The 72,089-nt window shown below is 39.7% G+C and overlaps 2 protein-coding genes across 5 annotated transcripts; one reads left to right on the plus strand and one right to left on the minus strand.

Annotated features, from left to right (window-relative positions):
- Positions 1-15,547: 15,547 nt before the first annotated feature.
- LOC110607548 (phosphoribulokinase, chloroplastic) lies at positions 15,548-18,128 on the plus strand. The gene is made up of 5 exons (XM_021746682.2): positions 15,548-16,324; positions 16,542-16,626; positions 16,711-16,795; positions 17,210-17,454; positions 17,713-18,128. Exons 1-5 carry the CDS (start codon positions 15,771-15,773, stop codon positions 17,959-17,961), a joined length of 1,218 nt encoding a protein of 405 aa, XP_021602374.1. The 5' UTR covers positions 15,548-15,770; the 3' UTR covers positions 17,962-18,128.
- Positions 18,129-18,173: 45 nt separating this feature from the next.
- LOC110607549 (protein BASIC PENTACYSTEINE7) lies at positions 18,174-21,514 on the minus strand. Of its 4 annotated transcripts, none has more exons than XR_006349237.1 (4): positions 21,383-21,512; positions 20,576-20,636; positions 19,471-20,266; positions 18,174-18,394 (listed from the first exon to the last, which is right to left on the minus strand). XR_006349237.1 is itself a non-coding variant. In XM_021746684.2 (3 exons), the coding sequence occupies exon 3, from the start codon at positions 20,235-20,237 to the stop codon at positions 19,539-19,541; it is 699 nt and encodes a 232-aa protein (XP_021602376.1). In that variant the 5' UTR covers positions 20,238-20,266; positions 20,576-20,636; positions 21,383-21,512; the 3' UTR covers positions 19,202-19,538. The 4 variants fall into 4 exon arrangements, 2 of the variants coding, with proteins under 2 accessions (XP_021602376.1, XP_021602375.1); XR_006349238.1 differs by lacking the exon at positions 18,174-18,394 and adding an exon at positions 19,202-19,256; XM_021746684.2 differs by lacking the exon at positions 18,174-18,394 and having other exon boundaries at positions 19,202-20,266.
- Positions 21,515-72,089: the final 50,575 nt, after the last annotated feature.

A 72,089-nucleotide genomic window follows, 5' to 3' on the forward strand; every position in this document is an offset into this window, starting at 1 on the left:
ACTAACCTCCAAGAAATATGAGGATTATGATTCTTTTTAACTTTGGAAAATCAAGAAAAGTTTTTGGAATTCATTTTTTTTCTTTGCAAGGAATTGTCTCACTCGTGCCCAATTGCTACTAAAGATTTTGCTTCAAAATGTCTCTACTCTACAGAATGCTCCCCCATTCCCAATGGGGACTACATCCCAAATGAACTTAAAGGAAGGAAGAATTGGAAAATTATTTTCTTGTTAAAAGTGTCATCAGTAGAGAGTTCAGAGCAGAAACAATGCTCTAATCATGTTTGCTAAAAGAGCCTTGTTAAACTTGTCAAAACTCAAATCTCAAATCTCCCTTAGATTTTGGCCCACATAACTTTGACCAAGCTACCTAGTGGATCTTCTTGACATTGTTATTGCATCCCCACCAAAACCTAGCCATCACTCAATTGACCGCATCACGAAGAGTAGAAGGAAGCCTGAAATAAGATATGGTAAAAACAAGGATTGTAGATGCCACAACTTTTATAAAGGTTTCCTAGGTTGCCTTGGAAAGAGGCTTTTCAACCTAACCCAAGGTTTTATTTTCAATCCTCTCCCGAATATAAGCAAAAGCTTGTTTTTTAGTTCTAAGGATATTTTTCGAAAGGCCAAGAAATCTATCAGATGCCGTAATATTAGATATTTAAAGACTACATGCCAAGTTGTTTTGGAGTGAGCATGGAGTATTTAGACCGAAGAACTGGCTAGATTTGTGACAGTTAATGGATTGGTCGTTGGTCCTAGCACAACTATTGAAATTTCCTTGATGCAGTTGACTCTAGAAGAGGATGCCTTGGAATATATGATCAAATCATCTGCAAAGAGAAGACAGGTGATAAAGGAGCCCTGTCTGGAAATTCTCAGCCCTTGCAAGTTAGACATTTTAATTTTATGAGATAAACCCTCAACACAAGAGAAGTAAATAGGGAGATAGAGAGTCTCCTTGTCTCAGACCTTTTAAGGGATGAATAAGACATGTCTTGTGCTCATTAATGTTAATAGAGTAAGAGACAGTGATGACACAAGACATAATCCATTATATCTATCTATTATTAAAACCAAAGCACTACATCTTATGTTCCAAATAAGGCCATTCCACACGTTTATAAACCTTGTCGATATCAAGTTTTAGAGCCATACCATACTTTTTACCTTTTTCTTTTTTTGCAATTTCAAGGAATGGCACTAACTCATGATTAATGGGGATGTTATCTAAGATGAGATAGTGCTTAGTACAAGCACTCTGCTCTTCATCAATGACGGCTTCCGTAAACGTTGGAGGTGAGCCATCAAAATTTTTGAAATAATCTCATAAAGAACATTACATATGCCTATTGTCATAAGTCTTTCATGGATTTAACCTCTTTTAACTTTTTGAGTAAGTGTAAGCACTATATGGTTGACTCCTCTAGCCATGTACTTGGTATCAAAGAAACTAAAAACAGCGGAACATATGTCCTCACCTATAATATACCAATATTTTTAATAGAACAAACCTATGAAACCATCTTCTTAGAGCCTTTATAGGGTTGATGGCAAAAGCAGCTTTTCGAATCTCTTCTCTAGATATAGGTTTTGTTAGTTACTCATTCATAGAGTTGGCGAATCATCTTTGAAAGCCCTCTAGTATACTCTAAAAGTTAGAAAGTCTAGTGATTGAATATATGTTTTGAAAATAATGCATTGTGATGTTCTTAATATCATGAAGAGAGGTACACCAATTGCTGTATTGTCTTGAAGTCCCATACTGTAATTGCACCTCCTTCTATGAATAACATGGGCATCACAATAGGAAGAGTTTCTAGCATGCATCTTGAACTAATTGATTCAAGCTTTTTGCACCCAATATGCTTTCTTTTTCTTTAAGTTTAATGTTTAGCTCTTTTTCAATATTTTGAATATTTTAAGCATTCCAATTGCTAATTTGTTCTTTGCTCTTTCTAGACGAGTAGTAAGATCACTTAATGACCTTAGAGTTTTTCTTATGTAACCTGCACCAATCAACAATAGCATTTTCACAATTCATTAATTTGCTATAAATACAAAATGTACAATAGTGGTAAAAGAAGATATTTTTATTAAATCTGAAGATTGTCATTCACTAGGATATATATGGCATTCATATCTTATACCAAGAAGTTTGACAAGTATGCTTTGTCTCATGTTAACTACACTTTACATGCTTGTAATTGTTTACTTAATTATCTATATATATATGAATACGCTTGCTTTATTTTATTATTTGTTTGTAATCACCCACTTGAGCATTAGCTCAGCGTGTTGGTTTTTATCTCACGTAGGTTGTAGATAAAATAGGCACATTAGAGGTTGTTAGAGATCTATATCAGACTTCAAGGCTATTATCATAACTGGTTGTTTGAGTCTTCGCGTCATAGTACAGTTATATTTTGGTATGTACATACTAAATAGAGTAGGTTATGAAGGTTATATAAATCAAAATAATGTAATCATGTATGGATAAAGAAAAAAAGCTAAGTGTTTGCATGTAATGATATCCATGGAAAAATAAGGAATGATGTTGTTATGAAATGTGTGCTAAATTAAAGAATAGTAAAATATCATAGTTGATAGTATAATTATAAATGTATTTTTTACATGTACTACAAGTTAAAATGCTAATGAAACAGAAAAAATTCTGTCAAAATTTTGGTTTAAAATCTCACATTTACTTTAATTACTTTATGAAATTTACTTGAACTACCTAATAACTTGGTAATTACAGATAAAGGAAATTATTTAGTTTTGATATATCTAAAAAGGTATAGTTTGTGATAATTCTTGCTCTGTCTACACTTTGACAGGGTAAGGGGTGTTGCACTATAGCCCTCTTGGAGAAACAAAAGAATGAGAGGCACCATGGTCTATAAGAGCATATACATCAGAACACCCAATAGTGAGTTTACCTAACACCACTGTGTTTAATGTATTGGCTTCCTGTTGTGTCATGGTAAAGATTTGTGCTACTACTGAAGGACCTTCTCCTTGGGAATCCGCTGAAGAAGAGGCCATCTCTCTTCCTTTACCATGCCCTTTGTCCTATGATGTGCCTAAAGCTATTGGCTAAGTCATATTGCCAAAAGCCGTATGCTGGGACTGTGCCATCCTGACTGCATTAGGACATTCACGTACCATGTGCCCCTCTTGTCTACATTTGTAACAAGATGTAGTCCTAAACTGATAAAGCCCTTTATGCGTCTTACCACACCTTACACATCCAGAGCTATTCGAACCAGAACTTAAACCACTACCCATTCTCAAATCAGACTAAAACCTATTCCGAAACTTATTCTTCATGGTCTTCTTAGTGGACCTATTCCACTTTCTACTTCCTGCAGTGGTTGTACTCAGAGAAAAGAGATTAAACTTTCTAGTATTCGAGAACTTGGAACATGATTATTGTGCCACTTGTTGCTTCACTAACTCCTAAATGATGGCACTAACCTCCATCTTTCTAGCTGCATCCACTATAATGTGGAAACTCTCTCTCTGCTACTAAGATAAGAAAGGAATACCTAGAGTGGAGTCTCATGGTATATCTCCTAGCCTTCTTCTAGTCAGTATCATTAGCCTAACTCACATACTGGAGAAACTTCATAAACTTGTCTATGTATTCATCTACACTCATTTCCTCTGTCTATCTTAACTGCTCAAACTCTATCACTTTCAATTCCCTTGAATTATATGAAAAAGCCTATCTTGTAAACTTATTTACAAACTATTCCCAGGATAAGCTATCTAGCTTCGGTTTCTGATAGTGCGGTTATTGAAGCCGGTCAAAAATAACCTTTTTGGTTATCAATAATTTTACAACTGTAGATAATGGCAAAAGGATCGAATCCACAGGGAATTGATTCTATCCTATTTTCCTTATCAAGACCAAATAAACAAGTGAAAGTAAATTAAACTAAAAGCAAATTAAAAAGGGGGGGTTTTGAGATTGATTGAATTAAACTAATACTGAAAGCAATAAAATAAAGCAAATAATTAAAGTAAAGGAATTCAAATATAAGAAAAGCTCTAGTTGAAGAATTGGATCCACTTCAGTTGTTGGGATTGATCATTGATACTTAGGTTCCTTTGTTTGATTCAATAAATTAGTTATGAAGATGGAAGACGCTTCTCACCACCATATCTCTCCTTAAACATAAATTAACTAGGGAACGTCCTCTAACTAACCACTAATCAACAAGTTGCCAAGGAACGTCCTTGGGCCTTGACCATCTAACAACTGTCAATTGCATTAAGAAATAGAGAGACCTAATTCTAGCTACCCAAACGTATGGTGATATAGCTAGATCATGCAATTTCCTTAGTTTTTACACCAAGTGTTATTGTGTTTGAATAATCCAAGCAACTACGGACTCAAAACTATCCAAACTAACAAATTATTACTTTGCAATCAAGAATCAACGTAGATCTAAATAACAAAACAACAATGGAATTAAGCATGAAATTGCATAAATACTGAAATACAAAAGATAAACAATGTGTGTTCAGATCTCCCAATCCATAAAACAACTAAAGTTTCACCTAATCTTCAACTACAAAAAACAAATAAAACCAAAAATAAAAAGAAAGAGGAGAAGAGAAGAAGAACCGAAGGCTTGGAAGAGCTTGGAGGCGTGCGGTCGAATCTGAATTGAGAGAGGAAGCGAGGCTTGCGCCGAATGGAGAAGAGAGGCATATATGGGGTGTGCGGCACTTGAAGATAGGATGGAGTGTTGCCCTAAGTTTCCTTGTGAGGTGGAGTCTTCTTTTGAATTTCAAATTTTGAATCTTGATTGCTTGAGAGGCAAGTGCATCTTCTTGAGATTTGGCTTCCTAAATAGGCAAAACTGAATGCTGAAGTGTCTTCACATTTTAAATAAGGGAAGGAAGATTTAAAATTTGAATTTCAAATTAATCTGCTAACTGCGCTTTCCTTATTTATCTTCGCTACTGCACTTTCCTTATTTGGCTTCACTTCAGCTGCAACTTCGCTTGGGCAAACTACTTATTATCTTTTATCCTCTTTTAGGCAGTTTTAAGACTATTTTCACCAAATTATCCTTTTACACCATTTTCTGCAAAATAATATCAAAATCACAAAATTAAGCAAAAAAAATGTAAATTAACATTAATAACAACATAATAAAATGATCTAAATTTGGACTGATCAAATACCCCCACACCTAGCCTTTTGATTGTCCTCAAGCAAATAAACTTAGTCAAATAAGCTCTCTTTGCTACTTGATCCTTTATTTCCACTTAAGCTCTTACTCTAGACCCCTATTTTGAAGCATTGCAGTGAAGAGTGTATGCATCAAGGTTACTCTCCTTCTTTCCTTGTCTCCCTTTACCTACCATGGCTAGTATTTATTTTCCTCAAGAGAGAGATTATACATGCATATATCCTTGTTCAATTAAGATTTTTCCTAGCTTTTGGTATGACTTGCCCTTACTTGAAGTACTTAATTCAGCTTTTTGCACTTTATTCTTGCTTAAAAAAGTCACCAATCTTTTGACGTGAAGGTACATATTTGTGATACCCACCTCCAGTTACTCAGTTGGTCACCTGTCCAAGTGGCTACTAGCTTTGTTTATAGTCTTTTGACCATTGGAACAGTTTTCAATTTGTGCGTTTGAAGTCTCTGCCTTTGCTGAATTTCTTTTTCAATGAATAAGGCCAATCAACACTAATTGCTAAAATAAGTCATATTTCATTATTCACACATCTTTCAATTTATTATTCTCTCTAATGAGTAATGTCATATATTTTTCACCATGGCAAGCTCAAAGATTCAATTCAAAAGGAAATTCCCAACAATGAATACAACTCACTGCAATTGATTCAACTTAGATTTAAAGAGTTATCACATCAATGGGGTCATGGAAAGAATTTTTCACCATGGCAAGCTCAAAGATTCAATTCAAAAGGAAATTTCCAACAATGAATATAACTCACTGCAATTGATTCAAATTAGATTTAAAGAGTCATCACATAAATGGGGTCATGGAAAGAAAGCTCATTCAACATAGCTCATGAGTTTGAGAAAAGCAAACCAAAACAAAAAATAAATAAAAAACTGTGGCTACATGTGTGTTCAATAAAAGCAAAAATAAAAAAAAAATGAAAAATGTGTGCAAACTAAAAAAAAAAAATAAAGCTAAAAAGGACTTAAAATAAAAGTTCAGAAATATGCATCCCCACGCCTAATTCATTCATTGTCCTCAATATATTGAAAATATTAAAGATCAAAAGAAATTGAGTACTCCCCTGGTGTGGTGTTTGGTGCGATCCACTAAGCAAGATGAGAGGGATGGTGCAGTGGAACTTCTTCCACTACTAGCACTGTGAACCCTTCATAGTATGGTTTCAGATATGATTCATCCCAAACATCGTGTCTTGCACTCTTTTTGATTTTGTCTTTTGTGTGCTTGGGCGTATCAAAGGGAAAGTTGCTTTCTACACATTCTGGGGATTGCCACATGGAGACCTTCTGTTTGGGCAGACAAGATTCTGCCTTATCCGGTGGTTTGGGCAGGAAGTGTTCTGCATGCCCCTTTGCTTTGGGCGATTTGAACTTCACTTGTTCCTTGTGCGAATGGTCTATCTGCGAACTGAGCTGAAAAGGTGCGGATGGCCCTCTGTCTTTCTGCGTTAGGTTGCAGTCCATCTGTTGGATGCCGCAGACTGTTGCTTTCAGTTTTGGCTCTTTTTGACTTCCTCCATCTTCCTGGCTAGCCTCCCTGCAACAGTCATTGATTAGCATATCATCTTGATTTATATCAAATACTTCTTGACTCAAACAATCAATGATATCTAAACCATAAATAGGGGACATATCATAGGGATATTTCATAGCATCATAAACATTAAACTTTATTACTTCCCCTCCAAATTCCATGGTCAATGTGCCATCATGCACATCTATCTTAGTTCTGGTTGTGCTCAAGAAAGGTCGTCCAAGTAAGTGTCTAAAGTAATGTTGCTTTTGTCTTCCTCCATATCAATCACATAGAAATCTGCTGGAAAGACAAGTAGATCTACTTGCACTAGAACATCTTCTAGGACTCCTTTTGGGTATACTACAAATCTGTCAGCCAATTGAATGACTACTCTAGTGTCTTTAAGAGCACCTGCATGCAAAATTTTATAGATAGAAAGAGGCCTAACATTAATTGATGCACCTAAGTCACACATGATCTTTTTAATGCCCACATTGCCAATTTTACAAGAAACAGCAAACATCTCTTTATCTTTGCACTTAGCTGGGAGTTCTCTTTTTATGACAGCTGTCACAACTTCTCCCACACTTACCTTTTCTTTCTCAGCAAGCTTCCTGCGGTTAGTGCACAGTTATTTCAAGAATTTTGCATACTTGGGAATTTGTTTCACAGCATCAAGCAAAGGTATGTTGATTTCCACTTTCCTGAGGTTTTCAAGGATCTCTCTTTCTTCTTTTTCTTTTTGTGATTTTTCAAACCTTTTTGGAAAGGGAGGTGGAATCTTGAAACTTACTTGCTGATTTGTATTATGCTGGTGTACTGATTCTGTTTGATCAGTTTGTTTGGATAAATAGTTTTCTGGCTGTTTTTGTTCAGCAGCTTGTCTTTGCACTTGTGAACTGCCATCATCAGCCTTGACATCTTAAAACTCTTTCCCACTTCTTAACATGATAGCACTTACATTTTGTATGGAATTGGTCTCAGTTTGCAATGGCAACTTTCTTTGAGACTCAAGCTTGCTCACTGAGGTGGCTATTTGGCTCATCTGCTATTGGAGACTTTGCACAGAATTCGTTAATGTCTTCATCATCTCCTCAAGGTGCATATTGGAACTTGGAGGTGTTGGATTTCTTTGGTAGTTTTGATAGTTATTAGCCCTTGCATAGCTGAAGTTCGGATGGTCCCTCCAACTTGGATTGTAGGTGTTAGAGTATGGATCATGTCTTGGCTGGCTATTAAATCCTCCAATTGCATTTACTTGCTGGTCATCCTTATGAAGAATAGGACATTGATCAGTTGGGTGTCCTACATGTTCACATATCCCACATGGTCTAATTTGCTGAAATTTTTTAGCTTGTTGAACTTGACCTATAACAAGACTTTTCACAGCAGAGGTTAGTTCAGAAATTTGAGCAGTGAGAACAGATGTACTTACCTTATTCATCTCTACAGCTGTTTGGTGTGGTTCAGAAGGTGGTGTTTCAGTTCCTACGATGGGTTGTGCTTTGGAGGCAGATTCGGTGGTGACTTGCTTTCCAAGTCTTCTGATTGTACGCTCAATTTCTGGATCGTAAGACATAGTTTCCTTGTGTCCAGATCTGGTCATCAAAGAAAAATAAATTAGTTAAATCAACTCCCTGACAATGGCGTCAATTTTGACTGTACGGTTGTCGAAGCCGGTCAAAAATAACTTTTTTGGTTATCAACAATTTTACAACTATAGATAGTAGCAAAAGGATCGAATCCACAGGGAATTGATACTGTCCTATTTTCCTTATCAAGACTAAATAAACAAACTGAAAGCAAATTAAACTGAAAACAGATTAAAAAGAGGGGGTTTTGAGATTGATTAAATTAAACTAATACTGAAAGCAATAAAATAAAGTAAATAATTAAAGTAAAGGAATTCAAATATGAGAAAAGCTCTAGTTGAAGAATTGGATCCACTTCAGTTATTGGGATTGATCATTGATACTTAGGTTCCTTTGTTTGATTCAATAAATTAGTTATGGAAATGGAAGACGCTTCTCACCACCATATCTCTCCTTAAACATAAATTAATTAGGGAACGTCCTCTAACTAACCACTAATCAACAAGTTGCCAAGGAACGTCCTTGGGCCTTGGCCATCTAACAACTGTCAATTGCATTAAGAAATAGAGAGACCTAATTCTAGCTACCCAAACGTATGGTGATATCGCTAAATCATGCAATTTCCTTAGTTTTTACACCAAGTGTTCTTGTGTTTGAATAATCCAAGCAATTACGGACTCAAAATTATCCAAACTAACAAATTATTACTTTGCAATCAAGAATCAACGTAGATCTAAACAACAAAGCAACAATGGAATTACGTATGAAATTGCATAAATACTGAAATACAAAAGATAAACAATGTGTGTTCAGATCTCCCAATCCATAAAGCAACTAAAGTTTCACCTAATCTTCAACTAGAAAAAGAAAAAAGGTTTCAGCCACTCATGGCTGAAACAAAACCAAAAATAAAAAGAAAGAGGAGAAGAGAAGAAGAACCGAAGGCTTGGAAGAGCTTGGAGGTGTGCAGCCGAATCTGAATTGAGAGAGGAAGCGAGGCTTGCGCCGAATGGAGAAGAGAGGCATATATAGGGTGTGCGGCACTTAAAGATAGGATGGAGTGTTGCCCTAAGTTTCCTTGTGAGGTGGAGCCTTCTTTTGAATTTCAAATTTTGAATCTTGATTGCTTGAGAGGCAAGTGCATCTTCTTGAGATTTGGCTTCCTGAATAGGCAAAACTGAATGCTGAGATGTCTTCACATTTTAAATAAGGGAAGGAAGATTTGAAATTTGAATTTCAAATTAATCTGCTGACTGTGCTTTCCTTATTTATCTTCGCTACTGCACTTTCCTTATTTGGCACTTTCTTTATTTGGCTTCACTTCAGCTGCAACTTCGCTTGGGCAAACTACTTATTCTCTTTTATCCTCTTTTAGGCAGTTTTAAGAGTATTTTTATCAAATTACCCTTTTATACTATTTTCTGCAAAATAAGATCAAAATCACAAAAATTAGGCAGAAAAAGTGTAAATTAACATTAATAACAACATAATAAAATGGTCTAAATTTAGACTGATCAGTTTCAAATAATTCTTGAGTCACTCCTTTGGCTTTTTGCACTTCAGAGTGAATCCCGCCATCTGAATGGCTCTACTGTCGCTGACTCCTAACTCATCAGCTATCATTTTCATTGCTTTGATGTACTCAAACGAGTCATCACCTCCTTATACTTAAGAACATCCAACTTTAGGTAATCTGTTATTTTTACCTCGCTCACTGCTGATGGGTTAGGTTTGAATTGCTGGATTTTAGGAATTATTGATTTTGCTAGGGGAGGAGGTGATGGTGTAGCATTCCCTGAGTTAGGGTTTGTTGGATTCTGGTAGTAGGGTAGAGGTGAAAACATAGGGTAGGGTGGATATGGTGGATAGTAGGAAGGATAGGGCACGTATGAGGGGTATGGGTGATAGCTAGAGTAATCGATGAACCTCCCATCGGATACTTGGGTCCTTATGACTAAGGCTAGTACTGAGGTGGATGGATGGATCCTGAGGTCTGAGCGCCTCCTGTTCCTCCTTCAAACTCTCCCACACCCTCTCTTTCAAAGCTCATACCCAAACTTCCATCTCTCCTGTGATCATCACCTACTAACTCCCTAACATCTACAAACATCCTCCCTGGATCTGTTCTTCTTCTGTTTACATTAAAAGACCTTCTAAGGTCCCTTAGCACTTCTCCCCTGTTACTTTTACTTGTCCGTGCTCTTGATGGAATAGCAGAGGGAAGGGCATCCATACTCTCATTTTCAGGTGGGGCTCCGGCTAATCGTGCAAATCGATGTGAGCCACGCATCCTGCCTTCTGAAAACAACATATAAATACATAGACATAAGCATCATATAGTTCATGTAGATACACATGAACCCACAACATACATATCATATCATCAATGCACATGCATATAGTCATGGCATTCACATAATCATACATACATAAGACAGGACTCTCCATCTTATCCCTAGTGAACATGAATTTTCCTAATTGTGCTTGTCCTCAATAACATCTATGAGCCCAACACTCTAGGTCCGACCATATAAATCTAGAGCTCTGATACCACTCTGTAACGACCTAAAAACCGGATTGCTACCGGCGCTAGGATTCAAGTCGACTTAAGATCGCCGGAGCCTGTAGCAAGCCTACTATACATCCTGTTACACTTGATATAATCTCATACATGATCATAAAAGTATATAAAAATATTTTTATCTCATGAATCAAAACTCGACAGGAGCATACAACATAATTGAAAACATAAAACTCATAGTAGAGCTCTCATTAAATGCTCCAGTATGGTCAACCTTACATGTCTCAAGCTTGGTTCAAACATAACTTAAACTTTATAACTTTTATATAAAAAAGATCATAAACAAAGGATTATAGAAGAAAACTTGGGCAAAACACAATTTTAATCCATAATATGAATTATATGTCCACAACTATACTATTACATCAAAACTATACTATACAACTGTGGTGACCTCCCGAGCTAACTCTGATCCTGCAAACCTGATGTCAAGGAAAAGGAATAAGCTACAAGAGCCTATAATTCTTATAACACTTAAAATAACCCCAATAAACCCCTATAAACGTATAAGAAAACATTCAAGAAACGAACTGAAAACGACTGGACATGAGATTTTCGGCGGTCTAAATTCCCCTTACAGATCCGAAGGTTAAACCTCCGGAGACAGATTAGGAGGCCAAAAGACAGCCTTTACAAGCAAGTTCGGCGCCTGAACTTGGATTTTTCTGCAAGGTAGATCCTGATTTTGCCTCGGCCAACAACTTTCAAAAAGCGATCAAACCTATATACAGTAGATCAAAAGCAAACAGAAACATTCAACATTGACTTAAAAGGTTCAAAACAACTCTAGAAATAGTAAAACATCAACATGCAATCAACTCAGTATATTTGCCACTTTAAGATTCAACTTAAAAGGAGACATTAACCATACTTACATTTCTAAAACCAAAACTCAAAGCTTAATTGATATTTTTTAACGCAAAGCTCTACTAAAATCAGCCCTTGTTATGTTAAATTATGATTTTTTTTTTTTTTTACACTACAGTCACTTAAAATTAGTTACAATTGAATTGTTATGGCCTGATATTAGCAACAATTCTTGCTTCTAGTGTTTTTAAATTAAAACTTAAGAGAAAATGTTAGAATCTGAATCGTTGAGGAATTTTGTTTTATTTTTAATTATCACTTTAACACTTTCTTTATGTTAAAAGATAATATTTTAAGTGAATACTGTTGAGAATGAATCCATGCGGAAAACACGTGATGATGAAACGGTAATATAAATTATTGAATAATAATATTAAATTAATTAATTATTTTGATATATAAAATAATTTAATTATTTATATGATTACATATAAAATAAATTACTTTTCTTATAATTAGGATTTATAAAAAAAAAAACTCTATTTATTTTAAAAAATAATTCGTATTTAGAAAATATTTTTCATGAAAAATATTTTCTAAATTTTTTAGATTATAATTTAAAAAATAAATAATATTAATAAATTTATATACGATTATGTTAATAAGATTATTAAAGTCCAAAAATTGGCCTAACCATTTTACTTAAAAAATAAATTAATTTTTTTATTAAAAAAATATTTTTTATTGATTAATTTATTTTTTATGTTATAAACGTAGAAAATATAAAAATAAATTCTAAAAAGTATTTCTCAGCAAATAAATGAAGGCTATTTCAACTGACATTAGTCTCCTGTTATGTTATCTTTCACAATAAGAAAACAAAAAAACAATATTTTCAAATAGTTTTATTGCTAATATTATCATAATTAAAATATATTTTTTAAAATTTTATTTTATTTAAAATATTTAAAAATATTTCTCTTAGTAATAGCTTTAATACTTTTATTATAATTGCCTGTTTAGTAGAATTTAGTTATAAACAAAATCTAAATATTCAAATAAATTCAGGGGTGACCAGTATTCGGTTTAAATCGAAAAAATCAACTGAATCGAATTGATTTGAAAATTTGGTTAATTTTTTATATATTTCGATTCGATTCGATTTTTAATTTCAGAAATTTCTATTATTTCGGTTCGGTTCGGTTTTAATAAAAAAAAATAAAAAAACCGAACCGAACCGATTAGTAATAATAATATATTTTTTCAATAATATAGAGAAATTAAATCATATTAAGATTAAAATATTTTAATTAAATTTTAAAATATTAAAAATAAAGTGTAAAAATAAAAAAATTATTAAAATTCAAAACCGATCAAACCAAATCAAATCAGACCGGTTCGGTTCGATTCGGTTTCTGATCAAAATCGATTTTGTTCGGTTTTTATAAACACTAAAGTTTTGGTTTATTCGGTTCGATTCGGTTTTGAACCGAACTGACCGAATACTCACCCGTATAAGGGAATAATATATTATAGCAAAATTAATTATTTGATCTTCATAGTTTGAAAAATATATGAGTTACTCTTTTTTTTTATTTCCTCCTAAATTCATTTATCTAATTTTCTCAACTTTTTCCGCTAATAATAAAATGGTAATTTACAGAAACCTCTTTAAAATTTAATAAAATCCCTGAAATAGTCTTTTATTAAATTTTTTATAATAAAATAATCCTTAAATTTATTTTTTATTTAATAAAATAATCTTTCTATTAATAAAAAATATAAATTATTGTTATTTAATTATTGACTAAAGGTTTTATATTTTTAATAACTAAAATATCATTCTAAGTGATTAATATTTTCTTTTTAATAAAAAGTTTTTTGTTTATTATTTTAATAATAAAAAATAAGAGATTACTATTTTAATTTTTAAAAATTGGTGAATTTTTAGATTTTATGCATTATTTTTTTATTTATTATCATTATAAATAATTTTAATTTTTAAAATATAAATATTAATATTCTATAAATATAAAAATTTTTATACTTATAAAAATCAATTTAGACATATTCCAACTATAATATGTAAATATAAAAATTAATTTTTAATTTTAATAAGTATAAAAAATTTTATACTTATAAAAACCAAGTTAGACGAATTCCTAATTATAACAATTCATTTTTAATTTTTAATTAAGTATAAAAATTAAGCTTTAATTTTTAAATCAGTAATTTTTATATTTACAGAATATAAAAATTAATTTTTTAAAAAAACTAAATTATTAATTATTAATTTTTATACTTACAAAATATTAATTTTATATTTTAAAAATTAAAATTATTTACTATAATAACAAATAAGAAAAATAATAAATAAAACTACAAATTTACTGATTTTTAAAAATTAAAATAATAATTTTTATTTTTTATTATTCAAATAATGGATAAAAACAACATTTTATTATCATTATGTTTGGAATACAATTCGCAATAAAAGAATTGAATTTTATTCATTAATAAAAAATTTATTTGTTTAGAATACATTTTAAAACAATAAAATTTAATAGAATTCTTCTACTTTAAATAAATTAATAATAAATTTAAATTAACTTATTCATTTCATTATTCTTATTATTTTTAAACTACATATAAATATTTATACTTATAAATAATAATCATTTTTATTGTAACGATCCAGAATCCGGACCGCCACCGGCGCTAGGATCCAGATCGGCTTAAGGCCGCCGGGACCCGTAGCAAACCAAACATTCATTCAGTAATCCTATTTAGTCCTATACATGGTCAACACATACATAAAAATTTTGAACTTTTCTTTTTATTCAATTATCAAACTCAACCCGTGCATGCACTATTCATAAACATGAACATCAACCCCACACTGAAGTTCTCATCAACCCCATACACTGGAATTCTCATCAATTGCTCCAATGGGGTAACATATCATAACTTAAATTTGGTTTACATAAACAAATGAATGAACCAATGAATGAATAAATAAATGAGAAAGTTTTAAATTTTTATGTAATTGTTGATCATGTATGGGATTAAACAGATATACAGGATGTATATTAGGCTTGCTACGGGTTCCAACGGCCTTAAGCCGATCTGAATTCTAGCGCCGATTTTCGGGACGTTACATTTATTATATTGAAAATACATTTGGAAAAACCATTATTAATATTTTTCACATGTTTAAATTTTAAACTTTACATATTTCTACCATTAAAAGGATATAAATTAAAATGATCTCTCTTTCTTTAAAATTAATATAATAATATAATTAATTTCTCAATATCAATTATAAATACACTAAATATTAATACTCAGTATTAAATAAAATTATTTTTTTTTAAAAAGTAATTATTAATTAAAAATTATAAGTAAAATTAAAGTTAAAATAAAAAATAAATAAAAAGAAAAAAAAGAATTTTCAAAGACTAAATAAATAATTTTAAATGAAATCATTTCTTCTAAAATCTTAGATAATGTTAGAAATTAATAAATAAAATGTTAGATGCACTCCTCACCTTAAACCTCTCATCTTTAAGTGACCAACCATTTGGTGCCATGTGGCAATCCAAATATCAACACTCCAAGAGATGACCACCAAGCTTCTCCATACCTCTGCCTATCACAAATGCCATCACCTCATCAACAATTCCATCTTTTTTTAACAAATAATAAATATTTCCAAATATCAATTACAGTTTTTAAGTATTTAAATGACATTTTTACCCTTAATGAATTGATTATTTCCTTCCATACCCATATGCATAATTGCATTCTCACCCAAATTTTATCTCCAAACTTGATCAAAACAAGGGGTAGTCACAGAAACCCATAAACATTAAACCAGCCTCTCAAGCCCTCATCACTTAGCCATCTGTTTTCCCTTTTGGTATCACAAAGGAAAATTTCTCCATAAATTTTCCATTTCATGTTTCTGCAGAAAATCAGCTGAGAAAAAGAAAAGAAAAGAAAAGAAAAGAAAAATTTTGGCAAAAACCCATTTACAAGAAATGGCAATTTGCACAGTTTACACAACTCAATCACTGAATTCAACATGCTCAATTTATACACCAGCAAAAACCCACTTGGGATTTAACCAGAAACATGTTGTTTTCTATAGCAGTAGCAAGAAAACCAGTAGAAGAGCTGCAAATGGGGTGATAACTTGCTCAGCAGGTGACTCACAGACAGTTGTGATTGGTCTAGCAGCAGACTCAGGTTGTGGGAAGAGTACCTTCATGAGGAGGTTAACTAGTGTGTTTGGAGGTGCAGCAGAGCCACCAAAGGGAGGCAATCCAGATTCAAACACACTCATCAGTGATACAACAACAGTGATATGTTTAGATGATTATCATTCATTGGATAGAACAGGAAGGAAAGAGAAAGGAGTGACAGCACTTGATCCGAGAGCTAATGATTTTGATCTAATGTATGAACAAGTTAAAGCTCTTAAAGATGGGATTGCTGTTGAGAAACCTATTTATAATCATGTCACTGGTCTATTAGATCCTCCTGAGCTCATCAAGCCTCCTAAGATTCTTGTTATTGAAGGCCTTCACCCAATGTAAGCTTTTTATTTCCCTCTCTCTCTCTGCCATTTATGAAAACATGTGATTTTCTTAACTTTTGTATTTTTTTTTTTTAAATTATTGGGTTTCAACTGAGATTTAAATATATGCATGACTATTGAGAAAAGTATTTTTTTAATATATTATTTAATATTTTTACGTGGAAATTATTTTTCATGAAATAAATAGAGAGTAAGGCAAATGTGTATGTAGGTTTGATGAACGTGTAAGGGATCTCTTGGACTTCAGCATCTACTTGGACATAAGCAATGAAGTTAAATTTGCATGGAAAATTCAAGTAAATTTCACTTTCTATAACACTCGTTAACTAAATTCAAATGTTTCCTCTTGACCTAATAATGCCGGAACTAAACAATTGCAGAGAGACATGGCAGAGCGAGGACACAGTCTTGAAAGCATTAAAGCCAGTATTGAAGCTCGCAAGCCTGACTTTGATGCTTATATTGGTAACGATTTCAATTACGTGCTAATTTAGTTTCAATTTTTACCTAACATCCAAACTTTTCAATTTTTGAAAAAATTTTCTAAAATTAAAAATTAATAAAGAAAGAATTTTATTTTTACCCATCTTTTCATTTCATTCATATTTAATTTTTACCAAAATTATTTTGTTATACATTCATTAATTCAATCAAGAATTAAATAAAAATAACAGTCTGTTTTCTTTCTTAACTAAAGATTTTGAGATTAAACTTTAAATATATGATAATTTTAAAATTTAAGAAAGTTTTTTATATTTTATTCGATGCGAATTTAGAATAATTGAGTAATAAATAATAATATATAATAAAATTTTGAATTGAATCGATAGTTTTTTTTTTTAAATTATATTTGAAAAATGAAGAATGGTGTTGGTGCAGATCCACAAAAGCAACATGCAGATGCAGTGATAGAAGTGCTACCAACACAACTGATACCAGATGACAATGAAGGGAAAGTATTGAGAGTAAAGCTGATAATGAAAGAAGGGGTGAAGTATTTCAGCCCAGTTTACTTGTTTGATGAAGGTTCCACCATTTCATGGATTCCATGTGGTAGGAAGCTCACCTGCTCTTACCCTGGCATCAAATTCTTCTATGGCCCTGACACTTACTTTGGCCATGAGGTATGCCATTTTCATTTTCATTCCTCTCCTTTCCAATAAATCTCATTTTTGCCTCTCAATTTTAGAGAAATATCTAATTTTCTCCAAACTTAATTTTTTCTTTTTCAGCCAAATTTACCTATACCTTTTGGTTTAGTTCAAACTGACCCATTTTTAGCTAAAAAGATTAAAATGATAATTTTAAAATTTTAATAGTAAATTTGTATTTTAATATTATAAAATTTTTTTTTCTCATTTTAATTATTTGTGTTGTTTTAGGTGTCAGTATTGGAGATGGATGGGCAATTCGACAGATTAGATGAGCTTATCTATGTAGAAAGTCATCTGAGCAACATTTCCACTAAGTTCTATGGAGAAATCACTCAGCAAATGTTGAAGCATGCAGATTTCCCTGGAAGTAACAATGGAACAGGTCTCTTCCAAACCATCATCGGATTGAAAATAAGAGATCTCTACGAGCAAATCATCACCAGTAAGGCGGGGGCTCCTGTAGAAGCAAAAGCCTAATAATTTCTACCACCTTTTCTTTCTTCCTTTCTATTCTTCTTCACTGTTTGTTTTAGGCTATTCTTCATAAGAATGAGAAATACTTGCGCACCTATTTGGTGTTTGTAACTCTGTGAAGATTTGTGTATTATAGAGAAATCAAAAGCAGAGATTAAATTCAGTTTTAAGACAGTTTCTACAAGATCATATAAATTAGGAATTGACCACACAAGTAAATGGACAATTCATGTGTCAGACTTGATTCAAGATAGATCCAATATACAAATACATGAGTACTATCATAGTTGTTGTGTTCTGATCCACATGCATGAGGTCTAAATAAATATTTTGCTGAACGCAAATATTTAAAACTCGTAATAAACAGATCCTCCAAATATATCACGTCATGATCCATGGTGGCCAAGTCTAATCCTAACCCCAGTCCAATTCGAACCTGAAACAGGATTTAACCAAAATCAAAATCAATTTGAATCGAACTTGTTTCCCTTCTTCATCTTGAGCTGGATAGAAACCGCAAGTCCAGTTTGGTTTCTAGTTAAAACTGTTTTCTCGTTTAAAAGATAAAATTGTTAAAACTTTCAACCATTAAACTAGATCAAAACCTGACTAAATCAGAATCAAATCAAGACTGAACTACAACCGAACGGGACTCTACAGTCAATCCTGAGCCCATTGATCTATTGAACCAGAACTACTGATTATGGCCTAAAAACCGATCCAGACTGAACCTTTAACATTACATCAACTTCACTAGTAACGTAATTAAACTTTGCAGTAGACTGGAAACAATTTATTAGATGGACGTTGCGCAAAATCCTAAAATATGCTCAACCTATTAGTTTCCCTGATGACAAGAAAGATTTCAGCATGTGATATGAAGCAAATGCAAACCTAAAAGAAAAGGAATGCGCAAACCTAGAAAGCATAAGAGTCGAATAGCCGATCATATTTTGTTGCATGTAGTTGTTTTCAGTTCTTAGATTTGCAGCATGCATACTGTTCTCTTCACAAAGATAAAAAAAGAAGACGACAGCAACCTTTCCTATGCAACTCAATGTGTTATTCTAGTTCCTTTTCATCAAGTCATTTGAACCATACTGAGAAATGTAATGAGGCATAATCAACCTCCATTACAACTAATGTATGTTCAAAAGATAAAAATAACACAATATACGTTTTCACATGAGAAGTGTAAACTGATGATATGCACTTGAGCTTACTTTACTTGCAGATCCTTTAGTTAAGCAAGCATGAAAGATAGTAGACCTTTCTATTGAAGATTTAAAAAGCATTTCCTGTTAACCAGCTTGATGAACTTCAGAACACAAACTAAGGAAGTCCAGTAAAAACTGGCATTTCCAATTCATGTTTCGAACCTCTGATAAGTGATAAGTACTACACAGGATTCTAATCAACTAAAGACTGCATCAGAAAGCACTAAACAGTTGCCAAAATAAGCACAGTACCTAACAACTATACATATCTGCATGACAATAGACTACACCTTACCAGAAAAAAAGATAGGAATCATACACACCAGTAGTCGGTGTATATCTAATTGTCAGTTTTCCACATCTCTACTTGATTATAACAAACTTGTTAGTACCATGTCTAGCCCAGTGGTCCTTCAAATCAACTGGATGGGAAAGGTCATGACCTTCAGCTGCCAGTTTCAGCAGAAGTTTCACATATGCTCCACTACTCATTTTCCTCCCAGCCATGCGAGCCCCAGGCCTTGCGGAACTCATGGGGAGAGGATATTCTGATATAGTAATGGTGCAACATGAGGACTGCCATCCACCAGCACCCCATTTGTAGCAAACTCTAGGCATGCCTGTGCATGAGCAAAATGGAGACGGCACCCCAGATAAATCAAAGTTCATTCTATCAACATCAACATTGAGATTCCTTTTTTCACGTTTGGCTTCGGGCATGTTTTGTCCATTCTTTTTAGAAGAAGCCTTTTTGGGTTGTTTTGGCTTTGAAATTTTGGATGAGATTTGGTTAGAACCCTTTACAGAAGGCTTCTGTTTTCTAGCCTTTGCAGGTTTAGTTCCCGAGTTATTTTTCTTTGCTGGCTCAGTTGTAGGAGCAACAGAACGAATAGGATCAACAGGTAGACCTGGTTCTGAATCAATCTGAGTTCCCTGAGAATGAACTGAGCTGGTTTTTGGTGGAGAGTAAAAATTTCCAGAATAAAACCAAGCAAAATGTGGAACAGATGTCCCTGTGCTAGCTTCTGGTATGATATGGCTTCTGTTGGAGTAAGTACCCATCGTGGACTTTACTGCTAGATGTCTCAACACTGCACGTAAATTAGCACACAGCTTGTAGAAAATCAAATCTTAATACTTGACACCTATTTGTATCTATGTCAGCCAAAATAACAACTAAAAAAATCGACAAATTTTGCTGAGGCCCAGAAACTCATATAAAATCCAAAAGTTCCTCATGAATAAATTAATAGAATATATTCAAGTAGAAGGATATTTAATTCAAGCTAGAAGCAATTCAGCTAAATACAAACCATTTAAGTGAACACAAACAGGACTTGAATGACGAACCAAACTAAGCCTAACTAATAGAGTAAAACGGATTAAAAGGATTATCTTACCTCTTGCCTACCAAAACCTCATGGAACAACACGAATTTACTAACTGTGCCATATTTTTCAACTACAGAATGAAGTTCCAACAAATGTTAGCTTCAGTAATGGAAATGCATGCAATATAAAGGATTTGAATTTACATCCTAGTAATGTATAATGTATAAAAGATCAGTAATTTCTCTCAAATTTATTCTTGGAATTTTTAACAAAATATTTCCCCCATAAATTCTCAATTATACATGGCAATAATTAACTAGAAAGCGTATTTTCTAGCAAATTAATTCAAATGAATTACACAAACTAAACACACAGACACATATTAGATATCAAGGAATTGAAGACTAAAGGCCCAGAGCACATAAGAGTGAACACAATAACTACACGTCATGAGCAAAATGCAAATGCATAGCCAGAAGTCCAATTTATTTGTGAGAGACCCTTCTTTTTAAGACAATCAGATAAACTGAAAACCCAAAGCACTGGACAGTGATTAAAAAAGAAAAGAGACCAAAATTATTAAGAATGTGATAGATTTCAAGCTCTCTTAGACAGATGAAACCCATAAAAGAAGCACAAATTTTGAGAGCAAAATAGAAAAAAAAAAAATACAAGAAAACACTAAGATTTCAAGCTATCAAAGAGGATAAACGCACAACAAAGGAACATATCGCCCACAAAATGAACTGTACTAAACCAAACATCGTAAATTCAAAAAGGAAATCCAAGAAATATGGGGAAAAATTGTGAGTATAACAAGTCTGCAAGATCTATGAAAATTGAAAAGCTGCATTTAGTAATATAATCTTTGATTACCTGGAAGTGGGTTAGTTTCCTGTTCTTCGGTTCACTGCATTGCCAACTGAATCAGCATTTCTCTGCAAGAGCACATGAAAATTTTGTTTAAGCATTTATCTCTCAGTATCTCAAAGGACTCCTTTACCTGGATAACCCATGTTGTTTCACTTCCCTCGACGTAGGTGCATGTCACGCTCCGCTAATAAGGTAAATTACTTTTACATCCCTAAACTATATTAAAATTAAAATAAATACTCCTTTGTTTTTAAAATTCAACAATTGAGTTTTATATTTAAAGGTCTTTAATTTAATTTTTTAATTAAATATTTTTAAAATAAATAAAATATCCTTAAATATTTAATTATTAGATTATATCAAAATTAACACTTGTATTTCTAAATTTTCTAAAAATAAATAATTTAATTTTCGTATTTTAACTTTATTAAACTAAAAATATATTGTTTCGATAGAGAACTTTTAATTTAATAAATTTAAAATATAAAAATTAAGATTTTAAAAATGAAAAAATATATATATTAATTTTCATATTTTTCAAGAATATAAAAATAATATATCAAAGTACTATAATTAGGAGTGTATAATTTTGTAACCTTCCGGAAGATACTTTTTAATTGGGTGATTTTGCATATTTTATTTTAACTATAATTTATTGTTATAAAATATTTTAAAATTTAATTTTAATATTATTAAAATTTATATATTTTATATAAATTAATGTTAATTTATCGAGTTATCTGTAATATATCGTATTCAAATTTGTTTAAACTAGTTACTAAAAAAAATCAAAAGGAAAAAATTAGCCTTTTGCTCCAAGTGACTTAAAAAAATATTGCTTCATCTCATGTATAAGAAAAAATATTTTCTCAAACTAGGGCGATTTACCATGCAATCGAGGGTGATCAATACAATATGTCGTCGCGTCTATCACTCTCAATTGTGAATTTAAGAAATTAAAAAAAAAAATACTCAGCTTGTTAGCTTAAAAAGTTTTTATATATTTTTATTTTTTTTTATCTTAAATAGCAAGCTAAAGCACAATATATAAAAAGTAAATTAAAAAAATACTAAGACACGATAACTTTTAAAAAAAATTTTAACACAGTCTATAGAACTTTTTCCCATGGTATCTATCATATGAATTGTTAAATTGTGTAAAAAAACATGCAGATGTAGTAAGTTTCAAGAGATATCTCATATTCTCTTGTAATAGCATCGTACTTATCCAAATTTATTGATTATGAGCAATATTTATATGTTGATTTTTACTACTTTAGACATGAGTGTAAAATATTTAATAGTATATTTAATCTATTCAGACATTCTGATTATTGAAAAAAATAAGAGAAAAAGCTTTTAATTCTCTATCAAATGCAGGTGAGGAAGAAAGGATGTTTAAAGAGCAGTATGATTCAGAATGAAATAGATTGGAATGCAATAAAGATTTTAGCTCTTAATAAAAATAACTGTACAATTTGTAGAAAGTCTGATCATAATAGGCAAAAATGTTTAGTGAACAATGAAATTATTTTGTTGATAGACTAATGTTGTATTGAATTTTTTTTTCACCATACATAATTTACTCTTAAACACAATACACTTGCATTATAAAGCAGAGATAATGAATAAGTCAATGTTAATCAAATCGAAAGATAAGAGTGAAAAACAAAAGACAACTTTATATATTGATGATAGCAAAAAGTTTGATAAATACAAAAATCCAAATGGATGCAATTGATATGATGTAAAATGACCTTTTAAAAAATTCACCCTATCATTCCTCATTACAAGATAGGAATGCCAATCATATTTTTATATAGGCACCCACTCCACTGCGATAAGTGAATGTGGAGAAGGTAGGATTACTACAGAGCCTAGCCAGGGGAGAGTAAGGGATATTCCGTGCAAGTTAGAGCTATATTATTGATTTCCTTATTTAAAAGTTTCAAATTATATCTTCTGACTTACCCAAATCCTCCAATACTGATATTAAGTATGTCTTTGAAAAATGAATTTAATATAATGTATCACCGTCTAAATCAATATCACCTTTAAAATTGCTCATTTGAACGTGTATTGATAAGTCAAGAAACAAATCAGTGGATGAAAGAAGTTGAAGGTGAAAATGTGCATCCTGACTTTAATGATAGTGATAAAAGTGATTTTGTGAAATATTTGTCTTGATGTTTACCCGAATCTTGTCCGTGATAATGTTAAAATTTGTTTATGTGTCAAGTATTATGTATTGTGGAAATTGTCGAATATATATATATATATATATATATATATATAACATTTTAATGTGTTAAATTATCACTTGTAAGAAAAAATGTCAATAAAATATACATTGAGTTATATATTTCGCATAATGAATCGACATGGTATCAAAAATAAAAGTATTTAATATGTTAATATCATATATAAATATACTACATATAACATTATATCGTATAAGAAAAGAGAATAATCACATTAAAATATGTTTAGGCTATTTTTATTTTATGTTTGGGGCTCAGTAGTTTCATAAAGATGGAGACATAAATCAATATTGAATTTTATTTTGGGTTAATTATTGGTGTGTCTCTATATGTAACAACCCGGAAACCGGACCGCTACCGGCGCTAGGATCCAAATCTACTTAAGGTCGCCGGGACCCGTAGCAAGCCTACTATACATCCTGTATATCTGATACAATCACATACATGATCATACATTTTCATAAAAACTTTAAACTTTTACATATACCAGGCTTGACCTGCATGCATTATACTGTAAACATAAAACCCCTTACTGGAGCCCTCATCAAATGCTCCAGTTGGGTCAACATCTCATACATCAAGTTTAGTTCAACATATCATAACATTAAAACATTTACATCAAGATCATGTACAACAGGGTTTAACTATAAACATTAGGGCCAAGCACAATACTAATCACCATTACGATACTTTACATTACATCATTTTACAATTCTTTACATTACATGCTATTTCATCATGTCCACAACTATTCTATTATATAGACACCTCTTTTACTCTTGACGACCTCCCAGTCTATCCTGAACCTGCAAACCTGGAGGGGTTAGGGGAAAGGGGTGAGCTACTAGAGCCCAGTGAGCAGAACAGTAAAACAATATATAAAAATATATGCTTTCATGGGATGCATCACATCACAAACAATTCACATCAAGGACAGACTTGTCACCATTAGCCCTCTACACATTCCAATGGTGCCAGGGAGCGTAGAATAGGCCCCACTGGTCTTTCTCTTAAACATAACATAACATAGCATATCCAATATGCCAGGGGCAATTAGGCCACACCTGGTCTTTCTCATAATCTATGCCAGGGGCGATTAGGCCACACCTGGTCTTCTTTTAATCAGTGCCAGGGGCGATTAGGCCACACCTGGTCTTTCCATCTCATATCATATCATATCACATTGAGGGCTAATGGGTCATCCAACATCCATCCACATCAACATCATAATATGCAATGCAACATATTCGTGAATTCTAATGCAAAACAACCTAATACATATCATGGCATTCGTGATGCATGAGTCACGCTAGAAAGGATTTATTGCTTTGAAAATAAAAGAAGTTATGTTCTACTCACCTCTGGCTGACGCTTTACTGACTCTGTAGCAGCTAGCTCACTACTGACCTCCTCGGTCTCTCAGGTCCGATCCTACACAGGTGGACTCAAATGAGGGACCAAATATACTCTAACATAACTCTAAACATCTCCCCAAAAACCCCCCTAAAACATCACAAAACATCCATAGAAAATATGCAAAGGAAGGCTGGACAGGGCACCTTCGGCGGTAGGTTCGGCGGCCGAAAGTCCCTCCAGAGCCGAAACTCAGGCACCTTCGGCTGCAGGTTCGGCGGCCGAAAGTTCCTTCCAGATCAGAAACTCATGCACTTTCGGCGGCAGGTTCGACGGCCGAAACTCTCCTCCAGAGCCGAAAGTCCAACTTTCGGGGGCGAGTTTAGGCGGCCAAAACATGCCACCACAGGCAGGTTCGGCGGTCGAACATGAGTTATTCCAGAATGGGAGAACTCAAGCCTCTCATGCACATTTGCCTCCCAAACCTTCAAAACTCAAACACAACACTCCCAAGCATGCATAAACATGTAAAAACACATTCTCAAGCATTTAGGGGCTTAAAACTAGCCTAAACCCCAACAAACATCACATTAAACATGCATTTACCATAAAGGGTACATAAACCCTAACACTTTAAATCTACTCTAAACATGCATCTTATACCCTTAAAACCCCACAAAACTTAATTAAAATATAAGAGAGGGTGAGGATCTACTCTTACCTCTTGAAGATCGAGAGGAGAGGCGATCCAAACTTGGAGATGTAGAGAAACAAGCTCCTAAGGTCTCCAAGCTTCTAAAACCTCGATCTTAGCTTTAAAATCTTCAAAACACGGTAAAAACTCATAAAAACTTTGGGAGATTTGAAGGAAAACATAAAATCAACCATGGAGGGTCAAGAACTCACCTTTGCCCGAAAATGGAGAGAAAAACTCGCCCATTTTCGGACATGGGGCCTTTTATAGGTGGCTAGCCAGACCACCTTCGGAGGCCAAAGGTGCTTCCAAAACTCCACCACATTCGGTGGCCGAACTTGACATTCGGCGGCAGCAAAAGGGAGCCACTTTCGGTGGTAGCAAAAGGGAGCCACTTTCGACGGCCGAACCTGACATTTCCCTTCAAAACTTTCTTTTCTTTCAAAACTCAATTTTCTTTCTTAATCAAACCATAAAACATGTAAAAATATTTTTTGAAAAACCTTTATTTTACCCTTCTAGAAGATTCCGACATCCGAGAAATTCCGGATTCCAACGGAGATTCCGCCGGAAGTAGGAATTCCGATGCCGGGGTCTAGCCGGGTATTACATTCTTCCCCCTTTTAAGAACATTCGTCCCCGAATGTTCACCAAGCAAGCATAGCATCAAAAGAAACACATAAAACCTATAACACTCACTTAGAAGAGATAAAGATATCGCTGGAGTATAAACTCCCGGGTTCCCAAATACTCTCTTCCATTCTGTGGTGATTCCAAAGGACTTTCACCATCGGAATTTCCCTGTTCCTTAGCTTTCTGATCTGAGTGTCTATGATCCGTACTGGCTGCTCACGTAGGTGAGATCTCTTAGGATCTCTGCATCTGGCTCATTAAGAACCTTGCCTGGATCTGACACAAACTTCTGTAACATGGAAACATGGAAAAACCGGATGGATTCTCTCCGTGGAAACTAGTAAGTCTAACTTGTACGATACATTCCCAACCTTTTTGCAAGACTTCGAAGGATCCGATGTATCGTGTAGTTAGCTTACCTTTCTTTTCAAAGCGAATCACCCCTTTCATAGGAGACACCTTGAGCAACACCATATCTCTCTCTTGGAACACTACAAGCTTCCTACGGTCATCTGCTTAACACTCCTACCGGCTCATAGCCGTCCTGATTCTTTCTCTGACCACCGGCCTTCTCTCTACTGTAATATGGGATAACTGCCAAATGATTTCCGGCTGAGGGCATCTGCCAAAATATTTGCCTCACTCGAATGATACTGAAACTTGTAACCATAATCACTAAGCAGTTCTACCCATTTTCTCTGCCTCAGGTCTAACTCTTCTTGACTCAAGATGTACTGTGGACTTTTATGATCTGAAAAGATCTCACGTCTACCCCATACAGGTAATGCCTCCACATCTCGAGCGTAAAGATCGCAGCTGCCATTTCTAGATCATGTGTAGGGTAATTCAGCTCATGCTCCCTCAACTACCTAGAAACATAAGCAATTACCCTCTCATACTGCATCAACACACAATCTAGTCCCACCTGGGACGCATCACATAGCACTGTAAAGTCTTCATTACTGGTGGGCAGAGTTAATACCGGTGTTGACGTCGACCTTCTCTTTAGCTTTACAAAGCTTTCTTCACACAATATTGACCAAACCAACCTCTGATTCCTTTTGGTCAACCCGGTCATAGGAGCCGCAACTTTGGGAAAGTTCTGGATGAACCTCCAGTAGTTAACCTGCCAAACCCAAAAAGCTCTTAATCCACATTACTGTAGTGGGTCTGGGCTAGTTAGCTACAGTTTCAACTTTCTTGGGGTCTACCTCAAAACCCTTTTTCTAATATATCATGACCCAAGAAAGATATGCTCCTTAACCGAAACTTACATTTGGAGAACTGGGCATCCAAGCCATGTTCTCTCAGGGTCTGCAACACTGTCCTCAGATAATAGGCACGCTCCTCTGCGTTCTGGAATACACCAAGATATCGTCAATGAAGACAATAACAAAGTGATCCAGAAACTGACTAAAAACTCTGCTTATGAGGTCTGTGAATGCTGCAGGGGCATTGGCTAGCCCGAACGGCATCACTAGAAACTCATAGTGCCCATATCTAGTCCTGAACGTTGTCTTGGCACATCTTCTTCCTTAATTCTTAACTGGTGATACCCAGATTTCAGATCTATCTTGGAGAAACAACCATCTCCTACTAGCTAGTCTAAAATAGATCGTCGATCCTAGGTAACAGATACTTGCTCTTGGTAGTGACTTTGTTCAACGACTTGCAGTCGATACAAAGTCTTAAGAATCCATCCTTTATTCTCATAAACAACACTAGAGCACTCCAAGGTGAGGTACCCAGTCGGATGAAACCCTTGTCTACCAACTCTTACAACTATTCTTCAACTTCTTTAACTCTGCAGGTGCCATCCTGTAGGGAGGGGTAGAGATGGGTCTGATTCCCATCATCACCTTTAATTTCAAACTCTATCTCCCTAGCAGGTGGTAAACCTGGCCACTCGTCTGGAAAAACATCTAAGAACTCTTTGACTGCGGGCACTGAAGCTGGTTCCCTTGACCTGACCGCTATGCTCTCTAACATGAGCAAGAAACCCCTGACAACCTCTCCTGAACAACCTACGAGCCTACAGGGCTGATATCAAAACTCTAGGTATCTCTACTCTGTCCCTTCTAAAGACTACTTCTGATCCATCCCGAACTCTGAACCTGACTACATTGTCTCTGCTATCCAAGATAGCACCATGAGTAGAAAGCCAATCCATCCCTAGAATGACATCGGAAATCAGTCAAATCTAGAACCACTAGGTCGGCTGGTTCCCTTGACCTGACCGCTATGCTCTCTAACATGAGCAAGAAACCCCTGACAACCTCTCCTGAACAACCTACGAGCCTACAGGACTGATATCAAACCTCTAGGTATCTCTACTCTGTCCCCTCTAAAGACTACTTCTGATCCATCCCGAACTCTGAACCTGACTACCTTGTCTCTGCTATCTAAGATAGCACCATGAGTAGAAAGCTAATCCATCCCTAGAATGACATCGGAAATCAGTCAAATCTAGAACCACTAGGTCGGCTGGAAGGCATCTACCCTCAACATACTCTGAACTATACCGGCAGACTGACTCTGCCACCGATGGATTACACTTGGGTCCACTGATGTAACGACCCGAAAACCGGACCGCTACCGGTGCTAGGATCCAGATCGGCTTAAGGCCGCCGGGACCCGTAGCAAGCCAAACATTCATCCTTTAAACCTATTTAATCCCATACATGATCAACAATTACATAAAAAAATTTAAAGCTTTTCTTTTCATCCAATCACCAAACTCAACCTGTGCATGCACAAATCATAAACATAATCATCAACCCCACACTGGAGTCCTCATCAAATACTCCAATGGGGTAACATAACATATAGTGAGTTTGGCTTACTTAAAATATCATTAAACCATTATATTTGAAAGATCATGTAAACAAAGGGATTAACATACAATCTAGGGTCAAGCACAACTATAATTCTCAATATCATCATTACATTTCATAACTAACTAATACTATTCATTACATTTCAATATTTATCATGTCCACCCCTAGCTATTACATGACCATGACTTTCCTCTTCTTGACCTCCTGGTCTATCCCGTACCTGCAAACCTGGGGTTAAGGGAGTGGGGTTAGCTACTAGAGCCCAGTGAGCAGAATAATAAAATATTTAAATCATATGCTACAATGGAATGCATCACATCACAGACAAATCACATCACAGACAAATCACATCAAGGATGGTTTTGTCACCAATAGTCCTCAACATACCCAATAGTGCCAGGGGCGTAGAATGGGCCTCGACCTGGACTTTCATACCATACCATATCATATCACATCATATCATACGAGGACTAAAGGATCATCCAACACCCATCCACATCATCATTATATTATGCAATGCAACATATTTGTGAATTCTAATGCAAGCACCCTAGTATATCTCATGGCATTCATGATGCGTGAATCATGCTAAGAACTGATTTATTTACTTTAAAGAATAAAGAGTTATTCCACTCACCTTAGGCTAGCTCAAATGACTCTAGAGCAGCTATCTCACTGCTGAGGTCCGCGGTTCCTTGGGTCCGAACCTACACAGGTGGACTCAAATGAGGGACCAAACATCCATGAACATGACTCTAAGATACTCCCCAAAAACCCCCCTAAAACACCTTAAAACAATCATAGAAATCATGCAAAGGAGGGCTGAACAGGGCACTTTCGGCGGCAGGTTCGGCGGCCGAAAGTCCCTCCAGAGCCGAGAGTCATGCACCTTCGGCGGCACTTTCGGCGGCCGAAGGTTCCCTCCAGGGACGAAACTCATGCATGTTCGGCGGCACCTTCGGCGGCCGAAAGTCCCTTCCAGAGCCGAAAGTCCACTTTCGAGGGCAGGGTTCGGCAGCCAAAAGTTGGCCTCCACAGGCAGGTTCGGCGGCCGAAAGGGCCTTCGGCTGCCGAACCTGGGTCCTCCCAAAGTGGCAGAACCCAGCCATTCACATGTATAAACGCCTCCCAACTCATTCAATCATGCATTTTCCTATTCTACAACATGCATACTCAAGCATATAAGCTCCTAGGGGCTTCAAACTATCTTAAACCCCAACTACAACACATCAAACATGCATATCCAACATACATTGCTCAAAACTCAACATAAAAACCCATAAACTTAAAATAACCTAAACATGCATTTCTACCCCATAGATCTTCATAAAACTTGTTTAAAACATACAAGGAAGGTTGGATCTAAGCTTACCTCTTGAAGATCGAGAGGAAAGACAATCCTAGCTCGGAGATAGGGAGAAATCAACTCTTTGGTCTCCAAGCTTCAAAACTTGCTCTTTTTGTTCAAATATCTTCAAACCAAGTGAAAACTTGTTAAAACTTGAAAGATTGGAGGAAAAACATAAAAAACGAACCATGGGAGAGCAAGAACTCACCGTGGCCGAAAATGGGGAGAAAACTCGCCCGTTTCGGCCATGGAGCTCTTATATAGGGACTGCCAGACCACCTTTCGGCAGCCTAAAGTGCCTCCAAAACTCATGCAAGTTTGGCGGTCGAACATGAGGTTCGGCGGCCGAACCTTTGAAACTTTCGAAAGCCTAACTTGCCCCCCCTAAACTATCCAATGTTCGGCGGCCGAACCTGGAAATGCCTCGGTCTTTTTCATTCAAAAATTCAATTCTTTTCTTGCTTAAAACCATAAAATATATTAAAACATTTTATGAAAACATGGTTTTTACCCTTCTAGAGGTTTTCGACATCCGAGATTCCACCGGACGGTAGGAATTCCGATACCGGAGTCTAGCCGGGTATTACAACTGACCCAAAGGGGGCACTCTAACCCAGAAGCTATCAAACCCACTCTATCTATGGCTCTTGAAGCAATAAGGAAAGAGAAACACATCAGGGTTCATTAAAGCATACACATCAGAACATAAGAGAGTGAGATTACCTGTCATCCCCATGTCCGATGTGTCAGCCTCCTGCTGGGTCATGGAGAAAATCCGAGCTGGAGCTGATGGACCTTCTCCGCGAGAACCTACTGAAGAAGGAGCTATCCCTCTCCCTCTGCCTCTGCCCTGTGTCATGGCTGGAGCTACTGGCTGTGCCACACTACCAGAAGCTGCCTGCTGGGACTGTGCCATGAAAGGTGCTCTAGGACACTCCCGAGCCATGTGTCCCTCTTGCCCACATCTGAAGCAGGCTGTAGTCCCATATCGACATACTCCCTTGTGTAGCTTACCACACCTCAAACATTCTGCACCATCTGAACCCGAGCTCGAGCCACCACCGAGTCCTAGACCTGATTTTAACCTGTTCCAAAACTTGTTCTTCTTTGATCTTCTGAGGCCTCTGCCTCCCTTTTTACTCTTTGTGGCAGCCTCGCTCAGAGAGGAGAGACTAACATTCTCTGTCCCCGGGATTTTAAAACCCGAAGATTATGCCACCTGTTGCTTAACTGACCCCTCAATGAAGGCACTAGCCTCCATCTTCCGTGCTGCATCCACAATGGTGTGGAAGCTTTCCCTCTCTGCTGCAAGGATCAGGGAGGAATACCTAGAGTGAAGTCTCATGGTATACCTCCTAGTTTTCTTCTGATCTGTATCATATGTTGGCCCCACATATTTGTTAGTGTATATGCCCTAGGCCATTATCTTGGACCTTTTTGTATATCGTTTTGGTTATTAATAAAAGAGGTTTTTATCATTATTATTTGTTTGCATGTTACATAATAATGATTATCATCCCTGGTTACTTATTATTATGTTGATAATAATAAAATATAACTGGTATGATTATTGATTGATAATCATGAGATGATTATGTATATGTTGATATAATTCAATAATCATAAATACTTGTTAGAGAACAAAGTATTGGATGGACCCGCATTGAAATCACTACATGGGTCATTGTCATAAGTGAATCTCAAAGTAGTTATGTCTTAATCCTTTGACTTGAGATTGTCATAGTTTCCAACATAAGGACTATTATGTTTTGACATAACCAAACGTTGTCTTTAATCGGACAATCATAAAGGTTATGATTGAGCATAATAGAAATTATGTAGAGGATAATAAACAATCAAGATAGGATTTGTCCCTCTCTATGAGAGAGATATCTTCTGGGCCCCTCGATAAGTGAGACTGAGAAATGCATGGCCGTGTTCAAATGAATTGATAGTGTGATCAATATCATTTGAATTTATCAGTCTACTTAGAGATCGAGAAATCATAAGTTTGAACATTATAATTTTGACATTGACCATGACTTATGTTCAAACTAGATATCGTGTGACAAATGGATTAATTCATGTTCTATTTATTAGGCTTTATCGGACTATTGATCCTCATAATTAGTTGGATAGTCATAATGTCTTGCTAGAGGCCACTTATGACTTATGGGTCTTGTGGGACTGGCCCTATTGCCAATTAATGTGAGCCTATTGGGTCACACACAAAAGAACGTTGTTGATGTGCTATGTCATATTAATGGGCTAAAAGCCCAAAGCCCATTAATATAATTAATAATAATAAGTGTTATTATTATTAATCATTAATATATTTAATAATAATAAAGTGTTATTATTATTAATATTTAATAATAATAAAGTGTTATTATTATTAATATTTAATAATAATAAAGTGTTATTATTATTAATATTTAATAATAATAAAGTGTTATTATTATTAATATATTTAATAATAATAAAGTGTTATTATTATTATTATTATTAATTATTAATATAATTAATAATAATAAGTGTTATTATTATTAATATTAATTATTAATATAATTAATAATAATAAACTGTTATTATTATTAATCATTTATTATTATGGGATAATAATATTTAAAAGATCTGCAGTCTATCTGTAACTGTTACAGATAAAGAATTCTATCACATAAGATATTTGAGTATCTGCAAGATTGTGATAGTGGGTTATGAACACAACTCCTTTTAGGAAAAAGGGTTGTGGGATAAACACAACTCCTTTTAGGAAAAGGAGTTGTGGGAAAAATACAACTCCTTTTAGGAAAAGGATTTGTGTGAAAACAAAAGACTGAAACATATAAATACCCCTTCTACGAATTGTGGAAGGGACGCGTTTTTGAGAAAAACTCAGTTTAAAATATTGCAGATTGTGGAGCACATAATCTATCCATCTTTAAGAGAGCTAGCACTCTAGAAGGATAGAAGACGTTCGTGTGGATACCATAGAGGGTGTTCGTTTGAAAAAGCAGCACCATCAGTCCAACATTGTATCTTCTTGACGAGATTAACAGGTTAGTCTCATATCCATCTTTTGAATTAAACGAAGCACTTGGATTCTGGGAAAGGAAATCAATAGAGATTTTATTTTTCCGCTGCGCAACTGGGTTGCAATAATCTCGGGATTTTCCAACAGTGGTATCAGAGTCTACCTGTGCTTTTCGTTTAAATTAATTATGCCATGATTGATATTATATATACGATATATGTTTATTAGAATGACATGATAATTATGGATAAATGATTGGATCATTTAGAAAATTTTAAATTTTTATTAGAAAAAATTAAAATAAATAAATAATTAAATTTAAATTAAAAAAAAAAGAGAAATCAATTTCTGGAAATCATGTTCACGAGGAACACGATTCCTGTGGCCATGGTCAGCTGCTGTGAATAGTGCGGCAGAAGATGGGCCATGGTCAGCTGCTGTGAATAGTGCGGCGGCGGCTAGAGAAGAAGATGCAGTTGCAAGCCAAATTATGATTTGGTCCCTGCAATTTTGAAGATTTTTCAAACATAGTCTTTTGGGCAGAAAATAAATTTTAAATTATTTTCTTTTAGTCTTTAAATCAGATTTAAATGACTATATTTTATTATTTTGTCATATATTAGTATGAGATACTATGCATTGTTGTCTATATATATATATGTATACATATAGGATGCTATAATATATATATGCAAGATAAAATAATTAAAATTAAAAGTTGAACCCTCACTCTAAAATTTTAAGTTTTAATGCCACCCATATATTAAAAACCTATCAAGACTAAGATCACCAAAATGCAGGTTTTGCGAAAGCAAAGTGCATTAGGTTATCATAGTAAGATAGGATGAGTAATGGTTACTCATTTATTTAATTTTGGTTGAGTTTAATTAGGCTATCAAAACGGTTTTGGGCCTAAGGCATTAGATGGGGTATAACATGCATTTGACATATGATGTCAATACCTCATAATCTAAGAGTTACATTAGATGTAATTGGTAAGGGGTTACCTACCTAAATAACTGAATTCTAAGCGTCATGCCAAAGCTGACTTAGAATTAGGTGAAATATGGATCTTAGCCCACTAAAATATTATTATTTTTGAGGGTTATATTTTAGTGGGAGATTATTATCACCTCAATATTAATTTACTAAATTAATTATGTTTGCATATTTTTGTAGATAATTATGGCTGCTAATAATAATTCCACCTTATCACTGCGATCCATCCTTGAGAAGGATAAACTGAAAGAAAATGGGACTAATTTTGTTGACTGGTTTAGAAACTTGAGAATTGTTCTCAAGCAAGAGAAAAAGTCCTATGTGCTTGATGAAGCTATCCCAGAACCACCTCCTGCTGATGCTACTAATGCTGTTAAGAACAAGCATAAGAAGCATATGGATGATTCTAATGACAGTGGATGTCTTATGTTGGCAATTATGTGCCCAGAACATCAGAAGGATCTAGAGCACCTTGAGGCCTATGAGATGAGTGTCCATCTCAAACAGGCTTTCCAACAACAAGCTAGGCAGGATAGGTATAAAACCACCATTGCATTGCATGATTGCAAAATGGCTGAAGGTGAATCAGTTAGTGCCCATGTTTTGAAAATGAAAGGCTACATTGATCACCTTGCTAGGCTTGGCTACCCTTTGAGTTTAGAACTCTCCACGGATTTGATCCTATATTCTTTACCTGGCAGTTTTTCTCAGTTTGTCATGAACTATAACATGAACAATATGGAGAAATCCATTCCTGAGCTGCACGGGATGCTAAAAACAGCTGAGGTAAATATCAAAAAAAGGCCTACCCAAATTTTGAATGTCAATAAGGGTAACCCCATGAAAAATAAAGGAAAGCCCAAGTCCAAAGGTGGTAATGGGCCTAAGGGACTAGGCAAGCCTAAATGGCAATCCAAGGCAAAAGTTCCTAAGGAAATAGTTCCTAAGGAAGGAATTTGCTTCCATTGCAAGCAACCAGGGCATTGGAAGAGAAATTGCAAACTCTATTTGGATGAGTGCAAGAAGAAGAAGAGTAGTGAGACTACGACTTCAGGTATTTATGTTATAGATATTGTTTATCTATTTCTACTTCATGGGTATTAGATACCAGATATGGTTCTCACATTTGTACAAATGTGCAGAGTCTCAAAAGGAGTAGAAAACTGAAAAGGGCGAAATGGACCTACGTGTAGGCAATGGAGCAAGAGTTGCTGCCATGGCTGTAGGGACATATGAACTTGTGTTGCCCAATGGGTTTTTATTAGTTTTGAACAATTACTTTTATGTTCCTACTTTGAGTAGGAATATTATTTCAGTTTCTGTTTTGGACGATGAAGGTTTTTCATTTCTTATTAAGAATAAGAAATGTTCCATTAATAAAGATGATTTGCTTTATTGTATTGCAAATTCATATGATGGCCTTTATGTCCTTGATCTAGATGATTCTAGAGACAATAATATCTATAACGTAACTTCTAAGAAAACTAAGCCAAATGAGTTGAACCCAACATATTTATGGCACTGTTGTCTTAGCTATATAAATGAGAATCGCATATCTAAGCTCCATAAAGATGGTTTATTAGATTCATTTGATTTTGAATCATTTGAAAATTGTGAATCTTGTTTGCTAGGTAAGATGACAAAGGACCCTTTTACTGGACAAGGTCAAAGGGTTTCAGACTTATTGGGTTTAATACATACAGATGTATGTGGCCCACTAAGCATTAGTGCCAGGAGAGGTTATCAGTACCAGGAGAGGTTATCAGTACTTCATTACATTCACTAATGATTTCAGTAGGTATGGTTATGTCTACCTAATAAAACATAAGCATGAATCTTTTGAAATGTTTAGAACTTTTCAAAATGAAGTACAAAATCAACTTGGTAGAACTATTAAAATGCTTCGATCTGATCGAGGGGGTGAATATTTGAACCAAGAGTTTGATGAACATCTTAGAAACTATGGAATTGTTTCACAATTAACTCCTCCAGGAACTCCACAATGGAATGGTGTTTCTGAAAGGAGAAATCGAACTTTATTAGATATGGTTCGATTTATGATGAGTCAAATAAATCTCCTTTTATCGTTTTGGGGTTATGCCTTGGAAATAACTGCATTCATTCTAAACCGAGTACCATCAAAAGCGGTTGAAAAGACACCATATGAGTTATGGACTGGGAAAATACCCAGTTTGTCTTTCCTTAAGATTTGGGGTTCTGAGGCTTATGTGAAACGCCCAATTTCAGATAAACTAGCTCCAAAATCTATCAAGTGCAATTTTGTGGGGTATCCTAAGGAAACCAAAGGATACTATTTCTATATTCCCTCAGAGAACAAAGTGTTTGTTACTCAAAATGGTACCTTTTTAGAAAAGGAATTTATCTCTCAGAGATTCAGTGGGAGTACAGTGCGATTTGAGGAAACTCAAGAACCACAAGAGAGCATTGAACCACCGGTAGAACCACTTTCAGAACCACAAACAGTTGTGGAGACTGAAAGGGTGACACAAGTCCTATGCAGATCTGATAGGACACGTCATCAGCCTGAGAGATATGGATTTCTCATGACTGACAGTCGTGAACTTTTGCTCGAGGATGTGTACATGACACAACCTAAGGGTTTTGTAATCCCTGAGACTTTTAGAAAGATCTGCAAGCTTCAGAGATTCATTTATGGATTGAAGCAAGCTTTTCGGAGCTGGAATCTTCATTTTGATGAGACAGTCAGGGACTTTGGATTCATCAAGAATGAAGATGAACCTTGTGTTTACAAGATGGTTAGTGGGAGTGCAGTTGTGTTTCTAGTCCTATATGTGGATGACATATTACTCATTGGAAATGATATCCCTACTTTACAAAAGGTTAAGACTTGGTTAGGGAATTATTTTTCAATGAAGGACTTAGGTGAGGCCGCATATATCTTTGGTATTAAGATCTATAGGGATAGATCCAAGAGGATAATCGGTCTGAGTCAAAGTACTTATATTGATAAGGTGCTGAAAAGGTTCAGCATGCAAGACTCCAAAAGAGGATTCTTGCCCATGTCTCATGGTATTCATCTTAGCAAGAATCAATGTCCTATGACATCTGATGAGCGAGAAGGATGAATAAGATCCCTTATGCTTTTGCTATTGGATCTATCATGTATGCCATGTTATGTACTAGACCAGACGTCTCATATGCCTTGAGCACAACAAGCAGATATCAGGCAGATCCCGGTGAAAGTCACTGGACAGCTGTTAAGAATATCCTAAAGTACCTTAGAAGGACTAAGGATGCATTCCTAGTTTATGGAGCATTGGAAGACGAGCTAGTTGTAAGTGGTTACACAGATGCTAGTTTCCAAACCAACATAGATGACTTCAGATCGCAGTCAGGATTCGTATTCAATTTAAATGGTGGAGTTGTTAGTTGGAAGAGTTCCAAGCAAAGCACTATAGCAGATTCTACAATAGAAGCTGAGTATATAGCAGCATCAGATGCAGCTAAAAGGGCAGTCTGGTTGAAGGAATTCATCTCAGAGTTGGGAATGGTTCCCAGCATTGCAAATCCTATGGACCTTTATTATGGTAATAACGGTGCCATAGCACAGGCAAAGGAGCCCAGATCTCACCAGAGATCTAAACATATACTCAGGCGATATCACCTTATTCGAGAGATCATTGATAGAGGAGATATCAAAATATGCAAAGTAGACACAAATGACAACATTGCAAATCTACTGACCAAGCCTCTTTCACAGGTCAAGCATGATCAGCACACTAGGTCTATGGGTATTAGATACTTATATGATTAGGCCTAGTGCAAGTGGGAGATTGTTAGTGTATATGCCCTAGGCTATTATCTTGGACCTTTTTGTATGTCGTTTTGGTTATTAATAAAAGAGGTTTTTATCATTATTATTTGTTTGCATGTTACATAATAATGATTATCATCCCTGGTTACTTATTATTATGTTGATAATAATAAAATATAACTGGTATGATTATTGATTGATAATCATGAGATGATTATGTATATGTTGATATAATTCAATAATCATAAATACTTGTTAGAGAACAAAGTATTGGATGGACCTGCATTGAGATCACTATATGGGTCATTGTCATAAGTGAATCTCAAAGTAGTTATGTCTTAATCCTTTGACTTGAGATTGTCATAGTTTCCAACATAAGGACTACTATGTTTTGACATAACCAAACGTTGTCTTTAATCGGACAATCATAAAGGTTATGATTGAGTATAATAGAAATTATGTAGAGGATAATGAACAATCAAGATAGGATTTGTCCCTCTCTATGAGAGAGATATCTTCTGGGCCCCTCGATAAGTGAGACTGAGAAATGCATGGCCGTGCTCAAATGAATTGATAGTGTGATCAATATCATTTGAATTTATCAGTCTACTTAGAGATCGAGAAATCATAAGTTTGAACATTATAAGTTTGACATTGACCATGATTTATGTTCAAACTAGATATCGTGTGACAAAGGGATTAATTCATGTTCTATTTATTAGGATTTATCGGACTATTGATCCTCATAATTGGTTGGGTAGTCATAATGTCTTGCTAGAGGCCACTTATGACTTATGGGCCTTGTGGGACTGGGTCTATTGCCAATTAATGTGAGCCTATTGAGTCACACACAAAAGAACGTTGGTGATGTGCTATGTCATATTAATGGGCTAAAAGCCCAAAGCCCATTAATATAATTAATAATAATAAGTGTTATTATTATTAATCATTAATATATTTAATAATAATAAAGTGTTATTATTATTAATATTTAATAATAATAAAGTGTTATTATTATTAATATTTAATAATATGGTAATTTACGATTTAGTCCTTGGATATTGCCATTATTAACAAGTCAGTCCCTGTATTTTCAGAAATCTATTAAAACGTCCTTATGTTTTCTCTCCGTTAACAAAATAGTCCTTCTGTCTATTTTTGCCGTTAAAAATATAATAAAAGACTAAATTACCCCCAATTATTTTTCTCCTCCTCCTCCTTCCTTTTCTTCTTCATCAATTCTTCTTCCTTTTGCTTCTTCTTCTTTTGCTTCTTCTCCTTTTTCTTCTTCCTCTTCTGTTTTTTCTCCTTCTGTTTTTTCTCCTTCTTCTTCTGCTTCTTCTCCTTTTTCTTCTTTTCTTCTTTTTCTTCTTTTTCTTCTTTATCTTCTTCTTCTTCTTCTCATTCTTCTCCTTCTTCTTCTTCTTTTTCTTCTTTTTCTTCTTTCTCTCCTTCTTCTTCTTCTTCTTCTCCTTCTTCTTCTTTTTCTTCTTTCTCTTCTTCTTCTTCTTCTTCTTCTTCTTCTTCTTCTTTTTCTTCTTCTTCTTCTTTTTCGGAGGAGGAGGAGGAGGAGGAGAAGGAGGAGGAGGAAGAGAAGGAGGAGGAGGAAGAGGAAAGAAAAGATAGGGACTATTTTGTTGATAAAAAGAAACAATAAGGATGTTTTAATAGATCTGAGAAAAGATAGGGACTATTTCGTTGACAAAAAGAAACAATAAGGACGTTTTAATATATTTCTAAAAATATAGAGAGAGACGATTTCGTTGACAGAAAGAAACGATGAGAAGGGACTATTTCGTTGACTTAAATAAACGATAAGGATGTTTTAATAGATGTGAGAAAAGATAGGGACTATTTCATTGATGGAAAAAAATAATAAGGACGTTTTAATAGATATGAAAAAAGATAAAAATATTTTAATAGATTTTTGAAAATGTAAGGACTAACTTGTTAATAATTACAATATACAAGGACTAAATAAATGGTTTTATTTGAGGGTAAAAATGGATTTTAAAAATTTTCTCTCTCCTCCTTTATCTAATTTTAACAGAAAATAGGACGGAAGGACTATTTCATTGACGAAAATAAAACATAAGGACGTTTTAATAGGTTTCTAAAAATACAGGGACTAAATCATAAATTACCCTTAATAATAATAAAGTGTTATTATTATTAATATATTTAATAATAATAAAGTGTTATTGTAATACCCGGCTAGACTCCGGTATCGGAATTCCTACTGTCCGGTGGAATCTCGGATGTCGGAAACCTCTAGAAGGGTAAAACCATGTTTTCATAAGATGTTTTAATGTATTTTATGGTTTTAAGCAAGAAAAGAAATGAGTTTTGTATGAAAATAACCTTGGAGGAAGACCCAGGTTCGGTCGCCGAACCTCAAGTTCGGCTGCCGAACATGCATGCATTTTGGGAGTGCTCTAGGCCCCCGAAGGCATGAGAGAGGGAAGTCCAGGTTCGGCCGCCGAATCTTATGTTCGGCCGCCGAACATGGCATGCATGCGGAGGCACGTTAGGCCCCCGAAAGTGGCTTGGCCAGCCACCTTTAAAGGGGTCCCCATGTCCGAACGGGTGAGATTTTCTCCCCGTTTTCGGCCAAGGTGAGTTCTCCGCCGTCCCTCATCGATTTTGAGCTTCTTCCTTCGAATCTTCATGATTTTCTTATGAGTTTTCACTTGGTTTTTGAAGATTTCGAGCTTAGATCGAAGTTATGAAGTTTGGAGACCTCAAGAACCCATCCTCCCCAAATCTCCAAGTTAGGTCACACTCTCTCTCGATCTTCAAGAGGTAAGAGTCGATCTTGAGCTCATTCTATATTTTAAACAAGTTTTAAGAGGATTCATGTGGTAGAAATGCATGTTTAGTTTAGTTGAGCATTGTTAGGTTTTTATGTGAGTTTTGGACAATGTAGGTTGCTGAGTTGCTTGTTTTGTGTTGTTGTTGGGGTTTAGGTTAGTTTGAGACCCTATGTGTTGTATGTGTGTATGCATGATTTGAGAGGGTTGGATGCATGTTTGGAAGTTTGGGAGGCATTTGTGCATTTTGAGGCTGAGTTTCTGCCCCTTTGGGAGAACTCAGGTTCGGCAGCCGAAGGGACTTTCGGCCGCCGAACCTGCCTGTGGAGGCCAACTTTCGGCTGCCGAACCCTGCCCCCGAAAGTGGACTTTCGGCTCTGGAAGGGAGTTTCGGCCGCCGAAGGTGCCGCCGAACATGCATGAGTTTCGGCTTTGGAACCCACTTTCGGCTGCCGAAGGTGCCGTCGAAAGTGGCTGAGTTTCGGCTCTGGAGGGACTTTCGGCCGCCGAACCTGCTGCCGAAAGTGTCCTGTTCAGCCTTCCTTTGCATGATTTCTATGGTTGTTCTAAGATGTTTTAGGGGGGTTTTTGGGGAGTAGTTTAGAGTTATGTTAGTCGTTGTTTGGTACCTCATTTGAGTCCACCTGTGTAGGTTCAGACCCGAGGAACCAAGGACCGCAGCAGTGAGATAGCTGCTTCAGAGTCATTAGAGCTTCAGCCAGAGGTGAGTGGAATAACTCTTTATGTTTCAAAGCAAATAAATAAATTTTGAGCATGATACATGCATCACGTATGCCATGAGATATACTAGGTTGTTTGTATTAGAATTCATGAATATGTTGCATTGCATAACTTGATGATGATGTGGATGGATGTTGAATGACCCTTTAGTCCTCGTAGGTTATGGTATGATGATGATACGGTATGGATAGCTAGTGAGGCCCATTCTATGCCCCTGGCACTATGTTAAGAGAAAGACCAGTGAGGCCCATTCTACGCCCCTAGCACTATGGAATGTTATGCTATGTTATGTTATGTTAAGAGAAAGACCAGTGAGGCCCATTCTACGCCCCTGACACGATTGGAATATGTAGAGGACTATTGGTGACAAGTCCATCCTTGATGTGATTTGTTTGTGATGTGTTGCATTTCATGAAAGCATGAAATTTAAATTGAATGTTTATTTATTCTGCTCACTGGGCTTTATAACTCACCCCTCTCCCTTAACCCCCAGGTTTGCAGGTACAGGGTAGACCAGGAGGTCAGCAGGAGTAGAGTCATGTTTTATGTAATAGCTAGATGTGGACATGAATATGATGTAATGTAAAAGTATAGTATAGAAATGTAATGTAATGATGCTTATGGAAGTTTAGAGTTGTGCTTGACCATAGTATGTTGTTAATCTCTTTTTAGTACATGATCTTAAATATTTAATGATGATTATGTAAACCAAGCTTAATGTATGTTATGATACCCCATTGGAGTATTTGATGAGGACTCCAGTGAGAGGTTTTATGTTATGATTTGTGCATGCACAGGTTAAGCTTGGTGAAGGAATGAATGAATGAACGAATGAACGAATGAATGAATAAATGAGAAAGTTTTAAATTTTTATGTAATTGTTGATCATGTATGGGATTAAACAAGTATACAGGATGTATGTTAGGCTTGCTACGGGTCCCGGCGGCCTTAAGCCGACCTGGATCCTAGCGCCGGTAGCGGTCCGATTTTTGGGTCGTTACAGATTGGTATCAGAGCCTGGTTCATATGATCGGACCTATAGAGAATGTCGGGCTCATAGATGTTCTAGAAGGTCAAGCACAATAGGAAAATCATGTCCACTAGGATAGGATGTAGAGTCCTGTCTTGAATGATGATGTGAAATGCCATGATTATATGCATGTGCATTAATGATATGCTATGTATGCGATGTATGTGATGCGGGTTCATGTGTTTGCACATGAACCATTTGATGTTAATGTTTATGTGTTGGGTGTTATTTTCAATAAGCAGGATGAGAGGAACTCGTCGATCTGCACGATTGACTGGAGTACCACCGGAGGATGAAGGCATGAGTGCCCGTCCCTCTACATTGCCAAGGGCAATGTCTAGCAGGTCTAGCAGGGAAAGAGCAGTGAGAGACCCTAGAAGGTCTTTGGATATGAACAAAAGCAGATCAGTAAGGGGAACAATTCAAGGAGGAATGTCAGAAGATGTGGGGGATGATATGGATATGGATCAGAGGAGGGATGGCAGCCTTGGAGTGAGTATGTCTGAGGAGGGCATGGGAGAGTCCCAGGGAGGCACTCAGGCCTCAGGATTTGTTCAGCCACCCCAGTACCCACCCTTTTCTCAGCATCCCGGGTATTCGATGGGAGGAACATCGGATTACCCCAGTTTTAACCCTTACCCTTCTTAAATGCCATACCCACCTTTTTACCCATCATACCCACAGTATCCTATGTACCCACCCCCATCTTTCTACCCAGGTATAGCAAACCCTACCTCAGGGGATGTTGCACCTCCTCCACCATCAACAGCACCTACTGTCCCAGAAACCCAAATGCCTAAACCTAGCTCATCTGGAGGGAGCAAGGTCAAGATGACCGACTACATGAAGCTGGGTGCTCCCCAGTATGAAACCGGTGATGACCCGTTTGTGTATCTTGAGAGGGTCAGAACGATTACAGATGAGATAGGAGCTGATGACAGTAGAGCCATTCAGATGGCTGGGTTCACGCTAAAATACAAGAAGGCCCGTGAGTGGTTCAAGAACTATGTGAACCCGAGATTGGACAGCCTATCATGGGAGGAGTTTGCAAATGAGTTTGCAGGATGGGCTTTCCCTGACAGTTCAAGGGAGTTGAAGATGATTGAATTTGAACAGTTGAGGCAGTCAGATGAGATGAGTGTGGATGAGTATACAGACAGATTCTTGGAGCTGTTGCCGTTTGCTGGGCAGAATCTGGACACAGATCAGAAGAAGTCAAGGAGGTATATCATGAGGCTCCATTCCAGGTATTCCTCCTTGATTCAGTCAGCAGAGAGGGAGATTTTTCATGCCATAGTGGATATGGCTCGAAGGATGGAGGCTAGGGCAATAATCGAGGGAAAAGTTAAACAGTCAGTGGCACAGCCTTCTGGTTCCAAGACCCCTGGTGGGGGCAAGTTAGACCCTTCTTCTCTGAGTTCAGCTAGTAAGAGGTGGAGCAGTACTACCAATGTAATACCCGGCTAGACTCCGGTATCGGAATTTCTACCGTCCGGTGGAATCTCGGATGTCGGAAACCTCTAGTAGGGTAGAATCATGTTTTCATAAAATGTTTTAAGGTATTTCATGGTTTTAAGTATGAAAATTTAATGAGTTTTACATGAAAAGTCTTTGGAGGAAAACCCAGGTTCGGCCGCCGAAAGTCAAGTTCGGCCGCCGAACATGCATGCGTTTTGGAGGCACGTTAGGCCCCCGAAAGCATGAGTGAGGGAAGTTCAGGTTCGGCCGCCGAAACCCAAGTTCGGTCGCCGAACATGGCATGCTTGCGGAAGCACTTTCGGCCCCCGAACGTGGCCTGGCCAGCCACTATAAAAGGGTCACTTAGCCGAAATGGGCGAGCTTTCTCCCATTTTCGGCCATAGCTAGCTTCTGACCTCCCTCTCCCCAAATCTAGTGTTTTTCCTTCAAATCCCCATCATCTTTCTTGAGTTTTAAGCTTGCATTGAAGATTTTGAGCTTTTAAGACAAGTTTTGGAGCTTTGGGAACTCAGGAGCTCATTTGCTTGGATCTCCGAGTTTAGGTCGTCTCTCTCTCGATCTTCAAGAGGTAAGAGCCGATCTTAAGCCCCATGTATGTTTTAAATAAGTTTTATGAAGTTTTATGGGGTAGAAATGCATGTTTAAGTTAGTTGAGCTATGTTAGGTTTTATGGAATTTTTGAGCAATGTGGCATGTTTGAGTATGTTTGAAGTGTTGTAGTTGGGGTATATGCTTGTTTGAGGCCCCTAGGAGCTTGTATGCATGTTTTGGTTGAGTGGTATGCATGATTTGAGCTTGGGAGGCGAAATGTGCATAGGAGAACTGAGTTTCTGCCATTCTGGGAGAAACCAGGTTCGGCCGCCGAAAGGACTTTCGGCCGCCGAACCCCCTTGTGGAGGCAGGCCTTTCGGCTGCCGAAGTTGCCCCCGAAAGGAGACTTTCGTCTCTGTCTGGGACTTTCAGCCGCCGAAGGTGCCGCCGAACATGCATGAGTTTCGTCTCTGTCTGGGAGTTTCGGCCGCCGAAGGTGCCGCCGAACCTGCCTGACTTTCGGCTCTAGAGGGACTTTCGGCCGCCGAACCTGCCGCTGAAAGTGCCTTGTCCAGCCATTTCTTGCATGTATTTCTATGATTATTTCTTCATGTTTTAGGGGGTTTTTGGGGAGTATATTAGAGTTATGTTTATGTATGTTTGGTCCCTCATTGGAGTCCACCTGTGTAGGTTCGGACCCGAGGAACCAAGGACCCCAGCAGTGAGCCAGCTGCTACAGAGTTTGTCAGAGCTAGCCAGAGGTGAGTGGAATAAACCTTAAAGTTTTAAAATAAATGAAGTATGACTTTTGAGCATGATCCATGCATCATGAATGCCATGAGATATAGTAGGTTGTTTGCATTAGTATTCACGAATATGTTGCATTGCATTTATGATGTTGATGTGGATTGGTTATTGGATGATCCTTTAGTCCTCATATGATATGATGATGTTATGGCATGATATGGTATGGAAGTCCAGGTTGTACCCATTCTACGTCCCTGGCACGATGTAAGAGGAAGTCCAGGTTGTACCCATTCTACGTCCCTGGCACAGTTGGACTGTATGATATGTTATGTTATGATAAGAGAAAGACCGGTTGTACCCATTCTACGTCCCGGCACAGTTGGACTATGTAGAGGACTATAGGTGACAATACCATCCGAGATGTGATTTGTTGTGATGTGTTGCATTTCATGAAAGCACGAAATTTTAATATATAGTTTTCTACTATTCTGCTCACTGGGCTTTGTAGCTCACCCCTCTCCCCTAACCCCAGATGTGCAGGTACAGGGTAGACCAGGAGGTTAGCCAGAGTTTTGAAGTATGTCTATGTAATAGCTAGATTGTGGACATGACAATTGTACTATGATGTAATGTAAGAGATTACAGTATGTTATGTAATGAGGTATATTGAGGATTAGATATTGTGCTTGACATTGTGTATGAGGAATCCCTTGTATTACATGATCAAATATGTTTTATTATGTTATGAAAGCCAACTCATCTCATGATGTAATTGCCCATGGGGCATTGATGAGATCCCACAGAGGGATCATAATTATGATTATGACTATGTACAGTATATGTTCAGGTTGAGTTGGATGTTTGAAAGAAAGGTTTTAAATTTTTATGTATTTTCTTGATCATGTATGGGATTAAACAGGTTTCCAGGATGTATGTTTGGCTTGCTACAGGTCCCGGCGGCCTTAAGTCGACCCTGATCCTAGCGCCGGTAGCGGTCCGATTTTCGGGTCGTTACAGAAGAACCATATGATGCTAATGTTTGTATGATGTGTACTGTTTTCAGAAAACAGGATGAGAGGAACTCGTCGATCTGCAAGATTGACTGGAGTGCCACCTGAGGATGAGGGCACGAGCGCCCGTGTAACAGCCCGGAAACCGGTACCCTTCCGTAACGGTTCCAAACTGTTCGGCACTAGGATCCAGATCGGCTTAAGGCCGCCTAGACCCGTAGTAAGCCTGACCATGCTCATCTAACCCTTTCTTCCCATAAAACTCCTAAAACTATGCTTAAAACATCATAAAACGTAGAGATCAACCCTTACCTCTTGAGTTGGTGTGACCTCAACTTCAAAACGTGGAGAACTAAGCTTTCCAAGCTTCAACTCCAAAACTTGCTCAAAACCGTCAAAACCAAGTTAAAGCTTACTAAAACTTTGAAGAATCATGAAAAACTAAGAAATCGTGCCAAGGAGGACATGAGCTCACCTTGGATGGGAAGAGGGAGAAAACTTTCCTCTTCCACCGCCCGAAGTGGCTTTTATAGAGGAGCTGGTCAACCACGTTCGGCGGCCAAACATGCAGGCGAAACCATGCAATGTTCGGAAGCCAAACTTTTCTTTCGGAAGCCGAACCTCGAGCACTTTCGGCGGCCGAACATCACCTTCGGCGGCCGAAACTGCATTTTGTCTCCTTCGCCGTTTTCTCTTCAAAACTCAAAATCCTTTTTTCTAAACCTTTTGAAAACCTTTGCTTAAACCCTTACTGGCAACTCCAACATCCGAAATTCCACCGGACTACAGGAATTTCGATGCCTGAGTAAGCCGGGTATTACAGCCCGTCCTCCTACATTGCCTAGGGCAATGTCTTGTAGAGCCAACAGAGAGAGAGTGTCAAGGGACCCTAGAAGGTCTTTTGATGCTAGCAGAAGGGGGACAGATAGAGGAGGAAGTTCTTCCGATGTGAGGGAGGTTATGGAAGAGGAGCAGAGAAGGGATGGGAACCTGGATGTGAGCATGGAGGAAGAAGGGACAGGGGAGTCTCAGGGAGGCGTTCAGGCCTCGGGGTATGGTTTTCCACCCCATTATCCACCTTTCCCACAGGGTTCAGGGTATCCGATGGGAGGTACATCGGATTACTCCAGCTTTAACCCCTACCCTACCTACATGCCTTATCCACCTTTCTATCCACCTTACACACAGTACCCAGCTTATCAACCCTCACCCTTCTACCCAAATCCGGCAAACCCCACCTCAGGGAATGCTGCACCTCCACCTCCACCACCTACAGAACCAGCAGCCCCAGTTACTCAACCTCCTAGACCTAGCTGAGCAGATGGGAGCAAGGTAAAGATGACAAATTACCTCAAGCTGGATGCTCCCAAATACAAGTCAGGGGATGACCCCTTTGAGTATCTGAGAGTGGTGAAGACAATAACTGATGAGCAAGGGGCAAGTGACAGCAGGGCCATTCAGATGGCAGGGTTCACTTTAAAGTGCAAGAAGGCACGGGAATGGTTCAAGTGTTATGTGGACCCGAGACTAGACGGTATGACATGGGAAGAATTTGCGAATGAGTTCGCTGGATGGGCTTTTCCAGACAGTTCTAGAGAACTGAAGATGATTGAGTTTGAGCAACTGAGGCAGTCAGAGCACATGGGTGTAGAGGAGTTCACGGATAAATTCTTGGAGCTATTGCCTTTTTCAGGGCAAGCTCTAGATTCAGATACGAAGAAAGCCAAGAAATATGTTATGAAGCTGCATTCCAGGTACTCCTCGTTGGTTCAGTCAGCTGAGAGAGAAAGTTTCCACACTGTGGTGGATATGGCTCGAAGAATGGAAGCAAGTGCTATAGTTGAGGGGTCAGTGAAGCAGTCAGTGACCCAGTCTTCAGGGGTTAAGACCCCAGGCAGAGGAGGACCAAGTTTCTCTTCTCAGAGCTCAGGTAAGAAAAGGTGGGATAACACCACCAGGAAGTCGAAGAAGAATAAGTTTTGGAACAAGTTGAAATCCGGTCTGGGATTTGGTGGTGGCTCGAGCTCAGGCTCAGATGGTACAGAATGCCAGAGATGTGGAAGACCGCACAGGGGAGTATGTCGAGCTGGGACTAACACATGTTTCAGATGTGGACAGGAGGGACACATGGCTCGGGATTGTCCTAGAGCACCTTTTATGGGCCAGCCCCAGCAGACAGCTTCTGGTAGTGTGGCACAGCCAGCAGTTCCAGCCGCAACTCAGGGCAGCGGCAGAGGTAGAGGGAGAGGGGCAGCCTCTTCTTCTGGTTCCCGAGGTGAAGGTCCGTCAGCTCCAGCCAGGATCTTCACCATGACACAGCAGGAGGCTAACACATCCAACACCGTGGTGTCAGGTAATCTCGTCATTGGGTGTTCTGATGTGTATGCATTAATGGACCCGAGTGCATCTCATTCATTTATTGCTCCGAGAGCCGTTGAGAGGTTGGGTCTGATAGTCTCTGGGTTAGAGTGTCCCCTATGGGTCAGTGGACCCAAGTGTGACCCGTCAGTGGCAGTGTCAGTCTGCCAGTACAGTCCAGTTTTTGTTGAGGGAAGATGCCTCTCCGCCGACCTTGTGGTTCTAGATTTGACAGACTTTGACGTCATTCTAGGGATGGATTGGCTATCTACCCATGGTGCTACCTTGGACTACAGGGACAAGGTAGTCAGATTTAGAGATCAGAACGGGTCAGAGGTCGTCTTCAGAGGAGACAAGAGGGGCACGCCTAGAGATCTGATATCAGCTCTTCAGGCTCGTAGGTTGCTTAGGAAGGGATGTCAGGGGTACTTAGCTCACGTGAGAGAGCTAGACAGTCAGGTTAATGAGCCAGCCTCGGTGCCAGTTGTCAGAGAGTTTCAGGATGTCTTTCCTGATGAGCTTCAAGGTTTACCACCTGCTAGGAAGATAGAGTTCGAGATAGAGTTGGTGCCTGGAGCTAGACCGATCTCTATACAGGATGGCCCCAGCCGAGTTGAAGGAGTTGAAAGAACAGTTGCAAGAGTTGGTAGAAAAGGGCTTCATCCGACCGAGCACTTCACCTTGGGGTGCACCAGTTCTATTCGTGAGAAAGAAGGATGGATCCCTAAGACTTTGTATCGACTACAGACAGTTGAACAAAGTCACTACCAAGAATAGGTACCCATTATTGCCAAGGATCGATGATCTATTCGACCAGCTAGCAGGAGCGGATTGTTTCTCCAAAATAGATCTGAGATCGGGGTACCATCAGCTAAGGATAAGGGATGAAGATGTTCCGAAGACAGCTTTCAGGACCAGATATGGGCATTTTGAGTTCCTTGTGATGCCGTTCGGGTTAACCAACGCCCCTGCAGCATTCATGGATCTCATGAACAGAGTGTTTAGCCAGTACCTGCATCACTTCGTTATTATCTTCATTGATGATATCTTAGTGTATTCCAGGAATGCAGAGGAGCATGCCCATCATCTGCGGTTGGTCTTGCAGACCTTGAGGGAACACGGCTTGTATGCCAAGTTCTCTAAATGTGAATTCTGGCTGAGGAGCATTTCGTTCTTGGGGCATGTAGTGTCAGAGAATGGGATTGAGGTGGACCCCAAGAAGACAAACTGTGGCTAACTGGCCTAGACCCACTTCAGTGACAGAGATTAGAAGTTTCTTGGGTTTGGCAGGTTACTACAGGAGGTTCGTTCAGGACTTCTCAAAGATAGCAGCTCCTCTGACCAGACTAACCAGGAAGAATCAGAAGTTTCTGTGGACCGACCAGTGCGAAGAAAGTTTTGAAGAGCTTAAGAAGAGGTTGACTTCAGCACCAGTTTTAGCTCTGCCATCTGGTGATGAGGACTTTACAGTCTTTTGTGATGCGTCCCGTGTGGGACTGGGTTGTGTACTGATGCAGAATGAGAAGGTGATTGCTTATGCTTCTAGGCAGCTGAAGAAGCATGAGTTGAATTACCCCACACATGACCTTGAGATGGCAGCAGTAATCTTTGCACTCAAGATGTGGAGGCATTACCTCTGTGGGGTGAAATGTGAGATCTTCACAGATCATAAAAGCCTGCAGTACATCTTGAGTCAGAGGGATCTGAATCTGAGGCAGAGGAGATGGGTAGAGCTGCTGAGTGACTATGATTGTAAGATTCAGTATCATCCGGGTAAGGCGAATGTCGTGGCAGACGCCCTAAGCCGGAAGTCACTAGGCAGTCTATCCCACATCACGGCAGAGAGGAGACCAGTGGTGAAGGAGTTCTACAAGCTTATTGAGGAAGGTCTACAGATGGAGTTGTCTGGTACAGGTGCCTTGGTGGCCCAAATGAGAGTGGCACCCGTGTTTCTGGAGCAGGTGGCTCAGAAACAGCATGAGGACCCGGAGTTAGTGAAGATTGCCAGGACTGTTCAGTCAGGCAATGATAGTGAGTTCAGATTCGATAGCAAGGGGATCCTCCGCTATAGGAGTAGACTATGTGTACCAGATGACATTGGGCTAAAAGGAGACATTATGAGAGAGGCTCATAATGCAAGATACAACATTCACCCCGGAGCCACCAAGATGTATCAAGATTTGAAGAAGGTTTATTGGTGGCCAGCTATGAAGAAAGAAGTGGCACAGTTTGTGTCAGCCTGCGAAGTGTGTCAGAGGGTGAAGCTGGAACATCAGAAGCCGGCTGGAATGCTTAACCCGCTACCTATTCCAGAATGGAAATGGGAAAATATAGCTATGGACTTCGTAGTGGGGTTACCGGCGGCGTCCAACAGAGTGGACTCCATATGGGTGATTGTGGACAGACTCACCAAATCTGCTCACTTCATTCCTGTCAGGAGTGGCTACTCTGTGGACAAGTTGGCGCAGGTATATGTGGATGAGATCGTCAGGCTGCATGGGGTTCCGGTTTCGATAGTGTCGGACAGAGGGCCCCAGTTCACCTCCAGGTTTTGGCGGAGTCTGCAGAATGCCATGGGTACTAGGCTGGATTTCAGTACTGCCTTCCACCCCCAGAAGAACGGACAGTCCGAAAGGACCATCCAGACTATCGAGGATATGCTCAGAATGTGTGTGCTGGACTTTGGTGGTTCTTGGAGGCAGCATCTACCTTTGGTGGAGTTTGCCTACAATAACAGCCATCATGCTAGCATCGGGATGGCTCCATATGAAGCTTTGTACGGAAGGAAGTGCAGATCACCTGTTTGCTTGGAGGAAGTTGGAGAAAAGGCCTTGGCAGGGCCTGAGCTAGTAGAGATCACCAGCAGGGTGGTACCCATAATTAGAGGAAGAATCAAGACTGCTGCCAGCAGACAGAAGAGCTATGCAGACGTCCGCAGAAGACGGTTAGAGTTTCAGGAGGGGATCTGGTATTGCTTAAGGTGTCTCCAATGAAGGGAGTGGTTCGCTTCGGGAAGAAAGGTAAACTAGCCCCACGATACATCGGACCCTTTGAAATCTTACAAAAGATCGGGAATGTGTCGTACAAGCTGGATTTACCTGCTTCAATGGAAAGAATCCATCCGGTTTTCCATGTTTCAATGTTGAGGAAGTTTGTGTCAGATCCGAGCAAGGTTCTTAGTGAGCCTGATGTGGAGATCCAAGAGGATCTCACCTATGTTGAACAGCCAGTGCGGATCATAGACACCCAAATCAGAAAGTTAAGAAACAAGGAAATCCCGATGGTGAAAGTCCTGTGGAACCACCACAACTTGGAAGAATGCACTTGGGAGACACGGGAGTCTATGCTCCAGCAGTACCCTCATCTCTTTTAAGGTTAGATCCCTATGTGTTTATGTGCTTTGTATGTATGTTATGTTTTATGCCATGCTATGTGCTAGTTGAGGTACATTCGGGGACGAATGTTCTTAAGGGGGGGAGAATGTAATACCCGGCTAGACTCCGGTATCGGAATTCCTACCGTCCGGTGGAATCTCGGATGTTGGAAACCTCTAGTAGGGTAGAATCATGTTTTCATAAAATGTTTTAAGGTATTTCATGGTTTTAAGTATGAAAATTTAATGAGTTTTACATGAAAAGTCTTTGGAGGAAAACCCAGGTTCGGCCGCCGAAAGTCAAGTTCGGCCGCCGAACATGCATGCGTTTTGGAGGCACGTTAGGCCCCCGAAAGCATGAGTGAGGGAAGTTCAGGTTCGGCCGCCAAAACCCAAGTTCGGCCGCCGAACATGGCATGCTTGCGGAAGCACTTTCGGCCCCCGAACGTGGCCTGGCCAGCCACTATAAAAGGGTCACTTAGCCGAAATGGGCGAGCTTTCTCCCATTTTCGGCCATAGCTAGCTTCCGACCTCCCTCTCCCCAGATCTAGTGTTTTTCCTTCAAATCCCCATCATCTTTCTTGAGTTTTAAGCTTGCATTGAAGATTTTGAGCTTTTAAGACAAGTTTTGGAGCTTTGGGAACTCAGGAGCTCATTTGCTTGGATCTCCGAGTTTAGGTCGTCTCTCTCTCGATCTTCAAGAGGTAAGAGCCGATCTTAAGCCCCATGTATGTTTTAAATAAGTTTTATGAAGTTTTATGGGGTAGAAATGCATGTTTAAGTTAGTTGAGCTATGTTAGGTTTTATGGAATTTTTGAGCAATGTGGCATGTTTGAGTATGTTTGAAGTGTTGTAGTTGGGGTATATGCTTGTTTCAGGCCCCTAGGAGCTTGTATGCATGTTTTGGTTGAGTGGTATGCATGATTTGAGCTTGGGAGGCGAAATGTGCATAGGAGAACTGAGTTTCTGCCATTCTGGGAGAAACCAGGTTCGGTCGCCGAACCCCCTTGTGGAGGCAGGCCTTTCGGCTGCCGAAGTTGCCCCCGAAAGGAGACTTTCGTCTCTGTCTGGGACTTTTGGCCGCCGAAGGTGCCGCCGAACATGCATGAGTTTCGTCTCTGTCTGGGAGTTTCGGCCGCCGAAGGTGCCGCCGAACCTGCCTGACTTTCGGCTCTGGAGGGACTTTCGGCCGCCGAACCTGCCGCCGAAAGTGCCCTGTCCAGCCATTTCTTGCATGTATTTCTATGATTATTTTTTGATGTTTTAGGGGGTTTTTGGGGAGTATATTAGAGTTATGTTTATGTATGTTTGGTCTCTCATTGGAGTCCACCTGTGTAGGTTCGGACCCGAGGAACCGAGGACCCCAGCAGTGAGCCAGCTGCTACAGAGTTTGTCAGAGCTAGCCAGAGGTGAGTGGAATAAACCTTAAAGTTTTAAAATAAATGAAGTATGACTTTTGAGCATGATCCATGCATCATGAATGCCATGAGATATAGTAGGTTGTTTGCATTAGTATTCACGAATATGTTGCATTGCATTTATGATGTTGATGTGGATTGGTTATTGGATGATCCTTTAGTCCTCATATGATATGATGATGTTATGGCATGATATGGTATGGAAGTCCAGGTTGTACCCATTCTACGTCCCTGGCACAATGTAAGAGGAAGTCCAGGTTGTACCCATTCTACGTCCCTGGCACAGTTGGACTGTATGATATGTTATGTTATGATAAGAGAAAGACCGGTTGTACCCATTCTACGTCCCGGCACAGTTGGACTATGTAGAGGACTATAGGTGACAATACCATCCGAGATGTGATTTGTTGTGATGTGTTGCATTTCATGAAAGCACGAAATTTTAATATATAGTTTTCTACTATTCTGCTCACTGGGCTTTGTAGCTCACCCCTCTCCCCTAACCCCAGATGTGCAGGTACAGGGTAGACCAGGAGGTTAGCCAGAGTTTTGAAGTATGTCTATGTAATAGCTAGATTGTGGACATGACAATTGTACTATGATGTAATGTAAGAGATTACAGTATGTTATGTAATGAGGTATATTGAGGATTAGATATTGTGCTTGACATTGTGTATGAGGAATCCCTTGTATTACATGATCAAATATGTTTTATTATGTTATGAAAGCCAACTCATCTCATGATGTAATTGCCCATGGGGCATTGATGAGATCCCACAGAGGGATCATAATTATGATTATGACTATGTACAGTATATGTTCAGGTTGAGTTGGATGTTTGAAAGAAAGGTTTTAAATTTTTATGTATTTTCTTGATCATGTATGGGATTAAACAGGTTTCCAGGATGTATGTTTGGCTTGCTACGGGTCCCGACGGCCTTAAGTCGACCCGGATCCTAGCGCCGGTAGCGGTCCGATTTTCGGGTCGTTACAGAAGAAGTCAAAGAAGAACAAGTTTTGTGTAACAGCCCGGAAATCGGTACCCTCTGTGTAACGGCTCCAAACTGCTTGGCACTAGGATCCAGATCGGCTTAAGGCCGCCGAGACCCGTAGTAAGCCTGCTATGAACTCTGTGAACCTGATAAAATCCCATACATGATCCAACTCGACTCCTAACTGTTCTTTAAAATTTACCAGACTTAACCTTTAAAACATCAGACATCTCAATCTGAAATAGCCCTCAGGGCTAAACCAGTGATACTCTACCAAGTAACCTCCATGCACTATGCTCCGAAACATAGAACCCACGCTGTAGGGTCAGCATATCATAAGTTAACCTTGGCTACCATAGAGTCACAGAAATCAAACCTGCTCTTCTCTAATGGCCTTTCTATAGGTCACAGGAATCAAACCTGATCTTCCCTCTGCACTGGTCTTGGGTCAAGGGAATTAAACCCTATCTTCCCTCACAGGTATCATTCACTGGGTTTTTGAAACACAACATCTATTAAGCCTGGTTTGACTCATTTCTCATCAAGAAACTGAAAACAGGATACATGCATACACAAGGGATAAAACATCCTATAGGCAAAGCACATATTAATCCATAAGCACCTTAACTGATCATCTATACATCTGTAATACATATCTCTTTAATTTACATCATGTCCACACTATTCTATTACACAAGTATACTGGAGCCAACACTCTGATGCTTCTGACTTCCCAGCTAACCCTGTACCTGCAAAACTGGGATTACGGGAAAGGGATGAGCTATAAAGCCCAGTGAGTAGAAACACTGAAAACAGTTCATTCATACGCACGTTATATGAAAATGCATCACAACTCAAACATTCCACATCTGGGATTAGACATGACCTCAAAACTCCCTCGACGGGCTATTGATGTCGCCTTGGTCCAATCCTCATAAACAATGACAATGCTATGCACCATCTTCGTGATTCTAATGCAATCACCCTAAGATATATCATGGCATCCATGATGCATGAACTATGCTCAAACATTCTGTGATTTAAGATAAAACATTAAGTTTAGTTCTACTCACCTCTGCTCCTCAAGCAGAAACCTGACTAACTCTGCAACTGCTAATCCTGACGACCTCCCTGAACTGTCGGGTCCAATCCTACACAAATGGACTCGAATGAGGTGTCAAACACTGCTAACATAACTCTAAACCAATTCCCTAAACCAACCCCTAAAAGCCCGTAGAAAAACCACACAAAGCATGCAAAAGAAGGCTGGACAGGACACTTTCGGCGGCAGGTTCGGCGGCCGAATGTCCTCTCCAAAGACGAAACTCGCATACTTTCGGCGGCCGAATCTCCACTTTCGGCGGCCGAAGCCTTCGGGGGTAAGGTTCGGGGGCCAAAACACACTCCAGAGACGACAGTCTCAACCTTCGGCGGCACCTTCGGCGGCCGAACCTCCCCTCCAGAGACGAAAGTCCAATCCTTCGGGGGCAGGTTGAGGCAGCCGAAACCACCTCCTCAACACGTTCGGCTGCCGAACCCTTCTTCGGCGGCCGAAGCTGGGTTCTCCAGTTAGGCAGAACCTCGCTCACCTCATACTCAACTTCCCCCAAACCTCACTCAACATGCATCTCAACACATATAACAAGCATATACTCAACTATATGCACAAAGGGGTCCAAAACTACCTAAACACCCCAACAAACAACACCCATAACACATAAACATACTCATGCATAAAAACCCTCAACAACATCCTTTTACACCTCACCATGCAACTCTTCCCTTTTCCTCCATAAAACTTGCTGAAAACACGATAAAACATAAGGATCAACACTTACCTCTTGGCTGGTGTGATCCTAGCTTCAAAACATGGAGAAACCAAGCTCCTCAAGCTTCAAGCTCCACAACTTCCTCTTTTTACTCAAAACCTTCATAACCAAGTGAAAACTCATAAAAACCTTGAAAACATTGAGGCAACATCATAAAAACATCCAAGGAGAACCTAAACCCCACCTTGACCACAAAGAGAGTTTCCAGCACCCTCCATGGCCAGTCAACGGGGCTTAAATAGGTGGCCAACCGCCCTTCCTTCGGCTGCCGAAACGGCATGCAAAACCATGCAACGTTCGGCGGCCTATCGTGAAGTTTCGGAAGCCGAACCTATAGCACTTTCGGCGGCCGAACTTTCCCTTCGGCGGCCGAACCTGCCTTCTGCCTCCTTGGTCTTTTCTCTTCAAAATTCAGTTCCTTTCCTTTCAAAACCATAAAACCATAAAACACTTCAAACCATGTGCGAAAACCTTTCGAAAACCTTCAGGTTACCCTTGCAACACCCCTCAAAACGAATCCGACATCCGAGATTCCACCTGACGGGAGGAATTCCGATGCCTGAACGAGCCGGGTATTACAATCTACCCCCCTTATAAAAACATTCGTCCTCGAATGTAAACACAAAACAAACAAATAACAGGCAAGTAAAGCCTAACACTGCTCTGTACCAAAAGCATTTCTGAAACTCTACTTCCTGATCTGAGTCCATACTCCAGAATTAGTATTCTACTCTTTTCTGAACTCCACAGCTTTTGCTGCGCTACTCTGATCCGTACTCTTCACTTTTCACTTTTCATCACTAAACTAATCTCTCTCACTCTTTCATTTTCACCAGAGACCCATCTGTAGGTTCGACACCAATCTGTAGGTTCGACACCAATCTGTACTCCTAATCCTTACCCGCCTTTCTTCTTCTTTATTAAACTAACTTAATCTTTAACTCTCAACAGGCTACTGCTGCTGACTCTCAACGGATTCGACCTGAATCGCTAATCATACCAATCTGTAAATCCAATCAACTTAATTAGAACAGCTAGTAGATCATCAACCTTAATACTAATCTGTAACACTCAAATCGTAAGGAATCATCCTTCGTTTCCCACAACAACACTGGAAACATTCCAGGGTGAAAACCTTAACTACCCCAACTTTCCACGATTCTGATAACTTTTCGCTCTCTCTGCAGGTGCCATTCTGTAGGGAAAGGAAAGAAAGGATTGGTTCTGCATCCAGATACCATTTTCACTCCCATCTTAACTTTCCTAACAGATGGTAAACCTGACAGTATGCTAGTACCCACTAGCAATGGCACTGAGGCTGATTCCCTATCCTGACAAACTTACTCACAAGAGCGAAAACAACCCGCTGATAACCTTTCCTAAATAACTGTGAGCCTGTAGGGCTGACATCAACTTCTAGGCATCTCTCTACACTGTCCTTCTAAAGGACTACCACCGATCCATCCTATACCCTGACCTCTCCTACCTTGTCGCTGCTGACATAGGTAGTACTGTGAGTAACTAGCCAATCCGCCCTAGAATGACATCACACAGTCAACTCTAGAACCATAAGGTCAGCTGGATCGCATCTACTCACCACAACCTCTGAACTGAACTGACTGACTCTGCTTCAGATGGAGCATACACTTAGGTCCACTGACCCAAGAAACACACTCTAAGCCCAGAAGTCATCAAACCCATCCTACCAACAGCTCACAATAACAAGGAAAGCGAAACACTGGGGTCCAACACAAACAGCATACACATCCGAATACTTACAAATGAACGTACCTAACGTCGCCGTATTCGATGTGTTAGTCTCCTATTATGTCAGGGTGAAGATCCAAACGAAAACTCATGGAACTTCCCTCGGGAATCTTTCAAGAAAAGACTGACCCTTTTCTCTGCCTCAACTACCACCCAATCTCAGACTGGCTCTAACATCTTTCTGAACTTAATCTTACTCTTGTTTTTCTGTGACCGTCTCAAGCCTCTAACCTTTTTCTTAATGGTTCTCCCCCACATCACTCCTTTCGCTGTAGCTGTACTCCAAGTGGAGGGTTCATTCTCTCCTATCCTAGAGTCCTTGGTTTGAGTATCCTCGAAAACCTCTTCATTCAAATTCACCTGTATACCTACATCCTTTCTTTGCACATCTCCTCCTGTCTCTCTCCTGTTTCCTGCCATTCTTCCTAGATCTATTCCTTCTCTAAGTTCCTCAAAAGACTCTTCAGACGGATCTGATTCCACAAGGTAACCAGCATCACTCATCTTAGCTCTCCTGACGACAACACACAAGAAACAATCATTAGCACACATAGAGTTCATATGAAAACACATGAACCTACAAACTTTAGACATGCATACACAGTACAATATTTATGCACATGCATATATTCATGGCATATCACATCATCCTCAAAACAAAACTTAACTTTCTTATCCTAGTGGACATGAGTTTACTTATTGTGCTTGCCTTCCTAGAACATCTAAACCAACCTCCTTCCGATGTGGGATATCTCTAATCCTTGCACACAAATGCTCAACACACCGTACTTAAGAGGCCCTATGCTCTGATACCATCTGTAACAGCCCGGAAATCGGTACCCTCTGTGTAACGGCTCCAAACTGCTCGGCACTAGGATCCAGATCGGCTTAAGGCCGCCGAGACCCGTAGTAAGCCTGCTATGAACTCTGTGAACCTGATAAAATCCCATACATGATCCAACTCGACTCCTAACTGTTCTTTAAAATTTACCAGACTTAACCTTTAAAACATCAGACATCTCAATCTGAAATAGCCCTCAGGGCTAAACCAGTGATACTCTACCAAGTAACCTCCATGCACTATGCTCCGAAACATAGAACCCACGCTGTAGGGTCAGCATATCATAAGTTAACCTTGGCTACCATAGAGTCACAGAAATCAAACCTGCTCTTCTCTAATGGCCTTTCTATAGGTCACAGGAATCAAACCTGATCTTCCCTCTGCACTGGTCTTGGGTCAAGGGAATTAAACCCTATCTTCCCTCACAGGTATCATTCACTGGGTTTTTGAAACACAACATCTATTAAGCCTGGTTTGACTCATTTCTCATCAAGAAACTGAAAACAGGATACATGCATACACAAGGGATAAAACATCCTATAGGCAAAGCACATATTAATCCATAAGCACCTTAACTGATCATCTATACATCTGTAATACATATCTCTTTAATTTACATCATGTCCACACTATTCTATTACACAAGTATACTGGAGCCAACACTCTGATGCTTCTGACTTCCCAGCTAACCCTGTACCTGCAAAACTGGGATTACGGGAAAGGGATGAGCTATAAAGCCCAGTGAGTAGAAACACTGAAAACAGTTCATTCATACGCACGTTATATGAAAATGCATCACAACTCAAACATTCCACATCTGGGATTAGACATGACCTCAAAACTCCCTCGACGGGCTATTGATGTCGCCTTGGTCCAATCCTCATAAACAATGACAATGCTATGCACCATCTTCGTGATTCTAATGCAATCACCCTAAGATATATCATGGCATCCATGATGCATGAACTATGCTCAAACATTCTGTGATTTAAGATAAAACATTAAGTTTAGTTCTACTCACCTCTGCTCCTCAAGCAGAAACCTGACTAACTCTGCAACTGCTAATCCTGACGACCTCCCTGAACTGTCGGGTCCAATCCTACACAAATGGACTCGAATGAGGTGTCAAACACTGCTAACATAACTCTAAACCAATTCCCTAAACCAACCCCTAAAAGCCCGTAGAAAAACCACACAAAGCATGCAAAAGAAGGCTGGACAGGACACTTTCGGCGGCAGGTTCGGCGGCCGAATGTCCTCTCCAGAGACGAAACTCGCATACTTTCGGCGGCCGAATCTCCACTTTCGGCGGCCGAAGCCTTCGGGGGTAAGGTTCGGGGGCCAAAACACACTCCAGAGACGACAGTCTCAACCTTCGGCGGCACCTTCGGCGGCCGAACCTCCCCTCCAGAGACGAAAGTCCAATCCTTCGGGGGCAGGTTGAGGCAGCCGAAACCACCTCCTCAACACGTTCGGCTGCCGAACCCTTCTTCGGCGGCCGAAGCTGGGTTCTCCAGTTAGGCAGAACCTCGCTCACCTCATACTCAACTTCCCCCAAACCTCACTCAACATGCATCTCAACACATATAACAAGCATATACTCAACTATATGCACAAAGGGGTCCAAAACTACCTAAACACCCCAACAAACAACACCCATAACACATAAACATACTCATGCATAAAAACCCTCAACAACATCCTTTTACACCTCACCATGCAACTCTTCCCTTTTCCTCCATAAAACTTGCTGAAAACACGATAAAACATAAGGATCAACACTTACCTCTTGGCTGGTGTGATCCTAGCTTCAAAACATGGAGAAACCAAGCTCCTCAAGCTTCAAGCTCCACAACTTCCTCTTTTTACTCAAAACCTTCATAACCAAGTGAAAACTCATAAAAACCTTGAAAACATTGAGGCAACATCATAAAAACATCCAAGGAGAACCTAAACCCCACCTTGACCACAAAGAGAGTTTCCAGCACCCTCCATGGCCAGTCAACGGGGCTTAAATAGGTGGCCAACCGCCCTTCCTTCGGCTGCCGAAACGGCATGCAAAACCATGCAACGTTCGGCGGCCTATCGTGAAGTTTCGGAAGCCGAACCTATAGCACTTTCGGCGGCCGAACTTTCCCTTCGGCGACCGAACCTGCCTTCTGCCTCCTTGGTCTTTTCTCTTCAAAATTCAGTTCCTTTCCTTTCAAAACCATAAAACCATAAAACACTTCAAACCATGTGCGAAAACCTTTCGAAAACCTTCAGGTTACCCTTGCAACACCCCTCAAAACGAATCCGACATCCGAGATTCCACCTGACGGGAGGAATTCCGATGCCTGAACGAGCCGGGTATTACAATCTACCCCCCTTATAAAAACATTCGTCCTCGAATGTAAACACAAAACAAACAAATAACAGGCAAGTAAAGCCTAACACTGCTCTGTACCAAAAGCATTTCTGAAACTCTACTTCCTGATCTGAGTCCATACTCCAGAATTAGTATTCTACTCTTTTCTGAACTCCACAGCTTTTGCTGCGCTACTCTGATCCGTACTCTTCACTTTTCACTTTTCATCACTAAACTAATCTCTCTCACTCTTTCATTTTCACCAGAGACCCATCTGTAGGTTCGACACCAATCTGTAGGTTCGACACCAATCTGTACTCCTAATCCTTACCCGCCTTTCTTCTTCTTTATTAAACTAACTTAATCTTTAACTCTCAACAGGCTACTGCTGCTGACTCTCAACGGATTCGACCTGAATCGCTAATCATACCAATCTGTAAATCCAATCAACTTAATTAGAACAGCTAGTAGATCATCAACCTTAATACTAATCTGTAACACTCAAATCGTAAGGAATCATCCTTCGTTTCCCACAACAACACTGGAAACATTCCAGGGTGAAAACCTTAACTACCCCAACTTTCCACGATTCTGATAACTTTTCGCTCTCTCTGCAGGTGCCATTCTGTAGGGAAAGGAAAGAAAGGATTGGTTCTGCGTCCAGATACCATTTTCACTCCCATCTTAACTTTCCTAACAGATGGTAAACCTGACAGTATGCTAGTACCCACTAGCAATGGCACTGAGGCTGATTCCCTATCCTGACAAACTTACTCACAAGAGCGAAAACAACCCGCTGATAACCTTTCCTAAATAACTGTGAGCCTGTAGGGCTGACATCAACTTCTAGGCATCTCTCTACACTGTCCTTCTAAAGGACTACCACCGATCCATCCTATACCCTGACCTCTCCTACCTTGTCGCTGCTGACATAGGTAGTACTGTGAGTAACTAGCCAATCCGCCCTAGAATGACATCACACAGTCAACTCTAGAACCATAAGGTCAGCTGGATCGCATCTACTCACCACAACCTCTGAACTGAACTGACTGACTCTGCTTCAGATGGAGCATACACTTAGGTCCACTGACCCAAGAAACACACTCTAAGCCCAGAAGTCATCAAACCCATCCTACCAACAGCTCACAATAACAAGGAAAGCGAAACACTGGGGTCCAACACAAACAGCATACACATCCGAATACTTACAAATGAACGTACCTAACGTCGCCGTATTCGATGTGTTAGTCTCCTATTATGTCAGGGTGAAGATCCAAACGAAAACTCATGGAACTTCCCTCGGGAATCTTTCAAGAAAAGACTGACCCTTTTCTCTGCCTCAACTACCACCCAATCTCAGACTGGCTCTAACATCTTTCTGAACTTAATCTTACTCTTGTTTTTCTGTGACCGTCTCAAGCCTCTAACCTTTTTCTTAATGGTTCTCCCCCACATCACTCCTTTCGCTGTAGCTGTACTCCAAGTGGAGGGTTCATTCTCTCCTATCCTAGAGTCCTTGGTTTGAGTATCCTCGAAAACCTCTTCATTCAAATTCACCTGTATACCTACATCCTTTCTTTGCACATCTCCTCCTGTCTCTCTCCTGTTTCCTGCCATTCTTCCTAGATCTATTCCTTCTCTAAGTTCCTCAAAAGACTCTTCAGACGGATCTGATTCCACAAGGTAACCAGCATCACTCATCTTAGCTCTCCTGACGACAACACACAAGAAACAATCATTAGCACACATAGAGTTCATATGAAAACACATGAACCTACAAACTTTAGACATGCATACACAGTACAATATTTATGCACATGCATATATTCATGGCATATCACATCATCCTCAAAACAAAACTTAACTTTCTTATCCTAGTGGACATGAGTTTACTTATTGTGCTTGCCTTCCTAGAACATCTAAACCAACCTCCTTCCGATGTGGGATATCTCTAATCCTTGCACACAAATGCTCAACACACCGTACTTAAGAGGCCCTATGCTCTGATACCATCTGTAACAGCCCGGAAATCGGTACCCTCTGTGTAACGGCTCCAAACTGCTCGGCACTAGGATCCAGATCGGCTTAAGGCCGCCGAGACCCGTAGTAAGCCTGCTATGAACTCTGTGAACCTGATAAAATCCCATACATGATCCAACTCGACTCCTAACTGTTCTTTAAAATTTACCAGACTTAACCTTTAAAACATCAGACATCTCAATCTGAAATAGCCCTCAGGGCTAAACCAGTGATACTCTACCAAGTAACCTCCATGCACTATGCTCCGAAACATAGAACCCACGCTGTAGGGTCAGCATATCATAAGTTAACCTTGGCTACCATAGAGTCACAGAAATCAAACCTGCTCTTCTCTAATGGCCTTTCTATAGGTCACAGGAATCAAACCTGATCTTCCCTCTGCACTGGTCTTGGGTCAAGGGAATTAAACCCTATCTTCCCTCACAGGTATCATTCACTGGGTTTTTGAAACACAACATCTATTAAGCCTGGTTTGACTCATTTCTCATCAAGAAACTGAAAACAGGATACATGCATACACAAGGGATAAAACATCCTATAGGCAAAGCACATATTAATCCATAAGCACCTTAACTGATCATCTATACATCTGTAATACATATCTCTTTAATTTACATCATGTCCACACTATTCTATTACACAAGTATACTGGAGCCAACACTCTGATGCTTCTGACTTCCCAGCTAACCCTGTACCTGCAAAACTGGGATTACGGGAAAGGGATGAGCTATAAAGCCCAGTGAGTAGAAACACTGAAAACAGTTCATTCATACGCACGTTATATGAAAATGCATCACAACTCAAACATTCCACATCTGGGATTAGACATGACCTCAAAACTCCCTCGACGGGCTATTGATGTCGCCTTGGTCCAATCCTCATAAACAATGACAATGCTATGCACCATCTTCGTGATTCTAATGCAATCACCCTAAGATATATCATGGCATCCATGATGCATGAACTATGCTCAAACATTCTGTGATTTAAGATAAAACATTAAGTTTAGTTCTACTCACCTCTGCTCCTCAAGCAGAAACCTGACTAACTCTGCAACTGCTAATCCTGACGACCTCCCTGAACTGTCGGGTCCAATCCTACACAAATGGACTCGAATGAGGTGTCAAACACTGCTAACATAACTCTAAACCAATTCCCTAAACCAACCCCTAAAAGCCCGTAGAAAAACCACACAAAGCATGCAAAAGAAGGCTGGACAGGACACTTTCGGCGGCAGGTTCGGCGGCCGAATGTCCTCTCCAGAGACGAAACTCGCATACTTTCGGCGGCCGAATCTCCACTTTCGGCGGCCGAAGCCTTCGGGGGTAAGGTTCGGGGGCCAAAACACACTCCAGAGACGACAGTCTCAACCTTCGGCGGCACCTTCGGCGGCCGAACCTCCCCTCCAGAGACGAAAGTCCAATCCTTCGGGGGCAGGTTGAGGCAGCCGAAACCACCTCCTCAACACGTTCGGCGGCCGAACCCTTCTTCGGCGGCCGAAGCTGGGTTCTCCAGTTAGGCAGAACCTCGCTCACCTCATACTCAACTTCCCCCAAACCTCACTCAACATGCATCTCAACACACATAACAAGCATATACTCAACTATATGCACAAAGGGGTCCAAAACTACCTAAACACCCCAACAAACAACACCCATAACACATAAACATACTCATGCATAAAAACCCTCAACAACATCCTTTTACACCTCACCATGCAACTCTTCCCTTTTCCTCCATAAAACTTGCTGAAAACACGATAAAACATAAGGATCAACACTTACCTCTTGGCTGGTGTGATCCTAGCTTCAAAACATGGAGAAACCAAGCTCCTCAAGCTTCAAGCTCCACAACTTCCTCTTTTTACTCAAAACCTTCATAACCAAGTGAAAACTCATAAAAACCTTGAAAACGTTGAGGCAACATCATAAAAACATCCAAGGAGAACCTAAACCCCACCTTGACCACAAAGAGAGTTTCCAGCACCCTCCATGGCCAGTCAACGGGGCTTAAATAGGTGGCCAACCGCCCTTCCTTCGGCTGCCGAAACGGCATGCAAAACCATGCAACGTTCGGCGGCCTATCGTGAAGTTTCGGAAGCCGAACCTATAGCACTTTCGGCGGCTGAACTTTCCCTTCGGCGGCCGAACCTGCCTTCTGCCTCCTTGGTCTTTTCTCTTCAAAATTCAGTTCCTTTCCTTTCAAAAGCATAAAACCATAAAACACTTCAAACCATGTGCGAAAACCTTTCGAAAACCTTCAGGTTACCCTTGCAACACCCCTCAAAACGAATCCGACATCCGAGATTCCACCTGACGGGAGGAATTCCGATGCCTGAACGAGCCGGGTATTACAGAGCAAGATCAAGTCAGGTCTGGGATTGGGAAGTGGCTCGAGTTCAGGTGCAGTTAATGCAGCTTGTAGGAAGTGTGGGAAGCCGCACAAGGGAGTATGTCTGGTTGGGACGACAGCCTGCTTCAGATGTGGGCAGGAGGGACACATGGCTCGGGAGTGTCCTAGAGCAGCTTTTATGGCGCAGTCTCAGCAGACAGCCTCTGGTAGTGTGGCTCGACCAGTAGCTCCAGCCGTGACTCAGGCCAGTGGTAGAGGCAGTGGGAGAGGGGCAGCCTCTTCTTCAGCGGGTTTCAGAGGTGAAGGTCCATGTCACAGCCCGGCCCTTTCACCGGCACTGTTACCGTTCACGGCCCAGGGCTATCCCTCGCCTGGCCTCGTGCCACCTCGGGCTTTCCACTGGCGTCGTGAACAGCTTTTAACATCCATTCACCCTCACGGGTTTCTGGCAGGATTTGTCCCCTTGGGTTCTCGCATCGCATCCTTCCCCAAGTGGATTTGGCCCAAATTTCCCTTTGGAAATTAGGTCGCCTCCCCCACTACTCGAACCCTTGACCTCCCACTTTAAGGAAATAGTCTGGTGAGAGTGAGTACCAATTGTTCCATTTTCATTCTGCCATCTCTAAGTCATGTGTAGGGTAATTCAACTCGTGCTTCTTTAGCTGCCTAGAAGTATAAGCAATCACCCTTTCATTCTGCATCAGCACACAACCCAGTCCCACACGGGACGCATCACAGAAAACCGTGAAGTCTTCATTACTAGTTGGCAGAGCTAACACCGGTGCTGAAGTCAACCTCTTCTTGAGCTCCTCAAAGCTTTCTTCACACTGGTCGGTCCACACAAACCTCTGGTTCTTCTTAGTCAACCTGGTCATAGGAGCTGCAATCTTAGAGAAGTCCTGAACGAACCTCCTGTAGTAACCTGCTAAACCCAAGAAGCTCTTGATCTCTGTCACTGTAGTGGGTCTAGGCCAATTAGCTACAGCTTCCACTTTCTTGGGGTCTACCTCGATTCCATTTTCTGACACAACGTGCCCCAAGAATGAAATTGTAATACCCGGCTAGACTCCGGTATCGGGATTCCTACCGTCCGGTGGAATCTCGGTTGTCGGAAACCTCTAGAAGGGTAAAACTATGATTTTATGAAATGTTTTCATGTATTTCATGTTTTTAAGTAAGAAATTAAATGAGTTTTTGCATGAAAAGTCCTTGGAGGAAAACCCAGGTTCGGCCGCCGAAAGTCAAGTTCGGCCGCCGAACATGTATGCGTTTTGGAGGCACGTTAGGCCCCCGAAAGCATGAGTGAGGGAAGTCAAGGTTCGGCCGCCGAACCTCATGTTCGGCCGCCGAACATTTGCATGGATGCGGAGGCACATTCGGCCCCCAAACGTGGTCTGGCCAGCCACTATAAAAGGGTCCCTTAGCCGAAAATGGGCGAGCTTTTTCTCCCCATTTCGGCCAAGGTGAGCATTCCGCCATCCTTCCCCGATCTTGAGTTTTTCCTTCCTTTTTCCATGATCTTTACAAGTTTATAACTTTGGTTTTGAAGATCTTTGAACTTAGAACGAGTTTTGGAGCTTGGAGACCAAAAGTTGGAACTTCTCCCATCTCCAAGTTTAGATCTCCTCAACCCTCGATCTTCAAGAGGTAAGAGCCGATCTTAAGCTCAATGTATGATTTAAACAAGTTTTATGAAGTTTTAAAGGGTAGAATGCATGTTAGGGTATATGTTAAACCTATGGGTTTTTGATGACTTTTTGATCAATGTAGCTTGATTGTGTGTGATTGAAGTGTTGTAGATGGGGTATATGCATGTTTGAGGCCCCTAGGAACTTGTATGCATGCTTTGGTTGAACAATATGCATGTTTGGAAGGTTTGGAGGCGAAATGTGCTAAGGGAGCCAAGTTTCTGCCCTTTGGCAGAAACCAGGTTCGGCAGCCGAAGGTACTTTCGGCCGCCGAACATGGCTGGGGAGGCAGGCCTTTCGGCTGCCGAAGTTGCCCCCGAAAAGAGACTTTCGTCTCTGTCTGGCACTTTCGGCCGCCGAAGGTGCCGCCGAACCTACCTGAGTTTCGTCTCTGTCCAGGACTTTCGGCCGCCGAAGGTGCCGCCGAAAGTGCCCTGTTCAGCCATTTCTTGCATGCTTCATGTGTTGTTTTCAGGATGTTTTAGGGGGTTTTTGGGGAGTATTTTAGAGTCATGTTCATGTATGTTTGGTGCCTCATTTGAGTCCACCTGTGTAGGTTCGGACCCGAGGAACCGAGACCCCCGGTTGTGAGATAGTCGTTCAGAGTTCGTTGTTAAAGCTTCAGTTACCAAGTGAGTGGAACAACCCCTTAAGCTTTAAAGTAAATGAATAAATGAATGAATCATAAAGCATTGCCCATGCATCATTATGCCATGAGATATATTAGGTTGTTTACATTAGAATTCACGAATATGTTGCATTGCATACTTTGTTGTTGATGTGGATGAATGTTGAATGATCCATTAGCCCTTGTATGTCATGATAGCCTATGTGAGTCCAGGTGTGCCTGCTACGGCTCTACGCCCCTGGCACTATGACTGATTATGGAAGTCCGGGTGTGCCTGCTACGGCTCTACGCCCCCGGCATGTATAAGTAAGAAAGATTGGGGCTAAATGGTGACAAGTTCATCCTTGTTGTGAAATGTTTGTGTTATGGCGCATACATGAAAGCATGAATAAGAAAAAGTTATATGATAATAATAATAATAAAATGAATAATAATATACCTAAAAATGGAGGAATTAAAACAAATGTTTTTAGTTTCTGCTCACTGGGCTCTAGTAGCTCACCCCACTCCCCTTATCCCCAGAGTTGCAGGTACAGGAGAGATCAAGAAGTCGGCTAGAGTGAAGTCAAGTCATGTATGTTGTAATAGATAGTAGTGGACATGAACATGATGTAATGAGTATTTATAACCATGTAATGTAATGAATGATTTGATGATGTATTGAGGATTATAGTAGTGCTTGACCTAGAGGTGTGTGAATCCCCATTTTGTACAGAGTGTTTAATGAATAATGATGTTAATGAACATGATTATCCAAGCTGTTATGTATGATGATGATACCCCATTGGAGTATTTGATGAGGACTCTAGTGTGGGGTTTATGTATGATTTTGTGCATGCACAGGTTTTGCTTGGATAAGAGAAAAGAAAATTTTTACAGATCATGTATATGTGTATGAGATATGGGATTCCACAGGTTTACAGGAAGTATGTAGGCTCGCTACGGGTCCCGGCGGCCTTAAGCCGATCTGGATCCTAGCGCCGGTAACGGGTCGGATTTCCGGGTCGTTACAGAGTGGTATCAGAGCCCTAGGTTCATATGGTCGGACCTAGAGTGTCGGGCTCATAGATGTTCTAGAAGGTCAAGCACACTAGGGAAATCATGTCCACTAGGATAGGATGTAGAGTCCTGTCTATATGATGATATGATATGCCATGATGATATGCATGTGCATAAATGCTATGATGTGATGCTATGTATGTGATGAGGGTTCATGTGTTTCCACATGAACCATGTGATGCTAATAATTGTTTATGCTATGTGCTGTTTTTCAGAAGAGAGAATGAGAGGAACTCGTCGATCTGCACGATTGACTGGAGTGCCACCTCAGGACGAGGGCGCTGATGCCCGTCCTTCAGCTTTGCCTAGGGCAATGTCCAGTAGGTCCAACAGAGACAGAGTAGCTAGAGACCCTAGAAGGTCTTTGGATCTGGGTAGAAGCAGATCAGTAAGGGGAACAGTGCAGGGAGGAATGTCTGAGGATATGGAAGTAGATCAGAGGAGGGATGGCAGTCTCGGTGTGAGCATGCCGGAAGAGGGCATGGGAGAAACAGAAGGAGGCACTCAGGCCTCGAGTTATGTCCAGCCACAACACTACCCACCCTATTCACACCATCCAGGGTATTCGATGGGAGGTACATCGGATTACCCCAGTTTTAGCCCTTATCCTCCACATATGCCATACCCACCTTACTACCCACCATACTCTCAGTACCCTATGTATCCACCTCCCTATACTAGTACAGCAAACCCTACCCCAGGGGATGTTGTACCTCCACCACCACCAGTATCTACTGTCCTGGAAACACAAGTACCCAAACCTACCTCGTCTGGGGGGAGCAAGGTCAAGATGACCGATTATATGAAGCTGGGTGCTCCCCAGTTTGAAACCGGTGATGATCCGTTCGTGTATTTGGAGCGGGTCAAGGCAATTACAGATGAGATAGGGGCTGATGACAGTAGAGCCATTCAGATGGCCGGGTTCACGCTTAAGTGCAAGAAGGCACGGGAGTGGTTCAAGAATTATGTGAACCCGAGAGTGGACAGCATGAATTGGGAAGAGTTTTCAAATGAGTTTGCAGGATGGGCTTTCCCTGATAGTTCAAGGGAATTGAAGATGATAGAATTCGAGCAGTTGAGGCAAACTGATGACATGAGTATAGACGAGTACACAGACAGGTTCCTGGAGTTGTTGCCATATGCTGGGCTGAATTTGGACACAGATCAAAAGAAGTCAAGGAGGTATATTATGAGGCTGCACTCCAGGTATTCCTCTTTGGTACAGTCAGCAGAGAGAGAGAGTTTCCATGCCATAGTGGATATGGCTAGGAGAATGGAGGCTAGTGCTATCGTTGAGGGGAAGGTAAAACAGTCAGTGGCACAGTCTTCTGGTTCCAAGACCCCAGGTGGGGAAAGGGTAGACTCTTCTTCTCTAAGTGCAGCAGTTGCAGGCAGTAAGAAGTGGGACAGAGGTCACAGAAAATCTAAGAAGAATAAGTTCTGGAACAAGATCAAGTCAGGTCTGGGTTTAGGCAGTGGCTCAAGCTCTGGCGCAGAGGTTACAGCATGTATGAGATGTGGGAGACCACACAAGGGAGTATGTCTGGCAGGGACAAACACATGTTTCAGATGCGGACAGGCGGGTCATTTGGCTCGAGACTGTCCTAGAGGAGCCTTTACAGCACCGTCTCAGCAGACAACCTCCGGCAGTGTGGTGCAGCCAGTAGCTCCAGCCGCAACATAGGCCAGTGGCAGAGGCAGAGAGAGAGGGTCAGCCTCTTCATCAGCAGGATACAGAGGTGAAGGTCCATCAGCTCCGGCACGGATCTTCACTATGACTCAGCAGGAGGCCAACACATCCAACACCGTGGTGGCAGGTAATCTCATCATTGGTTGTTCTGATGTGTATGCCTTAATGGACCCGGGTGCATCTCATTCTTTTATTGCTCCGAGAGTCGTGGAGAGGGTAGGATTGATGGTCTCTGGGTTAGAGTGTCCCCTATGGGTCAGTGGACCCAAGTGTGACCCGTCAGTGGCAGAGGCAGTCTGCCAATGTAGTCCAGTTTTCATAGAGGGGAGATGCCTTTCCGCCGACCTTGTGGTTCTAGATTTGACAGATTTTGACGTCATTCTAGGGATGGATTGGTTATCGACCCATGGTGCTACCTTGGACTGTAGAGACAAGGTAGTCAGATTCAGAGATCAGGATGGGTCAGAGGTCGTCTTCAGAGGAGACAAGAGGGGTACACCTAGAGGTCTGATCTCAGCTCTTCAGGCTCGTAGGTTGCTTAGGAGGGGATGTCAGGGGTTTCTAGCTCATGTGAGGGAGTTAGATAGTCATGTCAGAGAGCCCGCCTCAGTGCCTGTGGTGAGTGAGTTCTTAGATGTCTTCCCAGACGAGCTGCCAGGGTTACCACCTGCTAGGGAGATAGAGTTCGAGATTGAGTTAATGCCTGGTACCAGACCGATCTCTATCCCTCCCTACAGGATGGCACCAGCTGAATTGAAAGAACTGAAGGAACAGTTGCAAGAGCTGGTAGATAAGGGTTTCATCCGACCGAGTACTTCACCTTGGGGTGCTCCGGTTTTGTTTGTGAGGAAGAAGGATGGATCCCTTAGACTTTGTATCGACTACAGACAGTTGAACAAGGTCACTACCAAGAACAAGTACCCTTTGCCAAGGATCGATGATCTATTCGACCAGCTAGCAGGAGCAGGTTGTTTCTCCAAAATAGATCTGAGATCAGGGTACCACCAGTTGAGGATAAGGAATGA

Source organism: Manihot esculenta, chromosome 17, assembly GCF_001659605.2.
Source record: "Manihot esculenta cultivar AM560-2 chromosome 17, M.esculenta_v8, whole genome shotgun sequence".
Classification (NCBI taxonomy): domain Eukaryota; kingdom Viridiplantae; phylum Streptophyta; class Magnoliopsida; order Malpighiales; family Euphorbiaceae; genus Manihot; species Manihot esculenta.

Coding starts and splice junctions, on each gene's coding strand:
- LOC110607548 (XM_021746682.2), top strand. CDS start 15,771: ATGGCAATTTGCACAGTTTACACAACTCAATCACTGAATTCAACATGC. Junction 16,627..16,710: donor AATTTGCATGGAAAATTCAA/GTAAATTTCACT, acceptor AAACAATTGCAG/AGAGACATGGCAGAGCGAGG. Junction 17,455..17,712: donor ACACTTACTTTGGCCATGAG/GTATGCCATTTT, acceptor GTGTTGTTTTAG/GTGTCAGTATTGGAGATGGA.
- LOC110607549 (XM_021746683.2), bottom strand. CDS start 20,237: ATGGGTACTTACTCCAACAGAAGCCATATCATACCAGAAGCTAGCACA.